The following is a 58,980-nucleotide window of genomic DNA, read 5'->3' on the forward strand; positions in this document are numbered from 1 at the left end:
CTACAGATCTCTGTCAAACCATTAGATGATCAGGTGGAGGATCTGTGATGATCTAGGGGTGCTTCAGCAAGGCTTCGTCTTTGTGAAGGACGCATGAATCAAGCCACGTCGAAGGTTATCCTGAATAAATCTAGCCTCCTTCTGCTCTGACAATGTTCTCCAACTCTGAAGATTGTCCATGTTCTCCAGCAGGACAATGCTCCATGCCACACAGCCAGGTCAATTAAGGTGTGGATGGAGGACCACCGGATCAAGACCCTGTCATGGCCAGCCCAATCTCCAGACCTGAACCTCATTGAAAACCTCTGGAATGTGATCAAGAGGAAGATGGATGGCCACAAGCCATTATACAAAGCCGAGCTGCTTGAATTTTTGGCCAGGAGTGGCATAAAGTCACCCAACATCACTGTGAAAGACTGGTACAGAGCAAGCTGTGATTGAAAATCAGTGTTATTCCACCAAATATTGAATTCTGAACCCTTCCTAAGTTACAACATACAGTAAATATTGTGTTGTTTAAAAATGTATTTGAACTTGTTTTCTTTGCATTGTTTGAGGTATGAAAACATGGCATCTTTTTTGTTATTTTGACCAGTTGTCATTTTCTGCAAATAAATGCTCGAAAAGATAAATATATATATATATTGCTTTTGGAATTTGGGAGAAATGTTGTTAGTACTTTATAGAGTAAAACAAAAATGTTAATTATACTCAAACACATATCTATAAATAGTAAATCCAGAGAAACAGATAATCTTGCAGTGGTCTCTTAATTTTTTCCTTTGCAGTATATACACACAGTATATGATATATTCACTATTGTTTCAACTCAAAATTGCCATTGACTCTATTCTTGTAACAGTATAAGTTTATTTATAATTTCTAATTATAATATATTGTAATATACAATAGTGTTTTCTCATACAAAAAAAAATATTGAAACAAAAAAACTACAGCAATGAACAACAAAGAACAACTTAAAAAATAAAAGGCATTCAAGAACTCAAAAGTTTACACAGTTTCGCATTTAAACATTTTTATTACTTTGTACTTCCTTGTCAAGTCAACATTATTGTTGCGATCTCAAATGAGAATTTGCACATATAGTAATTTGAAATAAAGTATTTTGCCATTAAATCAAACATTCAAAAAACATTTGAGCGTAAGTTTAAGATTTACGCATTTAATTTCATAACAAACTTCCATCAAATAGAATTGTGTTATGTTTAACCAAATCAAACTAATATAACTTTTAAATATTTAGTATTTTTTTATTTAACCCAAGATCACCCTTTAACTAACATTTGATGGGAATTTGTTATGAAATTGAAATGCAAAGATCTTAATTTTTTTTTTTTTTTTGGAGTGCAACATTGACCATTTATTCTATACATGGTCATAATGAGAAAATAACATGTTACTTATGTTATTAGCAGTCAGTATAATAATTATACGTATTTAAACAACAAATTAGTAAATATTATGTGGCTGGATTACATTTGGTCTAAATAATACAATTTGTGTATTTATGCATATGTATATATTTTTTACATTTGTTTATGGTTAATATGTGCCAGCTGAGTTTTTATTTATTTATTTATTTTGTATCCTGATTTGAAAAAATGTATATTGTGAAAAGCTCTATAAAAATACATTTAAATCAATTAAATTGCATTACAGTACATGATGTAAAGGCAAACTTTTAACTTTTGGCTTTCGACGTAAAAAGTGGCTAAATCAAGCCAGATGGTTTACAAAGGTTGTTGTCACTTTAAGGATTTGCGTGACGTAACCTACTCCACTGGTAGGCTTGTTGGTGTTGCCAGCGCAACAGTGTAACAAAAGTTCAAAGGGTTGCCGAGCAACACACACTGCTGAGTAAGGAAATGTTGCCAACGTTTGCCAAGTTTGCCGATTTGTGAAGAAATAATATATTACATATTATTATATGCCGGGTCAACAAATGTGAGAAGAAGTAAAACGCAGTTAAAATGTCAACAGCCTCAATTACAGCTGCTGTTGTGCAATATGGTCGGAGAAAAGGCTCGAGCAAACGAGGTGAGTGCGCATACTCAAATAGGAAAATATCAGAAAATATGCAAGGTTATAATGATTAGAGCTTATGGTCAGTTAATATGTTGTCAAATGCATTTTTATATACAGATGTGAATTCGGAGATGGAGAAAACCGAAGTAAGTCATCCCCCAGACATTCGTCAAGTGGCAGTTTTGTCCAAATCGGAATGGCAGCGGATCCAGGACAGTGTGAATGGAGTGAACAAATACAACCGAAGTGTCATTGAAGCAGCTGAACAGCGCGAGGCGCTGCACCTGCGCTCTAAAGAGCTGGTCAAACACTGGTCAAATACCATTGCTGTAAGTATGGGACGGGCTGTATTGGTCTAGGATTGAACATATTTTAGGCAATATTTGGTGAAATCCTTCTGCGACCATCGGGACATTTTTGTCTTTTTTATTTTTGTATTTTCTATCATTTTGGTTGTGTTAATGCCAACGGCATACATTTTGCCAAAGGTGTGTATTTTTGTGGAAATTTCGATATTTCAACCTCATTTCCTATAATATCTTTAATACACTGTGTGAGTTACACTCAGGACCTTCAGGACACAAATGTCCCCATGAAACCCATTAAAACTGCAATATTTGATCCCAGTGCCATTAAATCATAACATCATGAATTCTGTGATATTATGCTTTCATTCTGGAGACCTGGCTTCCTCTAGATTTTCCACCAGATGGTGCCATTTTTCTCATGTTTAGCCTATGGAGCAAAAACATGCTTTTTTCCCATTTTCTGTCTGCTGTATTATAGAGCACTGCAGGTCAATTAAATAAATGATGCATCTAACATTGTGTGGGTGTGTTGGTATGGATGTCAGAGTGTGTAAACAGTGGCATGATGTAAACAAACTGGCATTTAAATGGTTAAAACCCTGAAAATGAATGAATATTTAGTAGTTATGATCAGGACTGATGTTGGTTAAAAAGTCAGTGAAAGTGTAAAATAATCTTAATATATAATATTTTTATGGCAGTTTTTTTTCACGAACATTTTTGTCCTCTTAAGATACTGAGTGTGAGTTTTTTTTTTTTTTTTGCTAATCACTGACATATCCCAGTCTGTGATAATCAAAATAAATAAATAAATTCTCCTTAGCATTTAGTATATGGGAAATAATTAATTTTTTGTGTTTTTTATTCCCATAAAAAACAACAATGGTATTATATAAACAAACTGACATTTAAAGGGTTAAAATCCTGATAATGAATTGATATTTGGTAGTTATGATCAGGACTGATGTTGGTTAAAAAACTAAATTTGTTAAAAGTGGAAAATAATATTAATATATCAATATTATTATGGCAGTTTCATTGACATTTCTGTCCTCTAAGGACCTCTGAGTACATTTTTTAAATTGATGCACAAGGGTCTGCTTATTATTCAACTCTGCTTATTCTCATGCATTGGTTCCCAACAGGTTTTGCTTCAGGACTCAGATTTTAGAGTGGACATCAGTTGGTGATCCACCCAGCAGTACCAAAATCATTTATTGTATAAAGTAAACATAAACGTCCTTAAATCAAACATTGAAACTTATTAAAATAATCAGGAACTGTAATGATAACAAAACACATTTGCAAGATGCATAAACAACAGCAGAAATGCAATTTACCATGTGATACCTTTTAAAAGACCTATTTATTTTTCTGTCCTACAAATGCACAAATATATGGTTAGTTGCATTTTATTACTTGCATTTAGCATCGTTTTTCTGCTGTTCACAGTCTGAACTGCTGCCTATTTTTGCAACCTAGTCTCATTAAATGGATGTTACTTTAACTATATTTCTGCAATGTGACTTTTACGTGCCGAGTTCTACACTCCGCTGCAATTTCCAGGTGAAATAAACTTTAGAGGTGCTACAACAACTGTACTTTTCTTTCACTTTCACAGAAACAATAGCTGAGTATGACTTAATAAACACTTATTTTTCTCACTATTACTCAGACACTGCAATATTATGTTATTGATAGACTTTTACTATGACAAATCATTTGAAAAAACGATACATTTTAACACTTGTATTATAGATCCTCCTATATTTACACACTTATTCCAGCTTGCGCGGTATCTTACTTGATAGTTTGAACAAGTCAAACACGCAAGCTGACGTGTCAGATGAAAATCTCATCGAAGTGATACATATTGATGTGGTTTCTCCAGAAAATGTGCTTTTCATTTTGCTTTATTTTTTTTTTCTTGCTTTTTTTGGACACTATCTCTTAGATTAAGGTGTTGATTTAGGGTAGGGGTGTCTGTTTTGTTTACCTATCATATATCTTTTAGAACACTATTGGTTAGGTTTAGGTTAAAGTTTAAGGTTAGGGAGGTACGTTTTGCTCATTAAAATCTCCATCTAAAATTCACCATGTCTGATTAATACATCATTCCATTCGTTTTGGTGCCCCCCGCTGGACATTTCACTAGGAACCTGCAGTGAAACGTGTAATAATTCACATCAATTCCTTTTGTAAAAATGTTTCCATGGTCATGTAATATTAATGAGATCAGGCAGCATTTTTAAGAACCAATGAACTTGTATCCTTACAGGGACAGCGGCAAAAGAAGCTAGAGGCGAAAAAAGTTCGAGAGGCAATTGAAGAAGTGGAGAGGAAGCAAATTGACATAGAAGAAGTGAAATACCAGGCCCAGATGCGGAAGGAGGCCATTGAGAAAGCAAAAACCCTGCAGTACTACCAGACTGACAGAGTGAAAGGATTCCATGTTGGTGTCACATTATTTCATCACAAATCTGTTTTGAGTGCTAAGTGTTATCAAGACATTTACATCTTTTAGTTTTTCCTCCTTGTGTTTCTTCAGAGTGCCCTGATGTTGGCAGAGGTTCTGAAGGAAAGGGAAGCTCAGATTGAACTGAAACACTGGAAGCAGAATACCAGCAAAGACGTGGACAGAGAGGTCTTGGCAGCAATGGCTCGCAGAGATGAGCAGGCCCTCCAGCAAGAGCAGCAGAAAGCCCTGCAGAGGAAACAAGAACAACTGGCGATTGCTGAGAGCTTGAAAAATCAGTGAGGAAAAACTATATAACATTTAACTTTGAAGGTTGCACCAGCTATACTTAAGTTACAATGTAGCCTAGTTGCGGTGTAAATGGACACTAAGTCACAATTTACACACTACTAAATATTTGAGCATTGCAACATTAAAATCGTTAATGGACGTAACATATGTATAAACTAAATATTTACGGAAACCTCTGACCAGGAGTAACAGTTAGGATAAAAAATCAGATGCACTTAATGACATCAATGAGCTCATGTTTTGCACAACAGACTTCAATCCTTTAGATATATACTGTATGATGATGTTGATATTTATATTAATTTATATTTATGAGAAAGAGCATTATTTATATATATATATATATAAAATCTTAGTGGCTATTCGGCATTAGCATTAGTGTTTTGGGAGAAAATAAAATGAAAGGACACTTTTACCCCACGGAGACTTTAGCCGTGTTTTACCCAATTTATCTATTGCCCCTTATTAATTTTAGATAGTTCCTGAGTAACATTATTTACAAAGGCAAAATACACTTTTTATTAAATCTACTTTTATTTCGTGTTGTATTTCAATGGGAAAATACTGTAATTTATTACAGCTGACAGTCACGTGAGCAAACAAGGTATAAACATCAACCGTAACCAGATTAGACTGAAATTCACAGCTTTTTAACACTTCTGTGTTCAAATTTGAAGGCGCTTCTTGGATCAATAAAGGAAAATGTAAATTATGCGACTACGCATTATTTTATGGAATGCTTATGACCTACTAGTTAAGTCTTGCCTTAGGTGAGGCAAGATTAAGTGAGACCTTACGCACAGCTGGTGCAACCCTACCCTGATTTGGTAGAGCTGGTGTTGACAAGTCACACATACTGTATAACAGTGCATAACATACTACCAATGTCTGCAGAGCCACTAAACTCATACTAAGCCCTAGAATACAATATGATAGAATAGAGCAGAATAGAATAGAATAGAGAAAAAACAGAGGAGAATAGAATAGGATAGAGCAGAAGAGAGATGAGTAGAATAGAGCAGCACATACTAGAGCAGAATAGAGTAGCGCAAAGTAAAATAGAAAAGAATAGAGTAGAACAGAGTAGAGTAGAGCAGAATAGAATAGAGTAAAATAAAAAAAAGCAGAATATAATAGAATAGAGCAAATTAGATCAGAATAGAATAGAGCCGAATATAGTCAAGTAGAATAGCACAGAGTGGAATAGAATACAATAGAGCAGAACAGAATAGTGCTGAATAGAATAGAACCGAATAGAGATAAATAGAGAAGAGCAGAATAGAATAGAGCTAATTAAAACAGAATAGAATAGAGCAGTATTGAATGGAATAGATCTGAATAGAGCAGAATAGAATAGAGTAAAATAGATCAGCATAGAATAGAGCATAATAGAATAGAGTACAATATAATAGAGCAGAATAGAATAGAGTAAAATAGATCAGCATAGAATAGAACATAATAGAATAGAATAGAGCATAATAGAATAGAGTACAATATAATAGAGCAGAATAGAATAGAGTAGAGCAGCATAGAATAGAGTTTAGCAGAACAGAATAGAGTTGAGCAGAATAAAGGAAAGGAAAATAGAATAGAATAGAACAGAACAGAATAGATCAAATGTTAGATAACCAATTAAAAGCATTTTTGCACCCACCTGTTTAAGGTGTTGCAAGTGATTTTAGCTTTTTTGGACATTACATTAGACTATCCATTAATTAAGCCACACCCCCTTTCCAAAACCAAAACCCTGCACTCCAGAGACATGTCGCACCCACAAACACACTTGAGACATTTGTGTTGGAGCAGATGGAGGAGGGAGGTTCTCCCTGGGCATTTCACCATCTGAGTGTTTCGCGGGAGCTGGAACCATACCAGCACATTATAAGAGCATACAGTGCATTCAGAAACCATTCAGAAGTTAATTTTCTTCACATTTTGTTATGTTGCAGCCGTTTGCTAAAATGCTTTAAATGATTATTTTTTTCACATCAATCTGCACTACATACCTTATAATGACAAAGCAAAAACCAGATTTTTTATAACTTTGCAAATTTATTAAAAAGAAAAAACTAAAATATCACATTAACATAAGTATTCAGACCCTTAACTCAGTACTTAGTTGAAGCACCTTTGGCAGCGATTACAGCCTCAAGTCTTTTTGGGTATGATGCGACTAGCTTTGCACACCTGGATTTGGGGTTTTTCTGCCATTCTTCTCTACAGATCCTCTCAAGCTCTGTCAGGTTGGATGAGGACCATCAGTGGACAGCCATTTTCAGGTCTCGCCAGAGATGTTCTTTATGACTTGTACTTTATTGGGTTTTCAAATGACATAATGCACACACACACACAGAAAGAAACAAAAAGACTATGTAATTGTTTCATTGGCCATTAATACTCTATTTTACATCTCAATCAATTATTACTATTTACTGCAAATTGAAAAAGTCTAGACATGTTCCCCATTTATAAGTCTCTCGTAAGCTGCCACCTGTCCCAATTCAGAGAGCCACTCACGAGAGGATGGCTTTCCATGAGACTTCTAACTTCTTAAAATGATTTGTCTGCCCAGCATCATACAGCTGTGAATCCACTGTGCTTCAGCTGTCCTGATGTGACTTAAAGACCGAGGATCACCAAGAATATACAAACTGGGACACAAGTCAGACTGGGCCTGTGATATCTCAACAATATAATCATAATCTCTCTCCAAAAATATAGAGCATGCTTTTTATGTGTCTTGCACTGAGGAGAGGTTTCCGTCTGGCCACTCTGCCATAAAGCACAGATCGGTGGAGTGCTGCAGTGATGGTTGTCCTTCTGCAAGTTTCTCCCATCTCCACACATGATCTCAAGAGCTCAACCAGCGTGACCATCGGGTTCTTGTTCACCTCTCTTACCAAGGCCCTTCTCCCCATATTGCTCAGTTTGGCCGAGTGGCCAGCTCTAGGAATAGTCCTGGTTGTTTCAAACATCTTCTTAGCCTTGGAGGCTACTGTGCTCTTGGGAAACTTCAATGCAGCTGAAATTATTTTGTAGCCTTCCCCAGATCTATGCCTTGTCACAATCCTGTCTCTGAGCTCTGCAGGCAGTTCCTTTGACCTCGTGGCTTGGTTTTTGCTCTGATATACATTTTCAGCTGTAAGATCTTATATAGACAGGTGTGTGCCTTTCCAAATCATGTCCAGTCAATTGAATTACAAGAGATGATCTGCAATCTGATAGTAAACTATTCATGTTTTTATTTCATGACTTATATAAGAGGAAAGACACAGACGTTAATTAAGCTGTAGTAAAGAATTAAATGCAAGAATGATTCATCAATGAACGAACTCTACTTAGAATACAAGCTGACTTCATCGTCTTTTTACAAATCAGTTCAATATGACATTTCCATGTTAATTTATTATCTACTATCACTCCTAGAAATTATTTCAATGTTGTCTATGAATAATTCGGCTTTATCTTTTAAGTACTTTTTATTATTATTACAAAATGTAAAATGTGATATTTTTTTTTTATATTAAGAGAAAGTTTGCTTGTCTGAAACCATTTGGATATAAATGATAACTCTTTGTTTACTTCAGTTAGAATGAGTGTAATAAAACGTTCATGTGAAACAACAAGACGTGTCATCAGCAAATAAAAGAGGAAGTACATTATTGCAGACCCTATGTAAGTCATTCATATAAATAAAAAACAATAGAGGTCCAAGGATGGATCCCTGAGGAACTCCGTAAAGTATAGATACATACTGTTCTCTGTCCTTTATATAATCAACCAGCCATTGAAAAAGCCATATATTTGCAGATTTGTAATTAGGATGTTGTGATCAACAGTGTCAAAGGCCTTTGACAAGTCTAAAAATATACCAAGAGAGATTTTTGTGTTATTTAAGGCTGTGGAGATTTGATGAACAAGCTGCAGTTGACATTTGTTTTCCGAAATCCGTATTGGTGGCAATACAGTATGTTGCTCTCATCCATATGTTTTTTTTTATTCTTGAATATACTAGTTTTTCAAGACCTTTTGAAAAGCATGGTAAAATAGATATAGGGCTATAGTCAGTAAATATGCTGGTATCACCTGTTTTAAACAGCGGTCACTTTATATAATACCAGTTTTAAGAGGTAAAGTAAAAATATAAGTAAGGAGCTTAAAGATAGAGAGAACGATTTTCTTTACAAGGCTGGATCTTATTAAATCATTTCCTGCAGAGGAGTCTTTCATTTCCAGTATAGTGTCATCTTCTTTGGAGGTAGGAGAGTCAAACATGCTTATGCAAGGATACTGCTCCTTGATGAGGGATTCAGCTCTATTTTCAATATTCCTAGCCAAAGAAGGACCGATATTAAATTATTATAATTTTTTATTTTTTTTATATCAGAACAACTAGTAGCCTACAATTGCTCATACGTAGGATAACTGAAATTGAATATGAATTAGGTTCCAAGTAGATTTTATATTAATATGGGATTTTTCAAATGTATAGAATTAATGAATATATATCATCAATGGAATGTTTAATTATAATTTGATCAAAGGAAAATCGATAGGTCATAAAAAGATAGGTCAACGGGTAATAGAGGTGTCTGACGTTTCACACTTTATTAGGGTGAAGGATCAGGAATTGAAGAAAGAACAGGAGAAACAGGATATCAAACGGGAGGCGGAAGAAGTGGAGCGACTCAGAGAGCTTCATCTTTGGGAGCAATACATGAAAGAGCAGAAGCACCAGGAAGAGAAGAGAAACATAATGAAAGCTCATCATGTAAGACACTCACATGCAAACTGATAATGTACAACAACAGCAGATAGACTGTTCTGAACTAATGATGCTGTTTCTCAATTCTTGCTTCTGTCAGGAGCATTTGACCATCAGAGAACTCCTAAGAGCATCAGAGGCCCAGAGACAGACAGAAGAGGAGGAGAAACGCATTCAGATGGCCAGCCATAAAGACAAAGTTATGAAAATGAGGAAAGAAAAGCAGGAGGAAGTGTTTAGGTATTGTATATCACAGTGACAATCACAACAGCAACACATGGTAAATATTTCCAGTGGGCAATGTCAGAAATGTACTTTTTTATGAGGGTTAGGCCTTTACGGGGACTTTTATCTATTTATGACATAATGTCAAGTTTGTTCACTGCTTGCTTTGTCTCAGCAGAGGGTTTGTATTTGCCATGTTTGTTTTTGCTTTAGAGACCTCCAGAGACACAGGCAGGCTATTTTTGAGAAATTAGCAGCACAGAAGCAGGAACAGATCAGCAATGAAGAAGAGATTATCGCCAAAGCAGTCTCCGAGCGTGAGGCAAGACTAGCTCGAGAACAACGTGAAAAGGAGGAGAAACATGCAGCCATGTTGAACTCGATCGCCACACACAGGGAGGCCATGGTAAGTAATCTAATCTTCCCATTGCGTAATTAATTAAAAACTTGCATAAAGGGATACTTCACCCAAATTGAAAATTCTCTCATCATTTACTCACCCTTATTTACTCATCCCAGATGTGTATGACTTTCTGTGTATTTCTATCTGCTGAACACAAAGATGTTTTTTAGAAGAATATCTCAGCTCTGTAGGTTTATACAATGCATGTGAATGGGTGCCAACATTTTGAAGCTCCAAAATCCACAAAAGAGCAACATAAAAGTACTCCAGATGACTCTGGTGGTTAAATCCATATCTTCAGAAGCAATTTGATAGGTGTGGGTGAGAACCAGATCAATATTTTTTCTACCATAAATTCTAGAGGTAGATCGATATATCTGTTTTATGATTAATTGGTGCCAATAGTCGCATTTAGGAACTATCGTTATTGGCAAAAATCTGTGCCGATGGTTTGCGATCATTTTTCCATAATTTCTTCATTTCAAAATAAGAGTCCCCAGTGTATTTCAGGCTTGAATTATGCATGAAATCTGAAATTTTTATGGTTATTTTTGGGATTTTGGTTGAACAATAAACTGCATCTGAGATTTTATTCATTTAAGTCATATTAATGAAAGAATAATATTTTTTTTGACATTCTAAAAATCTATTTTAAAAACTATTGGCTGATTAAACCTTGGTTATTATATTGGCAAAATCCACTATTGGTTGACCTCTAATAAATTCCCCTCCCTGCTCAGTCAATCTCCACTTCACTTTCACTTTTCCATTCTTCTTCTTCTGTTTTTGGTGATTCAGATTCTTTGTGCATATCAACCCCTACTGGGCAGGATGAGAATTTATGATTTAAAATGACTTAAAAATGTTTCTCAACCACACCTATCATATTGTTTCTAAAGATATTCATTTAACCATTGGAGTTATATGGATGACTTTTATGCTCCCTCTGTGTGGATTTTGGAGCTTCAAAATGTTGGCACCCCTTCACTTACATTGTGAGGAACTACAGAGCTGAAATATTCTTCTAAAAATCTTAATTTCTGTTCTGCAGAAGATAGAATGTTATACACATCTGGGAGAAGGAAATCATGAGAGAATTTTGGGTGAACTATCCCTTTAAACAGGAAATGCTTTGAGTAGCATAATGGACAGGAAACTCTTTTATACTCTTTTCCCATTTAAGTGGGTGGAATCATACATGTTTTATTTAATTCTCCCCCTGAGGTATCTGTTTAATCATGGGGAAACATTTGTAAATTTACTTGCAATTTTTTCAGTGTAGATAATTAGAAATACACTTGAAATAAGCATATTTTTCCTAATCCCCATGCTAGAGGAAAGAACAGGAACTAAAGGCGGAGGAGGAAAAACAGAAAGCTCTAGAGATGCTCAATGCTAAGAAGGAAGCAGACAGAATCTTCATGGAGAAGAAAGAGCTTCAAGCTCAAAGAGCCAGAGAAGAAGGAAAAACATTACAGGACATCTACATACATGATATGGTGGGTATGGCTCTTCATTTTTTTAGCTAGTGTGTAACTGTGTTTATATTCCGCACTGAACACCCTAATACTGATTGCAACATTGGTTTTGTGAAGGCTGGAAAACGTGCAAGGGATAACCACTCGAAAAAAGAACAGCAGGACTTTTTGGCGAGAAACGCCGCTATCATCCTCGAGGAGGAAAACCAGTTCCAGAATTATGCCAAACAGGTCATCGAAACAGCCGAGAAGGCAGGGAGACAAACCTACCCGCTCCTCAAGGCTGCCAGAGAGGGAATTGGTGGGGGCTTGGGGCCAACATTCGGTGGACTCAGACCGAGTTATCTAGTCCATGATGAGTCTGGTGTTCAGATGCCCACTTATGTAAACAGCACCACTCAAAATATAAAAGAACTAAATCAGACCATTGACATCATACGGTCCAAGAAAAGACTAGGATTTACCTGGTAAAACTTTAAAACATCTAGTTGTTAATACTCACACTTGTGGTATCAATAAAGATTCTTTGCAAAAGAAGGGTGAATGTTTGAGCTTTCATTAAAACATTGTTTGTTTTTAAATGACAAAACTGTTATATGTTGAATATCTTTATACAGAGGACATACTAATCTGAACATTTATACAGTAAGTGTGTTTAGAGATATTTTGAAGAAGATGTATAGTTATTTCAGAGGAGAACCTACCAGTTTATAAATAAAGAAGTATTCTTCCTACAATCTTAAGTGATAGTTAAAACCAACTAAATCAAATATAGTGAAATAAAAGTAATTTTGGTTTAATCAAATGTATCTCAATACATCTTGGATCAGTGAAAACTCAATTTTAGAGATGTTAGCATAACATAACAAGATTTCTTACAATAATAATAATATAAAATTTATGTACATAGACTTTTGAAAGAATAAGCGCAGTTAAGTTTATGATTTAAAAAATATTTTTTTTCAAATTGCACTGGTGTTGCATAAAGAACATCCAATATAAGCAAAAATATAGCACATAGATCAGACAAATAATAATATTAATAATCATAATAAAGTCAATATCTACAACAGATCAATATGTATTTGTTAGAATAAATACTATAAATACAGTTTTATTTTCAGAATAAACTTTGCCAAACACTATATATATATATATATATATATATATATATATATATATATATATATATATATATATACATACATACAAATACATATTGATCTGTTGTGGATATTGACTTATTATATTTATTATGATATATTATATATTATATTTATTATGATATATATATCATAGTGTGTGTATTTAAATTGATTTATTTATTATATTATAATAATGTATTTAAATGTGAAATGGACATGAAATTGTTCAATAAATAAATACAAATATTTTGTTATTTATGCTCACATTTCCATTTAAAATGTCTGACTTTCTCTCTAACCAGGCGTGACTTTTATTTTGACATCCAAAAATTCTCAATGACTTTTGTCTGGCAGGATGTGAAGTCAGAAAGCAGTTGAACACGCCATTCAAGTTTTGTCCTTTTCAGTTCACATGTGTCATGTCGCTAAAACATTATTCACACATGTATATTATTCAGCTCGATAACAATCGCAAGCGGCACTTTACATGTGACGGACTGTAAACACCTCATTCACCTCTGGACACATCTGTCTTCACACACGTGTTCAGCACAGGTCACCCGTGCTTTGATAACAGGAAACTGTTTACATGTTACGTGTGTGTCACAGAACGGCAGCTTATTACAAGGTACCATGCATTTCTTATTTGTTCTCAAGGTTTAGTCACACACTTCTGCTGGTGTCAGCTTGACAGGTGCTGTCTGTTATTTTGGATGCATGCAAGCTTTGTATAAACTATAGGATCAAAGCTGATCTGTGGCCAAAAGTAGATTGCTTTTAGCGCAGAGATTGTTATAACACCCAGGGATTGCAGGTTTTTGCATATAGAGGAGACCGGGGCAAGTTGTTATCTAATGTTGGGTAAGTTACTCTAAAAAGGTATTTAACTACTAATTAGATCATCTGCATTGTAATTAGATTACTGTACTAATTACTCTGTCTGAAAAGTAATTGCATGACTTATTACTAATTGCTTTATAAAACCCTGATCAACCTCGACCAGATGAAAAATACAAGGATAGACATGAAACTGTTCTTTTAATTCTTTCAAATAAATCATAAGAAATCAAATGAATGATTCATGAAGTGGCCAAAGAATTTAAGGGGCCAGCGTTAAATTATAAAACATATTTTTTAACATCAGACGTTATATTTTGGTTTTGAATTCAATATTGTTTTATAAAGAATTGTTCTATAGTCTATACAGTACATTTAATGGAATTACATCAGAAGTAACTGTAATTAAGAGTAATCCCTTACTTTTTCCAAATGAAAAAGTAACTTAATTAAAGTAATAAATTACTTAATGCATTACACCCAACTCTGGTTTTATCTAAGGTTTTTAAGTCAAAAGTTCAATTATACAAGTGTCTTTTTTCCTAGTTGTATAATATATGATTTAGTAATTTGTATTTAAACACCTAATTTAAAACGGTCATAAATTGCAATAGTTATTGTAAATACAATCCTCAAAACTATAATTTATTGTTCATAATTATTTTACAATATACACCTTTTTCCACGATTCAACCGTTTTCAATTTCCGGTCTCCAGTGTTTTCTCTCACATCGGTGTATATTCTTAGCGGGTAATGTAATGTTTAAAGTATTGCATTTGTAAAAATTGTCAAAAAGCATGCCGATGGTTCACAGAGTCGAGATTACTTTTTTTATAGACGGTGTCAATGTTATCATTAAGTATTCTGAGTTGTTATGACAGCCAACAACTGCACAAGTTGAGCCTGCAATACATTTTTACTCCAAGTAACACTTAAATGGTTGTTGTTTTCCTCTGGATCATGCATTTAGGCAGTTTATACTTGGCGTCTCGAGACCAGAAATAAAAAAACAGGCAATTAGAATCTTCATGGCGCCGACCAGAGGTAAAACCTATAAAAGGCTGTTTAAAGGGAACCGTTTACATAATAATTATAATTTATGCCATCTCAAATTTGTATGACTGTCTTCTGAATGCAAGAGATGTGTTTGTCCTACAATGTCATTCAATGGTGCTCAAAACTCTCAAGCTACAAAAGGATACAAAGGCAGAGTCTGGTACAAGGATGCAATTTTCTGTGATGTTTTTTGTTTGAGTTGTTTTTAATTTGTTCACATACAAATATGCAATTTGCGGAACAAAAAACAACATTAGACCCCAATAGATTTAAACAAAGGTGCAAAAAATACCATTATTTGAAGAAAGATAAATAATTACAAGCATACAGAGCCAAATAAGTAAAGTCATGATAAAGGCATGTGGTCGTACACCACCAAAAATGATAAAAAGATGCCGAGATTTGAGCACACATAAAAGTATTTATAGCTTTGTTTTTGGATGAGGTTGAAAGAGTTTTAATATAAATTCCAACATCTCTTTGGAAATGAGAGAAAATGGGTTTGATATTTAACACGTTACATTTATGAAGTACTTGGCAAGTATTATAATTAAATTACATAAGAAATACACAACTTCATATTGTTTCTCGAAAACAGTAAACCCAAAATTGTTAACATAAAGTTGAATTTGCACGATGCAAATCCTCGAATGTATGCATTTTTGGCATGCGCTGTTGTTGACTACTAAAAGAGTATCACAAAGTAGTTGTAGTGCGCATGCGTCAAAGTCGGATTCGCTCGCAGTCAAAAGAGTATCATTTGAAATGCAGTGCGGTCGATCAGGCGCAATCTGATCAGGAACGCAGAAAATGAAATATACTTGGCAGGGCTGGGTATTGATCCAGATTTAAATTCACAAGCTATCGATTCCATTCTGATTTTTCGATTCAGTTTGATATTGATTCATATGGGTATAGCTCAGTTATAATGTCCTTTTTGCTTGCATAAGAAAGAAATTCTCTCCCAGCTAATGCTGTTAATTATCCTGCGGACCTTCTAATTTTGTACATTTACGAAAATATAAATTTTACTAATTATATATTTGTTTTAATATTTTTTGCTTTCCATTAATAAATATGATATGTTGCATATATAATATTTTTTTTACATGTTTATTGTTTAATTGCAAAATTTGAACTATTTACAGGTATTTACACTGATTTGTTGAACATATGTTAAAACCCGGTACTGTCTCTTTAAGAAACCTGGCAGATCTCTTAAAAGCATCTAGATATCAGTGCATATTAATGAGAGAGCACTTGAATAGTGTCATTTCATGTCCCCCAAACCCAGCCATGCAACAATGTCTGGTTTATGTACAGTGCTCTGCGCATGTGTCAAGTGTGTGAGGGAGTGGAGTGTGTAAATGAACTTCGTTCATGAACGTGCCAAGGAGACTTTGTTATTTTTTGAGCTTGGAAATTTTGAACCCCATTGACATACATTGTATGGGCATAAACACCTCATATACCTTCATTTGGGTTCTGCAGAAAAAAGAAAGTAATTTTTTGGTGGGAACTATTTCTTTAAAATCAGGTTCCATGGTGACAACTTGCCCTGCTATTGCTGACATTTGATTAGGGACCTAGAAACAGATTTCAGTGTAGTCTCAGACTTTTGAACTCTGTATATTAATTATATTTGATCTCATATCGACTCTTTAACTTTCTTTGCAGATGCCTCTGTCCTGATACAGTTCTGCAACATTTTCATCAGCTTAATCTGTGTTATTAAGCTACAATACTTTTGCTGCCTCTAGTATGCGGACTTTAAGCTGACGGTGGTCATCCCTCTACTATGTTCAGGCTCCGCTCCTTTTGGGGGCGTTCCCGCTCACTGTTTCACAGCGCGGCCGTCAGTCGTGACCAGGTGCTTGAGCAGCTTCAGGTGTGCTCTGCAGAAAACCAGGTGTTTGATGTGGTGGGCCGGAACAAAGCCAAGCTCTCGGCAAGCCATGTGGGCTGTGCTATCGGACTGTTGTGGCAGTTTCAGAGAGAAAGGCCACAGATGCTCAGAACCATCGAGCTTGTTCGGAATCACCCACAGTTCCTGACGCTTCGAGTTTTGGCAGAAAACAAGATCAGTGACATGGATGATGTTTCAGTGGTGGATATGCTCTATGACGTTCTTAGGTACAGAGTAAAATCCAGCAGAATTGACTGTGTCAGGACAGCACTATGAATTTTTGTCCAAATCGTGCAGCCCTAGTTTGCAGCAAATTTGCAGTGAACTCTAAATGTTTGTAAGGGATTGCTAGCATTTTGCTTGGCATTGGTAGAAACTATGCTAAAACATGCTAGCAACCATTATAAAAATCTAGAGTTCTGACCAACTTGCAGTAACCTTGCCGCAAATTTGGCGCTTGTTACTTTTACATGCAAATGAGCTTGCTATTCGCCGCAAACTTTTGCCAGCTCTTCACTGGTTTTAGTGAACCTGTAGCAAACCTTTGGTGACGAGTTTGCTGCAAAGCTCATTTGCATGTGAAAATAACAATTGCCGAATTTGCTACAAGTTTGCGGCAACTCTAGATTTTTTGCAAGGGAATGCCTAACAACATGCTAAAAACATCCTTTACAAAAATCGAAATTCCATGTCAAATTTGCTGAAATCTTGCCGCAAATTTGCCAGTCATTATTTTCACATGCAGATGAGCTTGTGATTCACTGCAAATATTTGCCAGAAGTTTGCAGCTCTTCTCCGGTAGAGGTGAACATGCAGCAAACCTTTGGAAACAATGGATAATTTGCTGCAAGTTTGCCACAAAGCTCATTTGCATGTGAAAATGATCAGTGTCGAATTTGCGGCAAGTTAGTGACAAATTTGCCATGAATTCTCGGTTTTTGTAAGGGATTTTAGCAGTGCCAAATAACATGCTGGCAATGCCTAGCAACATGCTAAAACATGCTAGATGCACCTAGCTACATGCTATCAACGCCTAGAAACATGATAAACATGCTAGCAATGCGTCACTACATGATAAAACTTGCAACCAACACCTAGTTACATGCTTGCAACATTTAGCTACATGTTAGCAACACCTAGCTACACGCTAGCAATGTGTACTAACATGCTAGCGATGCCTTGCTACATGCCAAAACATGCTGACATGTTTTAGCATATAGCTTGGCAAGTGTTATCCTACAATTAAACACAAAATTAATCAGTATCGTAATGGTCATTAAAAAACTATATTGGTCAATCTCTTAATTGTTATGAAAATAATATAAAAATGCTAAACATTTTAATGGAACTAAAAACAGGCTTTTTTATGAATGTAATTTCATTGATTCAATATATTTTGTCGAGTAATGTGTCTTGGACCTATTTAGCATTTAGGCAGGGCAATATTTAATTTGATGCCAATGAAAATGAGGCAGTGATGGATAGATCTGCAGCCTGTTCAATAGGTTGTTCTGTTCAGATTTTCACAATCACATTTTGTTACCAGGAACTTTTTTTTTTACTTAACAGTGAATCAACACTAGTATACACCAGTACAACCAATTGAACGGTCTGTACATCTATTCCCCAATTTTTACTCATGAAAATTAAATATAGCTTGTACCCTAAGTCCATTTGAGTTTCTTGTCATCCACTTCACTTGTTTCCTTGCCTGTCTTTGATTGGATTTGTGTCTTTTTTTTAAAGGCTTAATATAGAACAGCACGACTCTCTTGTCCAGCAGTTGGTGACAGAGGCTTGGAACAGACTAGAGAGGTACATGAAAAATACAGACAATGATGAGCATTTTCAATAGCTGACATCCACATTTTCTGTCAGACTGAAATTAAAGGAATAGTTCACCCAAAAATGACATCATTATTTACAACATGCAGCTCTCTACCATGTAACGACAGATCACAGTGACCATAGCAACGTATATTTTGGTTTGTTCCTCAAACAGATTTCATTTTGGGGTGAACTAAACCTTTAAACATTTGTTTGTTAGGCCAGGCTTTTCATCCTTTTTATCCTCTTCGTAGATTTCAGATGCCAACACTGTCAAAATTTGCTGTTTGTCTGAGCGATCAGTTTCTTCAGCACAGTCCATTGATGGGTCAGATTACTGAAATTGTGAGTCAGAGATTGGATTCAGTTGAAGATGCCAGGTGTGTATTTATTTGAACCATTACACAGACTAAAGTGATAGTTCACTCAAAAATATTAATTCTCTCATCATTTACTCACTATCATGTCACTCCAAACCTGTATCCATGTCTTTATTCTCTAGAAAACAAAATATATTTTTAAGAATGTTCCAACTGTTTTTGTCCAAACAATGTAACATTGGACTCCCATTGACTTTCATTTTATGTACAAAAAAAAGACACTTAAGACATTTCCACAGAAGAAAGAAATGCATACAGGTTTGGAGTGACATGAGGGTGAGTAAATGATCACAGAATTTAAAACAGAATTTTTGGGTGAACTGTCCCTTTAAGTTATATTTGGTCAGAAGAAAGTAAAATCATCAAGAAACAGTCTAAGTTATTGCTGTCTGTTGTGTATATACCTAACACCACGTGTGTGATGACACACTTTGTTGATGTACTGCCGCCACACACAGGAATTACATCTTTCGTGAATGGCTCAATTTCATCCACCAAGAACAGTGGTCTCATCACAAAAAGATGATGCTTTAGATAACTTTACAGGTCAAATAATAATGGTTTTTTTTTAAATAGGACAAAAAATATTTTCGCCTTTATAGCATCTGGATACTATAGGAGTGGTGGTGGCGTAGTGGGCTAAAGCACTGGGCTGTTAATCAGAAGGTCGTTGGTTCGAACCCCATGGCCACCACCATTGTGCCCTTGAGGAAGGCACTTAACTCCAGTTTGCTCCGGGGGGGATTGTCCCTGTAATAATTGCACTGTAAATCGCATTGGATAAAAGCATCTGCCAAATGCATAAATGCATAAATGTAAATGGATACTGGCACTGTTTACTTCCATTCCATACTGTTAACTGAGGTAATCAACATGCAACAAATGCTGTGAGTTGAACATTCCTTTAATTGATAAATGGTGTGATTACATCTTTGTTTTCCTCTCTAAAGAGTGCTTACAACCTTGATGATCAGCATTTCCTCCCTGGCATCGCCACAATTGCGTGACGCACTGATTGAAAAAGCGCACGACCTCCTTGAAAAAATGGACCCGCATCAGTTTAACAACCCCAGAAGGGTGGTGCAGTTCCTTCGTAACGTCAAGCATAACCACCGACCTCTCTTGGAGAAATGCAGCCAGATCCTCCTGCAGAACATCTCCCATCTGGATGCAGAACACATCAGTATCATTCTGGGCCTGTATCAGTCCATGCAGTTCAATAATTGTGATTTCCGGCTGGCTGCAAAACAGAGGCTGATTGAGTTGGTCGACAACAGCAGTGATCCTGCCACTTTCACCAAACTCTTTGCTTCTCTAGGACCAATGGCAGGACAAGGAATCAGAGAGGGGTGAGCAATAGGAATAGGGATGGTAATCATAACTAATTTATCGATTGAAGTTCACATTCCAGTTCTATAAAAGCTGCTGTAAGAGATTATTTTTAGGCATTGAACACAATGCCTAAAATGTTCCTATACTACCTTGGCTCTTAAAGGGACAGTTCACCCAAATATTTAAATTCTCTCATCATTTACTCACCCTCATGATATGTATGTATGTAGGTGTGTATGATTTTCTTTTTTCTGCAGAACACAAACAAACATTAATTGATGAATATCTCAGCTCTGTGGGTCCATACAATGCAAGTAAATGGGTACCAAAAATGAAGGTCCAAACACATCAATACTCCAGTAGTTTAATCTATGTCTTCAGAAGCGATATAATAGGTGTGGGTGAGAAACAGATCGATATTTATCAATCCCCACTTACACTTTCACATTTTTCACATATCTTTAGTTTTTTGCGATTTGCATTCTTCGTGCTTGTCACCACCTACTGGGCAGGGAGGAGAATTTATAGTAAAAAAGGACTTAAATATTGATCTATTTCTCGTCCACACCTAGCATATTGCTTCTGAAGACATGGAATTAACCACTGGAGTTGGATGAATTTACTTCCTTTGTGTGCTTTTGGATGCTTTTTGGAGCTTCAAAGTTCTGGTCACCATTCACTTGCAATGGCAGGACCTACAGAGCTGAGATATTATTATTTTTTTTATGTCTTTGAGGGTGAGTAAATGATGAGAGAATTTTCATTTTGGGGTGAACTATCCTTTTTACAACATCAGAGCATGGTAGGGCTGTCTTTAAAGGTTTATTTGTCATGGTTACAAAATCAATTCCTTCTATGGAAAATATGAATGGGATTTTTACTTCCGAAACCGCGATATGACCTTGTGCGATTATTAAACTGAAAGGGCTGCGATTTTAAATAAATAAATATTCTGCTCTCTTCAAAGTTTATTTGCGCTGCAGTCTATATTAAGTTAGAGCATTGTTACAGTGTTTTCAGTGCAGTTCTGCACTCCACAACTCCCGCTCATGCTTAAAGTAACAGAAGTGCTCAGAGTTCGAATCCGTTTGCTTACGGGCTCTGAATAAGAATAAAGAGTAACATTTATATTAAAAAATGATATATTGTGTTTAATGCATTATTCAATCAACCAACATTATTTTTGACAGCAAAAACTAGGCAACAACTATTGTTTTACCAACAGGGAAATTCAGCTAACAGTGACATTGAGCAGAAAGCTTACATATAACCAGTTTTGACCGAGCTGCTGATAAAAGTTAAATGATCAGCATCGACTGATGAGATGAAAAGAAAGTTGGAGATGTTAAAATCATGATTGTATCATCCCTAATATTTAAGTTGACTGTTTCAAATACTAATGTTGATGATTAGTGAGCTGAGACCCTGTCACAAAATGGACAAAAACAGGTACACGGTGGATGGTAACATTTGGATACGAAGAAGACTTTGTTTCACTGTTTACATATTTATTTGTTTGTGGTTGAACTGAAAAAAGGTCTCAGTTTGGTTCTTTTTAAGAGGGCTCAAGTGTGAAAACCCCAGTAGCGTTTTTGCAGTTGAACATGTGGAAAACATTTCCATCGCAATATTTTTCAAAATAATCGCAATATGACTTTTTGTCCAAATCGTGCAGTCCTACTTTGGTGCCAAGTCTAGCGGAAGTTAGCAATTGGCTGAATTTCTTAGCCTATAGAACCTTTAAGAAACTCCCACCCAAAACAAAAACTAATTTTGGAATCATGTTCTTTTTATTTTTATTTTTTTTAATTTCAAGAGTGCCATTTATTGTAAACATCTGCATGTGATTTTGTTTTAACTGCACATTGCCGTATAAATAAACAGTCAGTAATTACACTGATTTAACATTCAACATTCTGCCACAAATGCTGTCAATTGAGCTTAACTTGTATTGAACCCCGAATATTCGTTTAACTCTATGAACTCCTTGCCCCCTTGTGTCTGTGTGATTTGTCATCATATTATTTGTGACACTGGATTGGCTTTGCAGGTTAGAGAGTACTGCTCTGCTATTGGCTGATGAGTTCAATACCCAACAGGCTCTAGCTGTGGTGGAGACAATGGAGGAAATGCAATGCAGGAACCTTCAGTTGATAAACAAGTAAGATAAATAATCTGTATTAATATAAACAAGAATGAACCTCTCAGACACAATGTTTGCAGTGAGGTTTGATAACTAAAATCGTATATATCACAGTATGCATAATTTTGTATCACAGTAACAATATATAACATGTTACAGTTATGTTTTCTTGATATTCAAAAATGTTTTTATTTTTATAAAAAGTTTGTATATTGAAGCACCATGTTGTAATGCCCAGTGATACCTTTACAAATGAAAGCTACTTCATCTCATTTATTAATTTCTCTTTTTATTTGGAATTTGATGCATGAAAAGATTGGAGTGATAAGTGGCATCTGTGCACAAACAGATTCACATGATTTAAAGGGATAGTTCTCCCAAAAATTCTCTCATTATTTACTCACCCTCATGCCATCCCAGATTTGTATGACTTTCTTTCTTCTGCAGAACACAAATGAAGATTTTTAGAAGAATATCTCGGCTCATATCTCAGAATATCTAGGTCCATACAATGCAAGTTAATGGTAGTCAGAACTCTGAAGGTCCGAAAATCACATTAAGTCAGGATAAAATTAATCCATAAGACTCCAGTTGTTAAATCCATGTCTTCAGGAGCAATATGATAGGTGTTGGTGAGAGACAGAGCAATATTTAAGTCCTTTTTTTTCTCTTTAAATCTCCAACATTGACCAGCCCCGACCAGTAGGTGGCGATATGCACGAAGATGAAAATTGCCAAAAAACGAAACAAAAGAATGTGAAAGTGGAGATTTATAGTTAAAAAGGACTGGAAGGCGTTACTGTAGTTGCACCCAGCTGCCTGGTGTTAATGTGTTCACTGCAGGATTGGCTTGAAAGACAAGGAGTTCGGTCTTGGCTGGGTTAAGTTGGAGGTTGTGTTCCTTCATTCAGGCCAGCAGAGATTCGAGCAGTTACTGTGGTGGTGTTGGGCTGGAAAGACAAGTAGAGTTGCGTGTCATCAGCGTAGCAGTGGTAAGAGAAACCATTTGCCTGAATGGGTACCAGTGATGTGTATATAGAGATGAGAAGTGGCCCAAGCACCGAACCCTGAGGTACCCCAGTAAGTAGCTGATGTGGCTTGGACACCTCGCCTCTCCAGGCTACCTTGAAGGATCTACCTGAGAGATAGGAATTAAACCAGTCAAGCACAGTTCCACTGAAGCCCAGCGAAGAGAGGGTGTAGAGTAAGATCTGATGGTTGACTGTGTCGAAGGCTGCAGAAAGGTCCAGCAGAATCGGGGCAGATGATCTGAATTCAGCTTTTGGCTGTCTCAGCAACTCAGTGGAGTGTCCACTTCTGAAGCCTGACTGATTGTCATCCAGCAGATTGTTCTGTGAGAGATAAGCAGAGATTTGATTGAAAACTGCCCTTTCAAGTGTTTTTGCCATGATTGGGATGAGAGAGACTGGTCTGTAGTGTTCCTTTTATGTGGGGTTTAGATTCTGGCAATGCAGCAGAGAGATTCAAGTTCTGGCCACCATTCACTTGCATTGTATGGACCTACAGAGCTGAGATGTTCTTCTAAAAATCTCCATTTGTGTTTTGCATAAGAAAGAAACATCCCACATCTGGGATAGCATGAGGCTGTGTATATGATGAGAGTTTTTTGGCGTTTTTGGGCGAACTATTCCTATAACACCTGATTTAAAAAAACTAAGGATTCATAACCAGATAAAAATGGATAGCTCTGATAGTACATAGTTTAATCGGTGTCATTTCCGTACTATTTGTGTTCTGAAAGGATGGCAGCAATAATCTGCACGAATCTGGAGTGCTATCGTGCAGTGGAAATCGCTCGAATCACTCAAACTCTCCTTTTGCTGCATTGCCAGAATCCAGAGATCTTCTCCAGACTGAGAACCAAACTGCTTCAGTAAGTGCTTACAAAACCACACCGCTCAATTATTTTAGAGACTATTGTCTATTCATTGCTCAAAGTCCTGTGTCTAGAGTCTGTATATTAATTACCTCATCAAACATATTGTTTTTTACCAAATAATCTTTTCCTCTTTCAACTGACTTTGCTTCTATCACCTATAGTTATCTCCACGTCAGTGTGTACCCTTACGAGGTGACCATGCTAACTAGGGTGATGTCTATGCTCCCTTCTCACCGTCTCGATGAGGGCATCCTCTCCCGCGTGAATGCTGTGCTTCCTCAGTGCAACCTAAACGACCTGAACACTTTCGCCATGGTTGTTGCCAAATGGATTCGCAATGACCCCTCATACCGTCACAACACACCCATCAAGTATGTTCGCCTCCTCCAGACCCTGAACCGTTGCGGACATGAGCGGCTACATAAATTCGACCGCCTGGACGTGGTGTTGGAGGAAGTCAGGTACTTGTCGGGGGAGTGGTTTGAGGAGATGCTTCTGGAAGAGTCCATGGTCACCATACAGAGACTGCTTGAGCAGATATCCTTGACTAACGTGCCTGAGCTGGCCATTTATCTGACCAGGACCAACTACCTCTGTGCCGCACTGCTGGACCGTATCGCTAGTGTGACGATTGAAAACATAGACAAGGTTGGAAAAGTCATTTTAAGTGCTGTTTAAATGAATTCTGTTTGTAGAATCTCACAATAGTAGTTACTGGAATTCTGCTGCTGAAAAATGAGGCTCAGTTCAGAATGGAATACAAGTGCATACTAACCTCAGCAAAAAAAGAACATTTTCAACTGCTTTTATTTTCAGCAAACGTAATATGTGTAAATATTTGTTGAACATAAATAGATTAAACAACTAAGATATCTCCTCCTCATGGACTGCACCAGATTTGCTAGTTCATGCTGTGAGATGTTACCCCACTGTTCCACCAAGGCACTTGCAAGTTCCCGGACACTTCTGGGGGAAAAGGCCTGGCCCTAGCCCTCACCGTCCGATCCAACGGGTCCGAGACGTGCTCAATGGGATTGAGATCTGGGCTCTTCGCTGGCCATGGCAGTACACTGACATTCCTGTCTCGCAGGAAATCATGCACAGAATGAGCAGTATGGCTGGTGGCATTGTCATGCTGGAAGGTCATGTCAGGATGAGCATGCAGGAAGGGTACCACATGAGGGAGGCGGATGTCTTCCCTGTAACGCACAGTGTTGAGTTTGCCTGCAATGACCACAAGCTCAGTCCGAAGATACTGTGACACACCGCCCACCTCAAAATCGATCCCGCTCCAGAGCACAGGCCTCGGTGTAACGCTCATTCCTTTGATGATAAATGCGAGTCCGACCATCACCCCATGTGAGACAAAACCGCGACTCGTCAGTGAAGAGCACTTGTTGCCAGTCCTGCCTGGTCCAGCGATGGTGGGTTTGTGCCCATAGGCGACGTTGTTGACGGTGATGTCTGGTAAGGACCTGCCTTACAACAGGCCTGCAAGTCCTCAGTCCAGCCTCTCTCAGCCTATTGCGGACAGTCTGAGCACTGATGGAGGGATTGTGCATTCTTGGTTTTATCCTGTACCTGTCCCGCAGGTGTGATCTTCGGATGTACCAATCCTTTTGCATGTGTTGTTACACGTGGTCTGCCACTGCAAGGACGATAAGCTGTCCTTGCTTGTCTCCCTGAAGCACTGTCTTAGGCGTCTCACATTACGGACATTGCAATTTATTGCCCTGGCCACATCTGCAGTCCTCATTCTTCCATGCAGCGTGCCTAAGCCATGTTAACGCAAATGAGAAGGGACCCTTAGCATCTTTCTTTTGGTGTTTTGAGAGTCAGTAGAAAGGTCTCTTTAATGTCGTAACTTTTTATAACTGTGATCTTAATTGCCTACCGTCTGTAAGCTGTTAGTGTCTTAAGGACCGTTCCACAGGTGCATGTTCATTAATTGTTTATGGTTTATTGAACAAGCATGGAAAACATTGTTTTTAACCCTTTACTATAAAGATCTGTAAAGTTATTTAGATTTAAAAAAAAATTATCTTTAAAATACAGTGTCCTGAAAAAGGGACCTTTTTTTTTGCTGAGTTTAATTAGAAAATGCAATTGAAGGAACAGTTCAGCCAAAATTTGAAAATGATCTCATAATTTGCTCACCCTCATGCCATCCCAGATGAATATGACTTTCTTTCATCTGCAAAATACAAATTGTAGTCATTCTCAAAACAATGGTATCGGGACATCCCTACTATTTAATGTGTTTCTGTTCTTGTAAGAAAGTGCCTGCTTAAAAAAAATATATATATTTTTTATGTGCATTATTGTCTGTTTTGTCCGAACAGATTCATCACTCTGCAACATATGCCACTTTGCTGCCTTTTGCTGTGTTAAATTATGACCCACCGAGAGCGGAGGAGTTCTTTGACGTTTGCATTCAACATTTCACTCCTTATATAAGTAAGGTCCTCCATAGTGCTTTTTGTAAACATTTAGCTTCTAAATGTTATTATGTACCGCTAACATGTTCTTGTTGATTCAATCAGGTTCTTTTGATCCTCACCTGCTGGTTCTCTTGGCATATGCACTGGCGATGGCCGATTATTTTCCTGAGGAAGTGATTAGAGAGATTTTCAATGTGGACTTTCTTGCCAAGTTGGATGCCCAGCTGGAGAGTATGTCAATTTTAATAAATGGCTTTTAGCTTAAAGTCTGGTTCAAATGGCAGCTTATTCTATCCAGGAAATGCCCACTAAGATGGGAAGAGATTGTGTGACTGACATTTAAATTGACAAAGCAGTGCCTTTTATTGTTAAGTGCCTTTTAGGGGTGGCTTTATTTGAAAGAGATTACACAACAATAATAGACTGTGGAAAAATGAATCCAATTAATGGCATGACAGAAAATCACAGATAAAATTTCTATCTATCCAGATATAATAACTAGTGATTGTGTTTGATTTATCTGGTTACTGATAGCCCTGCCGTATGCTCTGAACTTGCGTGTGCGTTTGCGTCTGATGGAGCTGAATCGTGCTGTGTGTCTGGAGTGTCCTGAGTTCCAGGTGCCCTGGTTCCATGAGCGCTACTGTAAACAGCTACAGAAGAGAGGTGTGCACATACTGCAAATTTCTGCACAATATTTTGTCTATCAGATGCTACTAAGAATCTAAAAGCATTTGTGCTTAGCACACATTCATGTTCACTAGGGCTGGGTGATATAGCTGTGAAATTATTTCGGTCATAACACTATCATACTTGAAAGTTGTGAGACAAGGAATAATAAGACCGTCGTCTTTAGGTAAAGTAATGACAGAATAAAATAAAAAACATTTAATTATTGTGTTATTCATGTATTGCTTAATTTTATTTTGCCAGCAAAATCATTACAAATATATTGTAAACATTTAATATTATCGACCAGGGCTGCGTTTCCCAAAGCATTGCAAGTTTAAGTTGATCGTAGAGACCATTGGTGCCAATGATATACTTGGCTTGCGATGCTTTTGGGAAACGCAGCCCAGGCCTGATATCAGATTTCATTCTGTGTACGTGGTATCCATTTTTTTCTGTCTACATTTAATGTGTCCTATTGTGAAAAATGTTAGGTATGTCAACCTCATATATGATCTTTCCTTTTGATCTATCTTGGACCGTAGCCAATAGCTCAATCAGTCCAGTCCAGAAGCAGATTCATAAGATGCTCGGGGAGGTGCTGGGAGGAATCAACTGTGCCAAAGTGGGAGTGCTGACTCCATACTTCTATACTGTTGGTGAGTATAAAGTGAAGTCAATGTGGGTCTCCCACTTCAGGCTCTGTGAGATGGTAGTGCCCAGGAACCTGAATGACTCCACTGCTGCCACAGTGCTGTTTAGAATGGTGAGGGGGGTCAGTGTTGGGGTGTTTCTCATAAAGTCCAAATCATCTCCACCGTTTTGAGCGTGTTCAGCTCCAGGTTGTTTTGACTGCACCAGACTGTTTAACCTCCCTTCTGTATGCAAACTCATCGTCATCTCTGATGAGGGCGATGACAGTGGTGTTGTCTGCAAACTTCATGAGCTTGACAGAGGTGGTCCTTGGTAATGCAGTCATTGGTGTAGAGGGAGAAGAGTAGTGGGGAGTGCACACATCCCTGGGGGGGCACCAGTGCTGATTGTACAGGTGCTGGAAGTGAATTTCCCCTGTTTCACAAGCTGCTGCCTGTCCGTCAGAAAGCTGCTAATCCACTGACAGATAGACAGGAATGGAGAGCTTATGTAGTTTAGTCTGGAGAATACCTGGGATGATGGTGTTGAAAGCCAAACAGAAGTCCACAAAAAGGATTCTTGCATATGTCCCTGGTCTGTCCAGATGTTGCAGGATATGATGCAATCCCATGTTGACTGCATCCTCAACAGACCTGTTTGCTCGATAAGCAAATTGAAGGGGATCTAGAAAGGGTCCATTGATGTCCTTCAGGTGGGCCAACACCAGTCTCTCAAAACATTTCATGACCACATACGTCAGGCCGACAGGTCTGTAGTCATTAAGTCCTGCGATTTTTGGTTTCTTTGGGAGAGGAATGATGATTGAGAGTTTGAAGCAGCATGGGACATCAGGGTGACGATGGGGGCCAGCTGGGTAGCACAGGATCTAAGTCACATGGGCGAAACACCATCTGGGCCCTGGAAGACATGGCACACATCCTCTTCACAGATCTTAAGTGCAGGTTGAGTAGCAGGAGGGAGGTTGTAGGGAGTGTTGGTGTTTGTGTGAAGTGAAGGTCAGGGTGGGTGTTGGGTGTGAGATTCTGCCTTTCAAATCTACAGTAGAACTAATTCAGGTCGTCAGCCAGTTGTTGGACCACCACAGGGTTGGGGGTAGGAGTCCTTTAATTCTTAAGTTGTTTCATGCCACTCCACACTGATGCAGGGTCATTAGCTGAAAACTTGTTTTTCAGCACAAAAGGAAACTGTGGCAGCAGTGGATGATTTCCTAAAATGTTTAAGCACAAGGCTCAATTATTTGAGTTTGCTTGATTTTTTTTATACTGTGTGAGAAAAACATTTTATGAACCGTGACCAACCAGCATAATTTTGATTGACTACTTTCATTTGCAGGCAGATGATACTACAGGGTAACAGTTCCCTCTATACCATTTAGTGCTGGTTCAGTCCATCTCAAGTGGTCCAATATAGGTTGCTTGACCTTTTTTTAATTAGTGTCTATGTATTGGTATTGCAAAACCACCTGTTTTTTTATTTTAATTTTACTTGGTTTAACCACGATGGCCATCTTTGTATCATGGCACATGACAAATTTTGGTTATACAGCTGTCTACGGAAACCTCATTATCTCGGCTCAGGATGGTCCTTGCTCCTTGGAACAAAAAAACGATCTCTAGGGAACATTACAAGGTACATTAACACTGGCGGCCAAAAGTTTGGAATAATGTTCAGATTTTGCTTTTATGGAAAGAAATTGATACTTTTATTCACCAAAGTGGCATTCAACTGATCACAATGTATAGTCAGGACAGAGTTCTCATCAAAAAGAGATGGCTGTCGGGGTTAAACCATGTAAAATAAAAATACAAAACTGGTGGTTTTGCAATATCAATACATAGAGGTAATCACACAGGAAAATACAAAATGGTCAAGCAACCAACTTTACAATTATTGGACCACTTGAGATGGACTGACCCTGCTGCCTCTGTAGGCATATTGATTTCACTGTAATATTTTTGTCATCAGATTTTGAATTTGTCTTGGATCATCACCTTCAGCCGATACCCTACAGCGAGCAGAGTCAACTACAGATCAGCGAGAATGGAAAAGTTCACTGGGAATCAGGATCAATAGACAGAGAGAGGACAGAACTGCTGCCAGGTGTTCGCCGGTGTGTATTATATATTACCTACACATGATCTACTTAAAACACACTTCCAATTTGTATTCGGTTATAAATACATTTTTGTTGAAAGGATGGTTTACCAAAAAGTAAAAAATTATCTCATCATTTACTTTCATTTTTTCTTCTGCTAAACACAAATTGAGATTTGTAGATCCATATAATGCAAGTTCATGTTGATCAAAACTTTGAAGCTCCAAAAAGCAGCATAAAAGTAATCAAGTCAAAATGTATTTCTGTAGCACATTTAAAAGCAACAGAGTTGCACCAAAGTGCTGTACAATAAAACGTTGAGCATATAGAAAGAAAGCATTAAAGAAAAACATGCAGCATACAAAATATAAACACATTAAATAAAATCAATAAGAATCCAGTGGTTTAATCCATGTCTTCAGAAGTGATATGATAGGTATGGGTGAGAAACAGATTAATTTAAGTCCTTTTTTACTATAAATTCTCCTCCCTGCCCAGTAGGTGACGATATGCATGAAGAATGTAAAATGTAAAAAGGAGATTTATTTATATAATATATATATATATATATATATATATATATATATATGATCTGTTTCTCTCCCACTATCATATAAATTCTGAGGACATGGATTAAACCACTGGAGTCTTTTGGATTACTTTTATGCTGCCTTCATGTGTCTTTTGGAGCTTCAAAGTTCTGGTCACCATTCACTTGCATTGTAAGGGCTTGCAGAGCTGAGATATTCTTCTAAAAATCTTAATTTGTGTTCTGCAAAAGAAAGCAAGTCATGCACATCTGGTATGGCTTGATGGTGAGTAAATGATGAGAGAATTTACATTTTTGGTGAACTGTTCCTTTAAGTTGGATTTTCGTGAATCATTTCAAACGCTTTAAATCAGTTCAGAACCTGGATCCAACAATTCCTTTGTCATCATTTAAAAACGTTTAAGGTTTGCATTCGTGTAAAAATATGCTTTGATTATTTTTAACTAGATTTTATTGCTTACATTTGAATAATATTGAATCTAATTGGCTACAATGGCTGTTTGGTTGAAATAATTGATCCTGTAATTAAAAAGCAAAACAAAAACAAACCTTAAAGCCTTTTCTGGACAAATGCTAAGAATATTTGATATGTTTAATCAAATAACAACAAAGGCTAACCTAAAGATTCTGTTGCCCTATACATACACGTAATGTAATTTTCTCTGCACTGTTTCTGTCCAGTGTTGCATTGGATTTCCTGGATTCCAAATCCTTCTGTAAAAATTCTCGCCACATGAAAGGAGAGGCCATGATGAGGAAAAGACATCTGGAGATTTTAGGATATCATGTGCTACAGGTCAGTAGAGAGGAAAAAGATCTGTTTATATACTATGCTAATTACATGTACATGACAAGAGTGTGTTTTTGGTGTATTCTTACACAGATTCCTCACTTTGAATGGAATTCAATGGAGCTCTCCACACAAGATGCGTTGAGAGAATACTTGAGGAAGAAAATTTTCACAGACTTGCCCTTTATCTGATCTCTAGCAAAGACTATGTACTGCAGATTACTAATGTAATCTTATATCATGTTTTATACAACTGTTCATCAATTGATAAATTTGTAATAAATGATGAGATATTACTCAGTCGCTGTTTTCATTCACAAGGATGACATTTCTACTTGTGTTTGGCTTTATATATGTATTTATGTTGTTTTACATGAAAGAGAAAATGTATATGAATGGAATTAAATGGAAATGGAATTTTTTTTATTTTGACCATCAGTTGTATAAATGTTTCCTTTACACCAAATCTCACAACAGAGCACAATATAATCTAAGAATACAATATACCACAGATTTAAAAATTCTACATGAAACATCATTCACAACCCATTTTACTTTAATATAAAATGTTACTGCATAAAATACATTAGGTATTCAATTAATTAAAAATATACTGCAGGATTTAATTTTGTCCATTGGAAATTGAATAGATTGAAAAAAGATTTAAAGGGACAGTTCACCCAAAAATGAAAATTCTCTCATCATTTACTCACCCTCATGCATCCCATTTATGTTTGACTTCTGCTCATCACAAATAAAGTTTTTTAGAAGAATATCTCTGCTCTGTAGGTCCTCACAATGCAAGTAAACGGTGGCCAAATATTTGAAGCGCCAAAAAACATATAAAGGCAGCATAAAAGAAATCAATATGACTCCAGTGGTTAAATCATGTCTTCTTGAGCAATACAATAAGAGTGGGTGAGAAACATATATTTGAAGTCCTTTTATACTATAAATTCATCTCCCTGCCCAGTAGAAGGCGATAGGCACGAAGAATGCAAATAATCGGTAAAAACAAAATAAGAATGTAAAAGTGAAAGAGGAGATTTATAGTTAAAAAGACTTCAATATCGATCTGTTTCTCATCTACACCATATCACTTCTGAAGATATGGATTTAACCACTGGAGTGTTATGGTTTACTTTTATGCTGACTTTATATAATTTTGGAGCTTCAAATTTTTGGTACCCGTTATATGGATTATACAGAGCTGAAATATTCTTCTAAAAATCTTTGTTTGTGTTCAGCAGAAGAAAGAAAGAAAGTCATACACATCTGGGATGGCATGAGGGGGAGTAAATAATGAGAGAATTTAAGGATTTTGGAAATTTTTGGATGAACTATCCCTTTAAGTACCAGAATGGAGCCAGATAGTGGGTGGGGAGAGATTTAAAAAAAAAAAAAAAAAAAAAAAAAGAAGGGATTTTGAAACATCAGCCATCAACAACAAATACAAAACTGTTGTTTTAGAAGCAGAGAGTGTTATTATATTTTAATAAACAATTACATAGACACTTTTTATTTGGGATAATGTGTACTGATAAACCGCATATAGGAAGACCAGGAACATATATTAATTTCAATTTGACTAAGAGTTTTTTTTTTTTATGCTTCTTTACAATATAGTCACACTTTGTTACTGGAAAACAAACTGTAATGGAGATGCTATATTTAAAGTTTAGGCATCTTTGCTGCATTTAGTCTCATAGAAACACAGGAGGCACCAGCTGCATATCTCATCTCTCGTATCATTCCAGTCCATTGTTTCTTGTCCTCCTCATACCTGTTAAGAGGAATTTTAGATTTGATTTAGTCTCTTTTAGACTGATGAATTATCTGTATATTATCTAAATATAAATGATGTCAACATAGGACTAATGCTGAGAGAATAAGTTGAAAACATACTGCCAGATGTCTGTGATTTCGGAGGGCACACAGTATTTGTTCTCATTCTCCTTTATGGTGAAGCCGCCTACTGCATACAGAGCACCGGCAACACTGACCAGGTTAACAGAGCTTCTCTCTTGAGCAAACTCGGGGAACGTCTCCCATCTATTGGGAAAAAACACAACATGGTTATTTGGTGGAAAGTTTTTTTTGAGAATAAGTTCTTAATAAAAGAGTAAAGGAACATCTAGACACATCTTTCCACTAATATATGTTTGAAGCATTCCTTTAACCTTTGAATAAAATCTGCATAATTCCAGAGATGAAATCTAAATTACAATCTAGGGACTACATACTTGTTTGTTCCACAGTCATACGCTTCACAAGAGGCTAAGAGGCCATCTTCACTTGCTCCTCCAAGCACGATGATCTTTCCTTTGTGGACCACTGCTCCAAACATGGACCTGGGTGTCTGCATTGCTGCCATCTCTTTCCATTCAGACTTCTTATGGTTGTATGCAAACATTTTGTTGATAGTTTTACTGTTCCAAAGATAAAAACAAGCAATGAAGCGGTATCACAGAGAAATTAAAGGCTTTTAATTTTTTATTTGCTAGCAGCGCTAACCCTTTAATAACCCAGGGTTGAGCAGTTGTGGCCCTATAAAATTACAGGTGTGAAATGTTGCTTTACATGGGATTAAAAACTGGGTTAAAATGGTGATTTGGAGCATTATATTAAAAGCACTAGCACTAAGTGCAGCGCTATGCTTTAAGTCTAAGCGTAAAGTCAGTAGGCGCGCCATGAAGTTTTGGTATTTTCTTGCAAGCAATGTGCTAAGTGTAAGCGGGAGTGGGTTTGGCGAAAGCGCTAATGAGCTGGATCAAGTGCAATTTAATTCTGAGGTTCTTCTCCAGTTATTTCACCATCTGCATCCTATTAGATAGTCCATTCCCTCAAGCACCAGCGATATAAACAAAGACAGCACATTCATTAAGTAGTTGGTAGTGTAAAGGGACTGTATGCAATAAATTAGAAGAATAGAAATGTGGATTTATATTCTTTTTCATTTTGTATATATATATATTTTTCAAAAATCTGATTGAGTGATAGTCAATAATTATGCTTGCCTTTGGAATCAAACTGTTCAAATCACATTATTAGTTGATGTTTTGTCCGGCCCAGTCGGGCTGCTCAAACAATCCGAATCGCAATTCCATTTGGTGCCGCTAGTCGTGCATAAATTACACGTTTCACCTTAAATTGAAATCTTAAGTTCTTACTTTTCATCTGTCTTTCCTCCTAAGCAGTACACGAGCTCATTTGCTGAGATCACACTGTGACCATGAATTCTTAAGGGCAGCTTTTTGGTCTCCATCCACTTCATCTTACTGCAGAGAACAGAAACAAACAATATTTAGACATAAACACTGCATTATTTGGCTATTATTACATGGATAGTTCACCCAAAGTTAAAAAAATAAATAAATTCTCATATTGTTGCAAACCCGGATGACTTTCTTGCTTCCGTGGGACACAAAAGGAGATGTTTGGTCAAATGTGTTCATTCAGTTTCATTGAATGGGTGCAGCACAGTCAACACTCTTCAAAATTTCCCTCATAAATATATATATATATATATATAATGGAAGAAAGGAAGTCATACAAGTTTGATATGAGAAAATAATGAGAGAATAACATTTTTTGGGTTAACTGTCCCAAAAGGAGTTAGCAGAAAATGTAAGAAACTTACTCGACATCATAACAGAGCACTGAGTCCAGAGACTCGCTTGTCTGCAGGTCTTTACCAGCAACTGCAAACAATAGATTTTCAAACTCCCCCATGGCGAACAGACACCTGGGTGATGGCATAGGTGGCAGAGATATCCAGTTCAAAGAATGGGTTTCAAGCTGCAGGACATGAAAGGTTTGGAAGGAATTACAAATGGAATCAAAATGTAGTTTTTCAATTCTCTCTGACATAGGGCTTGATGTTACAAGTTGAAGGAATGGTTCACTCAAAAATTTAAATTCTGCCATTTACTAACCCTCAAGTTGTTCCAAACCACTATGATTTTCCTTCTTCTTTGAAACACAAATGGAGATGTTAGACAGAATGTTGATGCTGCTCTTTTCCTTATAATGTAAGTGACTGTGGCTGACAAGGAGCACCATAAAAGTAGCCCACGCATTATGGGCTCTTATCCACACAACAGAATTTCATTGTACAACCTTGAACACGCTTACTGAGAATCTTCCCCTCTGCTCTAGCTTTCAAATCTCATTTGCAGCTGTGGATGTTCAAACTTTAGTGGTGTTTTATTTAAGTTACAGTATGTCAAACCTGGTATGAAACATCTAAAGGCATCATTTTTTAAACAATATTCCAGGTTAAATTCAAGTTAAGCTCAATCGACAGTGTTTGTGGCACAATATTGATTACCACAAAAAATCATTCCGACTTTTCTGGGTTACAGTGAGGTGCTTGCAACAGAAGTAAATTGGGCCAATCAGTAACCAGTAAAATACTCACTGTTTCAAAAGTATGTTTATATAATTTTGATGATAAAATCGCATACTAAAGCTATATCCAATTTTTCAACTTCGTTGCCATGACAAAGTAATGCTGTAAATTTTAAAACCCTAAAACAGCCATTAAAATGATAATTTAAACAACATTAATGCTCAAATATTACACAAGTTTTAACACACTAATTAATAACTAACTAAGTTCTATTATAAAATTATAAGCTTCACATTTTTGCCTTTAAACCTTCCAATAATCGCCCCCATTTCCGTCCATTGTAAGTGTCTCACTTACTGTTTCCAAGTTTCAAAATTAATTAATGCAAAAATCATAATATCGCAAAAACAATGTGCTAATAAATCTAATTTCCATCAGGTGTTCAAAAAAATACATTCCGGATTAATTGTCACCACTGTGACTCTTTTTTTATTTATTTTTTATTTATCATTTTAATTTTCTCCCCTTTTCTCCCCAATTTGGAATGCTTCATTCCCAATGTGCTCAAAGTCCTCGTGGTGGCGTAGGGACTCGCCTCAATCCGGGTGGCGGAGGACGAATCTCAGTTGCCTCCGCATCTGAGACCTTCAATCCGCTCATTTTATCATGTGCCTTGTTGAGCGCATTACCGAGACGTAGCGCATGGAGGCTTCACCCTATTCTCCGTGGCATCCACGCACAACTCACCACGCGCCCCACAGAGAGCGAAAACCACACATTATAGCCACCACAAAGAGGTTATCCCATGTGACTCTACCCTCCCTAGCAACCGGGCCAATTTGTTTGCTTAGGAGACCTGACTGGAGTCACTCAGCACGCCCTGGATTCTAATTTGTGACTCTAGGGATGGTAGTCAGCGTCAATACTTGTTGAGCTACCCAGGCCCCCTTACTCTTTTATTTAAAACTAGCAGACCAATCTCATGTCCGGGAGCAACAGCGTGTCACACAGTTCTGGGAGCACTATGTGTGTGCATTCCTCCATCCTTATGACTTTACCGTGCTGATCTAGAAGATATTTTTCAAAAGTGTTAATAATCCTGCTCTTCAGCACAGCTCAAGTTTGTATTTGACTTATTTGCTCTACAAACTCTATGCAGGCTTTGAAATTTCAGGACAACGTTATTTAAGGATGACCAGAGCAACATTTCAGATGCGATGATTGACCAGCTAGTTGATCCTAGTTGGATTATTCAGTCACATTACTTTTTGGATGCACATCTTGAATTCCTACGAATTCAGTAGGAGTTAATCGGTAAATGCATTTCCATCATAGTTTATGCGCATTTATTTCAATTGAATAAATAAATGTATGCACCTCAAGCGAGCATATACATTCTTTATGCACATTTTTGAGATTTTATTTGCATCTAGGTTTCCATACAGCAGTTTTTATGCAATATCCCAAAATGCACATAAAAAACCGTGGATGGAAAGGATTTGGCCAGGACACCAGGGTTACACACCTAAATTTTACGAGAAGTCTCGTGGGATTTTTAATGACCACAGAGATTCAGGACCTCAGTTTAACATCTCATCCAAAAGACGGTGTCTTTTACAGTATAGTGTCCCCCTTACTAACACCTCTTCCAGCAGCAACCTTAGTTTTCCCCAGGAGATCTCCCATCCAGGTACTGACCAGGCACAACCCTGCTTAGCTCCAGTGGGCAACCAGTCTAGAGCTACAGGGTGATATGTCTGCCAGCAAATCAACATTGTAGTGTACAATATCAATATGTAGTATCAAACGGACTATTTTCATTCCATAGAAGAAAGCAACAACATGAGCGTGAGTAAACAATGGCAGAATATCTTTGTAGGATTAACTTTTTGTTAAATGAGTGCCTCTTAAACCTGATAAAAAAAGCTCTGCAGTAGGGACTCCTTGTCATCCTCATCAACAAACAGTCCTCCCAAGATATAGAGCTGGTTCTTCTTTGATGTGATGCTGACATGGTTTCGAGGTATCTGCTCTGCCATTGCAGCTAGGAAGCATTCATTTTCGTTCACATCGTAAGCCACAGCTGCTGTGTCGTTAATCATCAGGATTAGATCCCTGGTGTACATGCCCAGCCTTTGATTGTCATTCAGGTAACCAGGCAACACATTTTTACTCTCTTCTCCATCCCCTTTCTCTCCTTCCTTAGTTTGTGGAAGTTTTCCAGCAAAAGCATCTTTGATGACTTGTAGTTTCTTCTCAAGCTCAGGGTCAGCCTTGATGATTTCGTCCTTTTCCACTTTCTCCTTAAAATATTCATCCGGGAGCAGACGGAAGCGGATGTGTTCAAAGGCATCACCCAAAGCTTTCGCCCGGATCTCCTTGTTTTTCCTGACCCATTTCATCAATAGCTCGAACACAACCTCTTCTTTTTCCACATTTAGAGAGTCACACCCAATGATAGCAAAGAGCTCATGAGCATTGAAATCAAGAAAGTCCTCCTCTTTGGCTAAAGTCTCAAAGCGATCCGCTATGAAGTCCCTTGCGGTCACAGCGAGTCTCGGGCAGTTCAGAACTAGTCCCATTCTAAAGACGGCCAAGCAGTTACCTACTGATAGCTTGTTTTGTAAAAAGTTGACGCAAACAGTGAACACTGATGGTATCTGAAATCTGTTGGCAACTGTGATGACATCTTGCACATTCTCGTCCGTGATCTCGATCTTGGCAGAATAGAGATAATTCACAATCATGTCCATAATAGTGGGATCCACGTCCTCCAACACCAATTCCTTGTTGGAGTCGCTTCTCTCCACACCATCTTCTGAGCAGTAAAGATCTCTGAAGTAAGGACTACAAGCAGCCATGATGAGTTTGTGGCAGGGAACACTCCTGTCTCCAACTTTCAGAATGCAGTCGACAAACTTATTCTCCTGCAAGAGTTCCTTCAAGCCATCCTGAAGTAGGGTGCTCTGAAAGAGCATCAGGTCTTCTTTCATACTCATGGGATCCATGTCAGAGGTCTTGAAGAGGATGCAGTGCTTCCTCTTGTCTTACGTCTCAGTTGTAAGAGGCTGGAATTACATGGAGCACCAACACAAGCCCCCTGCAATTTAAGCCCACCCCTCTAAATATAGACCCTCCATATATTCAGAAAGAATTCAGGTTGACCAAACAGGAGGGCAGTCACATAAGCTGACTTAAAAAGACAACTGTGAACCTTGGACACTCTCAGAGGTCAGAGAAAACAAATGTGTGTTTGGTGATACAGTATATTGTTAAATGGGACAATGACAGTTGAGGAATTTAACAGATGCAGGGGTTTAAGAGGCGTAAATAAATGTGTGTGCCTTCATTTGTGCCACTCTCGACTTCTGTGACTCACCGATGTTCTAATAATTAATGTCCTGTGTGAAAGGGCGGAGGGTGGGGCCGGGTAGTGATGTTCCATGCCCGGGCCCTAATCAGGCTAATCAAGCCTCAGAGGGATAAAGGCCGACTGGAGGCTGCAGTGCGAGAGAGATATTTGGGCAGCTGTCCAACACCTTTGTGTGTTTGCCTTTGTTTCAGGTCTTCATTAAAATATAATTTATATTGTCAAGCCGGTTCTCGCCTCCTCCTTTCCATTAATCCCTTTACACTGGTGCCGAAATCCGGGAAGGAGGAGGGATGCGGCGTAGTGGAGTTCTCGCCGCTACCATCCACCCCAAAGGAGCAGCCGCGGCCCTCTGCCAGAGGACGGAGGAGCCCGGCCGCCTGGAAGCGGAGGAACGGCCGCCAACTGCGAGGGGAGGAGGGGCTCCCAACCAACCGCCTGGAGACGTTACCGCAGCCAGAGGCGTTGGAGACCCCTACCGTTCACCAAAAATGCGGCGGGGCTTTCTGCCTTCAGGGGATGGAGAACTAACTCCGATCCACCCGGGGGCTGTCGTCCGCTAGAGGGTGGAGGAGTGGCCGAGGACCAAGCTACGGCGTATCAGAGAACCGGCAAGTAAGTGTTTTTTTTCTTCTCTCTCACTCCTCTCTCTCCCGCTGCAAAGGCTACGCGTCAGCCTTTCCCTCTCTTTTCAATTTTACTTATTTTTGGGGGGGTACTGCACTGTTACAGGGAGATTCAGGAAGGCGGGGATGACCTGCCGGCAGACGGTTCACCCAAGAAGGAAAATTCAGTTGTTATTTACTCAACCTCATGCGTTCCGAACATGTAAACTATGGAGCTACCTTAGAGGACAGGGAGGAAATTTATGGTCTGAAATAGTTTTGCGTTCCCTCTCAATTTGGGGTGGGCTTTTTAACATAGTTTTACTACAGTAACAAAATTTTAACCATGATATTTGTGGTTAAAATAGTAAAAATACAGGAAAACCAAAACAAAAAAACAACATGGTTAGTTTGTTACATATGTAGTATGGTTTTTACCACAACATTTTTTAATTATTTGCTGCAGATTTACTATAGTGAAACCATGGTTAATTTTTGTAAGGGTATTTTTTATGTATTTTTTGGGTGGAAATGTTATACCACAAATTAACCATGGTGTTACTATAGTAAAACTGTAGAAATCTTTTTTTTTTTGGCAGAATGATTTTCATTATCATCGTTTTGGATTTAATATAAACATCATGGCTAAATATGGCTACTGTATTAAAACCATCATAAAACATTTATTTTTTTTAGGTTACTATGGTTTTACTACAAATACCATTGTTCAACTATGTTTTATACAGAAAAACCATGGATAATTTTCGTAAGAGATGGATAAAGTATTGCGAAGGAATACAAAACTATTGCAGAAAATCAATATCCTCCTGTCCTTTAAGGCACTCCGTACACACCGTTTTGGAACGACGTAAGGGTGAGTAAATAACGACAGAATTTACAGTTTTTGGTGAACCATCTCTTTAAATGTTTGTATCATACTTTTTAAAATGTTTCTGCCTTAAAGGTCAGCAAACAGCAGATGCTGTCAGGACAGAGGACTATTAATCAGCTCCTTTGTCGAGCTCCTCTGACACATTTTTGAACAGACAAACAAGGTCCTTTTCATTTAGGTATTTTTTGGTTTTGACCAACAAATTAAAACCACTTAAGACCGAAAACACTCAAACAACTTTGCTATACCACTTTCTCATATACCTTTATTACAACACAATAGCAAAATTAGCATGTTTCTAAAGTATGTTTTGTAATTATTTTATCCTTTTATTACATAAACTACCATTCAAATGTTTTTGGGTCACTTTTTTTCACATTTTAGAATAATAGTAAAGTCATCACAACTATGGAATAATAAAAAATGGAATTATGGGAATTATGTTGTGACTAAACAAAATCCAAAATAGATCAAAACTGTGTTATATTTGGCATGTTTAAAGTAGTCAGTAGTTTGCCTAGAATTTGCAGACATGAACTTTTGACATTTTCTCAACCAACTTCTTGAGGAATCACCCTGGGATGCTTTTTAAACAGTATTGAAGGAGTTCCCATCTATGTTGGGCACTTATTGGTTGCTTTTATTATTATTTGGTCCAAGTCATCAATTTCAAAAACTTATGTTATTTTTTATTACATTTTAGTTTTTTTATGAAATAAATTAATATGGTGGCACAATTATATTTTTGTCTACAAAAATAATATCAAATATTTAATACACCTTCAGATCAATAGATTTTTAAGATCATCAGAAACATTTCAGGCAAGTGACCCCAAACTTTTGAACGGTAGTGTAAGTATAAATATTACACCTATATTTCTATCTATACATTTACAGTACATTTCTTAAACCTACACTAGGTTCATCAAATGTAAATGCATCTTATTATCGGTTATTAAATAAAAACAGATAGGATAGCAGTTTCATCATTTCACTGTTGAGCAAAGCCGTCATTTTGAATGTAAACAATCATACAATGTAACTGCAAAATACATAACTGTTTGTAAACATTTACTGTGCAGTAATCTAATGGTCAATCATTATCATCATTTCAGCATATTAACCCATGACCTCCCAGAGTGCCTGTAGCGTGAATCCATCCTTCAGTTTCTCTATAGCCAGACCCAGTTCTTCAGAAAATACTGGCTCACGATCGTGTTGCTTAAGGAGAGAGAAAATACATAATAATTAGTAGTATAATGAGATGATGTAAGCATTTCAAATCAGTGTCAGTGACAAATATGGAAGATCTGAAGGTTGAATGGATGTGCCGAGTTTTTAGAAATGTATTCTTGTATTCATGTTTGTTTTATCCATTATAAAAAAAAATTATACTAGGGCTGTTAATCGATTAAAATTTTTAATAAAATGTATTACACAATTAGCAATTAATCGCATATAGAAATATTTTCTGATAAAGGCTCTCAGATAACAACAATTCAATATATAATGATTAAATAATTATAAATATAATATACAGTATATTATAAATAATGTAATTCAGATAATTAAAAGGCTTTGCATTATTGTGGCAGGCGAGTGAAGCATTGAGAAAACAAATTATACAAAACGTGGCTTTAGAAGTCATTTTTCCATATTTCCATGTTATTGAACACAAGTTCATATAGTCCACAGCAATCCATTTTGTAATTGGTCAATCTCTTCGATATAGATTTATTCAAAAGTTTTTTCTAAGGACACGTCAGAGCGTCTCACTTCATAAACACAGTGTTTTTAGGTCGCTGTGTCAAGTTAAACGTAGTTTGAAATTTAGAAAAACGTATTTTATAAAGTTACATTATTAATACTTGGATATAAATAGTTATATTTACCTTATTTCCATCTGCAAAGTAAGCCTTGACAAAGACAAAAATCAAAATAAGCGATTAAACATGTAACACAACTCAACATGAAACAAAATCTAGGCTTAAAATATCTAAATGAGATAACACCCCCATTGCCAGAATCATCAGAACACTGTGTAAACATTTTTGAAACCAGGCAACTAAAGTTTGAGTTGGTGGGACATTCCGAAAAATGGCTTAGGCGATCAGCTATTTTCAGCATGTGAGACATACACACACACACACACACACACAAATCTACGTGGTGAGTGAGTGAGCCTCATATCTGAGAGTGAAACTCACAGTAAAGGCATCCGTGTGTTCATCAGGCTCAATCTCCACATCATCAGGGGGCTGCTCTACAGTAAGCTCCTCCAGAGGCTGAGGCTGAGGGAAAAAGGATACAAAATATATCAAATGTGGTTGGTCACTTTAGATGTCAGGTTTGGGACTTAAAACTAAATGTTTTACATTCTGCTGCCTCCTTTCCAATTGGTAACCAGTTAGAATTAAATTAAAGAACAGTTAATAACGTTCTTTTTTAAATGACAGTACCCTGTGCTAAGTTTGGGTGATATACCAGTTGCAGTGTTAAGGTCTCTCAAGCTAATAAGGGACCTGATCTGGAAAAACAAGTTCAAAATAAGGGACTTTCCACTTGCAAATAAGCAATTACATTTTTTCCCATGGGGGGAATTATCAGCATAGAAATCATAACAAGCTAAGCATACAGTAGCCCATATAAAATCATGTATTCTTAATATTAAACATATCTCCAAAAATATTTAAAATATTTCAAAAATACATCTGGCCATCTAAAATACATCTGCTTCGGTGTGTTTGGACTAAATGTCATCTTAAGTGGGACGAATTATTTTATTTTAAACATTTAGTAATTACTTTATTATATAAATATATATATATATATTTAACACATCTGATTCTCGGTCAGAACTCGGCATCATCAAATCTGTATTAATGCATCATATCTAACAATAAGTCAGTGATGACTTGGAAACAACTGAGAAATGTAAATTTTACCACTATATTTTTCCTTGTATCTGGATTAAACGTGCATGTATATGTAGTAATTATATATAGCTGTCTAAAAGGACTTCAGCATGTCACAGATGGTTACATTCACAACATGCAAAGAAATATGTGATGCAGCGGTTTCCTTCAGAATCAAAGCACATTGCCTTTTTTGGGCAACAAGAAATGCTGTAATTCCAAAATTACATCGGAATGAAATGAATCAGTTACCAACATTTAAAAATTTAGTTTTCACTCCGGATCAATTGAAAAGGATTTTTTTCCCATTTTTGGTTACATTCTGCCAAAAAGTTTGTTTTTGTTTTTTGTTTTCGTTCCTTGGAACGTTTTCAGTCCCTGGACCGAACGCATTCTTGAACTGAAAAAAGCTAGACACAACACAACAAAAAGAACAGAACGCAGTTGTCTCGAGATGTGTTATTAAAAGCTGATGTTCTTTAAAACCTGACACGGCATCTTCAAAACAAGGCGCTCATTCACAAGATGCCAAAATGAGACATCAATCTAGTGCAAGTTTACATAGAAAAGAATTGAAAAACAGCGCAGATATTCGATGTGAATGGCCTTCAAGAGATCATTTTGCCCAGAATAAGCTGTAAAGGACACCAGATTTTATGATTTGTTTGTTTATGCCAGGTTAGTGAAAAGTCAATGTAACTTATCAGCAAAAATGTTTACCAATACTGTTTTGAAACATTTGTTTTCAAGACTATCTTATAGTATATTTGGCTATACAGCAAAACTTCTTTTTCCAACTGCTCCCGTTAGGAGTCGCCACAGTGGACCATCCGTGATCTGCATATTTGTCTTGGCACAGGTTTTTCACCGGATGCCCTTCCTGACACAACCCCCAGTGGCTGGGGGACACTCACTCACACCTACGGGGCAATTTAGAGGTGTAAAAGTGCCCCGTAGGTGTATGTTTTTGGACTTCCGGAGGAAACCCACACGAACATGGGGAGGACATGCAAACTCCACACAGAAAGGCCCAGCTGAGCCGGGACTTGAACCCGGGACCTTCTTGCTGTGAGGTAACAGTGCTAACCACAACAACACACATAATCAAATCCCTACAATTAATTTTGTAACCACCTTTTCTTCCATCTCAAATTCCACACCGAAAATAGGATTTGCTGAGTACACTTTGTGTAAAGAATTGATTTCCTTCACTGCATCTTGTAACTTGTCCATTGGATCGATCTTGAATCCCAGCACATATCCTCCAGTCTAAGAGAGCAGACATTGACAAAATGAAAACGAAAATCTATCTTCTAAAACAAATAATACTTTACTATGTTCTTTAATACTTTAACAAGTATTTTCTAGAAACATCAAGCTTTTAACTAAACATCAGTGTCATTAGAGGTCATGTTATATGTCATATTCTCGTTATGTAAATCTGGATCCCAGTCCAAACTTACTTGCTGAGAACTCTCAATGACAAGAGCAAGTCCAAATTTAGAATCTCTGATCCTTATGGAACGCTGGAAACAAATAGTAATGGAAGGAAAGGACATTTTTAACAAATACAAATCAATATTGATACAGTATGTCCTCTCTAGTAACCAAGAAAACAGAAGCAAAAGAGACGCTCACAATTTGCAGATAGGGAATGCTGACGTTGAAGCTCTCATTCATGTTGGCATGCCATACAATCCTCACATTAGTAATGAAAAAAGTTCCAAGATTACCCTGAAACACAAGGGTATGCTTCGTTTTTGACATTCTTAAAAATGTAGACAACAGATTTTTATATATGTGCAAACTGCAAATCTACCGTAAATACCTGATCACTGGATAAGTTCCAGACTCCATTAATTCTGTCATAAACTTGCTCCTGTGGCAAAAGTCTCAGCTGTTTATTTTGAATGAGAGCTCCTCTTAGCTTGAGATCCCGATACATTTTGGAGGTCTCATAAGCCCTACAGAAAACACAAATAACGGTCATAATTATTAGTTAATAATTATTTTATTTGATATAGTTTAGTAGATTTCTTATTGCATTCTATTGGCATTAAAGAGCACCTATTATGGAATTTTGAAAATGACCTTTCATGTAGTGTGTAACATAGATTTAAGTGAACAAAAACATCCTGCAAAGTTTAATATATGAAAGTTCACCGTAAAAAAAGTTATTGTCTCTCAAATGTAGGAGTCGACTCTGAGTCAATTTAATGAATCGTTTTTCCAATGAGTCATTTTCCTTTTCGTTGTGACGTCAAGACGAAAAATTATCAAATTGGCCACGCCCACTCATTGCGCACGCAGACACCAGGGAAAACTTGAAAACATCTTATCGACAACAAGATGCTGTGTTCTCAAGTGCATATCAAAAGCGACCTTTTTTTCACTGCCCAGGGACGAGCATGTGAAGAATCAGTGGCTAGAGTTTATATTTACAACTATACCACACAAGTATAGCCCGAACCTTGTGCTGTGTTCGCGTCATTTTAATGACGATTGCTTTACGAACATGAATGCTTTCAAGTGTGGATTCGCGAGCCGGTTGATACTGATGGAAGGTTCAGTACCAAGTTTATTTGGATCAGCTTCCTCCTCCGAATCACAACCTGTAAGTATTATTAATAATTGTAGCTTTTATGTGTTTTTAGCATGCTTAATAAGTATTTGTGTGTGTTGTGTACGTTACGCTCAGCGCAGCTTCTAGGTCTCCAATGTCAATTTTTTTTAAATATGTGAAATGTTTGTCGATGTTATTGGAGTTGTCATAAAGAATAGAGCAATAACTTGTAGTAATGCAGTGCTTTATCAATATGTTTATGCGTTGGGCTAACGCAAACAATAACTGATTGGGTGTTTACCACCGAACTTTGGGCTATGATCGCTAACATAAATCAACTCAAATTCCTTCTCTGATTTTGATTTTTTTACTACAAAGCGCTGATGGGCGTTCCGTTTCCGACAATCTCTGCACAGAGTATACCAATCACAACTGACTGGGTCATCTGACCAATCACCGCAGATTAGCGTCACGCAAAGGAGGGGTTTGGAAAAATGAGTCGTTGAACGAATCATTTGGGAGTCGATGAGCAAATCAGGTAAACATAAATGCATATTATAAGACAACAAAAGTGTTTTTTTGTCATTGCATGCATGTAAAACTGTTGTTGGGGACTCCCAAAACAATATTAGGAACATTTTAAATGCCATAATAGGTGCCCTTTAAATCATTTATCATCTTTTCTGTTTAACTTTTCTTTTTATTTGTCCTTTTCTATTATACTTTCCTGAGAAATTACATTTATTTTATAAAAAAAGTTTTTTTTATTTTTTATTATTTATTTTCTAAGCTTCCAAGACCATAGAGTAAAATGTATAATGCAACCCATCATTTAACTCGCGCTTTTATCTTTTCCTTTTTTTTTTGTATTTCTTTATGTCCTATGTTCCTATGATTCTCAGGATTCTAATTAAATATAGCTTGTCCCTTTTTAGCTAACAGGACATGCTGTATACAAAAACTATGTCATGTGGTTCAAGTATCTTAAATCTATGCAGGTGATCAGCAATCTACTCGGATATTTCTGGTATTATGAAATATCTCTAATTACATTTCCAAGCATATTCTTGCCAGAATGGAGATACTTTCTTAACTTTTGCCTCCTATTCTATATCCCAATTTTCTTTAATATTAAGCAATTTCACAATAACAAGCAATTTTCTGGAGTATTTTATTGATTAAACTATAACATTTATGAATCTATCTGTACTCACAATTTTTAAAGATTCATGATTAATTGAGTAAAGTTATATTTAAATGATTTTGTTAAAAATTACACAATTCGATGGAATTTTGTTATGAAATTTAAATGTGTAAATAAATAAAATATATTTTATGAGTGTTTTTTCTTTGTTAAATTATTAAAACAACAACAAGTTTACTATAATCCAAACACAAATTGTGTGTTGGTTATGGACAAGTTTGGGAGGGTTACTTTTGAAATGTATTCCACTACAGATTACTGAATACATGCTGTAAAATGTAATTTGTAACATATTCTGTTAGATTACTCAAGGTCAGTAATGTAATGTAAATACTTTGGATCACTTCTTCAGCAATGGTCGATTTCTTCACTTGTTTTGACTATAAAAATTCTGTCAGTACAGTAAGACAAAATACACATGTTAAAAATACATTCTCTGAAAAACCCAAATATATTCTGCAGTGTTGTTCTAAAACAAGATAAATCAAACTGATCTTGTTTTAAGGATTTTTAGATATTTTTACAGGAAAACGATACAAAAATTATTATCAAGAATATGATTTTTGCCCTAATATCAAAGGTCTTACTAGAAAAAAAGAAATTATGATCTAAAGTGAATTTTCTTGATAAATAAATATGATCGTGTCTGTTAACATGTGCATGTAAAATGGCTAGAAATAGCATTTTAGCTTAGCGTAAAGTTTACAATTTACACAAGGTTTATTTCTATTTCTTCTGCTCCAAACGTACTTCAAACTCATTCTCTGTCTGCTCGTATGAATGTAACACATCATAAGAAAGTGTTTCACCGCTGTTCAAATGCACTTTGGATCACATCACTTATATGAATAAATGTTTTCCATCTGAAAGGACTAAATATTAAATTAAACAAATGACAATAAAATGCAAAATAATCTCTTCAGTAATCAAAATACTTTTTGAATGTAACTGTATTCTAATGAGCAATGATTTAAATTGTAACTGTAGTGGAATACAGTTACTTATATTTAGTATTTTAAATACGTAATCCCATTATATGTATTCCGTTACTCCCCAACCCCGGGTATGTACACACTAAAGAACATCGATTATAAAACTTGTACACTCTTACACTAAAGTGGTCTAATTTGGTTTAAGAGGAATGAGAACTACCTGTGAACAGCAATGACCGACGTAAACAGTCTCGGACTTCCTGGAACCACATTCGTAAAGATGAACTCAAATCTAGTGTTATTAGATTTGGTCAATATGTAAAGCGCCTCAGTCTGACCTCGCAGTTTCTAGGGGAAAAAAGAGCTATTTTCACATTGTGTACACAGGCCATAGTGATTCCAGTGTGATGAAGAATATGAAGGAAGATGTCTCACCGAATTTGCGGTCCGTGTGGTGATATTAATTACACAGTTGTATCCCACTGCTATAAACAATCACAAAAAAGGGATGTTCATATAATGATAAGGGCTTAATACATAGAGCTAAAACAGATTATTTGTTAGATTTTGAAGACAGAGCTTTTGTATATACAGTACAGTAGTAGCATTCATATGGACTACTTTTATAGTGTTGTTCTGAGCTAAACGCCTGTGGACACTATGAACTATCGCTGTATGAAGAAGAAAAATGTGTGTGCATTCTTTACAATTTCTCCTTTTGTGTTCCTGTTTCATAAAAAGAATAACAGCATGCAAGTTTGAAACACCAATAATGACAGATTCTTCATTTTATGAACTATTCCTTTAATATTTCTCACATACTTACACAAGTTGACTCTTGGCAGTGCCAATGAATGCCAGATCATTCTTAAATTGGTCACCAGTAGTCTTCCTATAAAAAGACAAAACAATTATAACAATCATTACTTTGCTATAACCCAAGCAATATATATAGACAAGCCAATTAAAGGCATATTACATGTTAGTTAACAGTGTCAGAAATTCACTTTTACATAAAGGGGCAAAATTTGCCATCTGGATTTGATTTTTAGGGGCATTTTTTCCACTTATGAGGCCCCCCCCCAACCATTCAAAACATAAACTGTCTCTTCTGTTTATGTCTTTTCAATCAATTAATTAAAACAAATTCTAGTAACAGTTTACAATAAAATTATATTAATTCTATTCACTAGTTAATGCATTGGGTACCATGAATTAACAGTAAACAATTTTATACATGATTTACTAACCTTTGTTAATGTTAATCTATCAAAATTACTATTGTTCATTGATAATTCATGTTAACTCATGTTAATAAATATATCCAAAATGTAAAGATTGAGAACTGATTACCTCTTACCTTAAGATCAACAAAACATCATAAATTACCAAATTCACCAAACTCATATTTTATACCATAATATGTATAACTAGGACTATAATAATAGCCTAGATCAGAAATGCCCAAACCAGAGCCTGCGGGCCGATGTTGGCCCGTGATGACCTTTGAAGCACAGACGGGCACTCCAGTTCTGACGCTCCACATCAGTTCGGTGTCGTGCTCATGCACTAAAATGATCAAATGCTACAATGCAGTTAATAAACATATTAACAAAAATAATATCTGGATGTGTTAAATTTTCTTGATGTTAAATAAATGTTATTAATGATGCAATAATAATTTTACAGAACATTAACCACTTTTGGTGTATGAATCATATCTCTGATGATCATTGTTAAATGCTTATTTTTTTTCATTTTTTTTTATTCAATTGGCATGAAGGAATTGCTACGTTTTTTTTTTTTAATAAGCTTCTTATTCCAAATCCAGAGAAATGCTGTCATCTCCTCTGTGTCTGTGCATTAGGTCCTATAGTGTGTAGGCTGTTAATTTAATAGCCAAAATATATTTAGAAATATGTGAATGGCAAACAGTTTTGTTTCAGTAACAATGCACATTATGCAATGTACAGATCATGCAACTTTGTCATTATTGATTAATAAAAGAATTTGAAATAAAAGGATGACTGAGTTTTTTTTTTTTTACCTTTGTAAAGGTTAAACAAATGCCCCATATGTGTCGTGTAAGGGGAGAATTCCTCCCCAACCCTCCATCCTGAGTTTGTTTTAATGCGATGTTTACTTTTGGTCCACGGCCCTCAATCAAGACTGATTTTTGGCCCTTCGCAAGAAAAAGAATGGGCACCTCTGGGCTAGATATATTAAGAAGAAAAAAAAATCTTTGAGAGGGCATTTTTTGCCCCTACATTTTGAATATCAGGGTTATTGATTGATTGATATTTATTTATTTGGTGGATCCTTAATTTTCTACTCTGGCAGTAACCTATTAAAAAAATTATTAGAAATGGTATTTAAATGTGAATGTAGGCCTAAGTGAATGTAAAGCTTTGATCACCTCTATCCCCATTATTTCCCTTTGTGTCCTCAATTGAATCCAGGCAGTCGATGAGCACTTCACCTGGTCTAGTTTTCATCTGCCTTGAATAAAATGTAAAATCACATGCTGCTATGGGTTATGGTTAGTGTCAATACAACACTATACAACCTACTGTATATTTTACATATATTATTAGTATTGTATACTGTGTATTCTATATTGTGTGTATTGTAGGCCTATACTGTACATTTTATATTATCATTTGTATATTGTGATGTGAGTAATTATGTGTAAATTAGATCTGTAAATTGTGTTGTGTAAATCAGATGTTTATTGTAAATTGGTATATGTCTCATCACTGTCATGAATTTCACCCACTGTTGCACTTGTGTATATGTTTGAGTGACAATAAAGTAATTTGATTTGATTTGCTTGATGAAGGTAAACAAACACAATTGTCAAATTTCAAATGCTCGATGTATGTGTGATTAAAACACATAATTGAAATCTAGTGACGTGTAAAATGTAGAAAGTGTGCTAGTTCACTGTCAGAGCATTTGATTCAACATATAATCGTATTTAATGTCATTAGTTCGAGAGCACTTACTGTACAGTGATGTCAAACCTCACGTCTCTGTCCTCCCACAGAGCGTCTAACATTGACGCCATGCTCAACTCGTACTGTCAGATGTTTAGTAAGCGAATAAAACTGTAAATGTGTTTATTTCCTGTGATAACATCGATTAACGCGTAGCGTCCACTCGTCACCACAGTAACACTAGAGCGTATGGCGGGATGGAAGGGACAAAAAGCTTGAATAGTTGTAGATATTAGGCTTCAAAATAAAAGTCTTGAGCCTACTAGTGAAATACTTCTATTTTGAACTTTTCTCATTTAATACAAGACAATGTCAATGATATTACCAGTTTAATACCTGTTATATATATATATTTAAAAGTTATATAAATGTGGTGTTAAATAAACACGTTTTATATATATATATATATATATATATATATATATATATATATATATATATATATATATATATATATATATATATATATATTTAAAGGTTTGAAATAAGCATGTTTTTTAAAAATAATTTTGTATACTATAATAATTGTAACATCTTTCATGGTTACATTTTCGGCCAAAAGTTTGGAATAATGTACAGATTATGTCTTATCTTATGTAAAGAAATTGGTACTTTTATTCACCAAAGTGGCATCAACTGATCACAATGTATAGTCAGGACATTACTGGTGTGAAAAATTACTCTTACAATTAGAAAAAAATCGTATTAAACTACTTCAAAGAGTTCTGATCAAAACATCCTCCACGTGCAGCAATGACAGCTTTGCAAATCCTTGTTATTCTAGCTGTTTGTCCAGATACTCAGGTGACCTTTCACCCCACACTTCCTGTAGCACTTGCCATAGATGTGAGTGTCTTGTCGGGCACTTCTCACGCACCTTACAGTCAAAAGCTCAATGGGGTTAAGATCCATAACACTCTTTTCCAATGATCTGTTGTTCAATGTCTGTTTCTTTGCCCACTCGAACCTTTTCTCTTTGTTTTTCTGTTTCAAAAGTGTCTTTTTCTTTGCAATTTTCAACTCCTCCTGAGTCTTCTCTTTACTGTTGTACATGAAACTGGTGTTGAGCGGGTAGAATTCAATGAAGCTGTCAGCGGAGGACATGTGAGGCGTCTATTTCTCAAACTAGAGACTCTGATGTACTTATCCTCTTGTTTAGTTGCACATCTGGTCTTCCACATCTCTTTCTGTCCTTGTTAGAGCCAGTTGTCCTTTGTCTTAGAAGACTGTTTGTGAGGCTCTGTATAGCTTCTTTCACTTTAAGTTAGAAAATGTTTGAAAACCAATATACAGCTACCTAACTTCTGCTACTTTACTCCTAAATGGTGAGCACATAAAACAACAAATGTAAACACATGCCATAATGGATACCTAACTATTCATAAAAACCATTGGCAAAGTGAACTGATTTAGCATTTCGAGTTCATTAATCAGAACATCAAACTTCACAACTGTGGGTGCTGCAATACATCCTGGGTAACCCCAGCTGCCATAAGTTATTTGACCAAATTGTGTTAAGTACACACAATTTTAAATAAACAGCTAATGTCAATGGATTATTTAGTTGTCTCAAAAAAAAAACAAAAAAACAAGCAGTGTTTGTTGAGTCCGGTCTAATGGTATGTCAGTTCAACATTCATTTTATTGTTAAGTTAACTCAATATTTTAAGGCCGCTGCCTTAACACATTTCTTTAAGTTGACTCAACAAATAGTTTTTAACAGTGTTATTTTTTAACTTTACACTCAGTCTTGAGGGTCTGTTTTATGGTTTTTAAACAGTAAAGTAGCTAACTACATGTTGGTTACACCACACAACTTTGATTTGGTGAACAAAAGTTTATAAAATTATAATCATATTTTAAAACATTTGATTCACTGCTTATTTTTTTAAATAAAAGATAATTTAAGCTGAAAAATCAAGATTTTCAGCTTAAATTAGACTCTTTTTTAACTTTCTCTGGGTGGTTACATCACATTAAATATTTAACTTCTAAACCCCAGAAAAAAGAAAACAAATGATCCCTTTAAGTTAGTGCTGCTGCAAATTTTACCTAGTTTAAGATATTTTTAGGTTTGTATGCTGGGTAAATATTTCAAAATTTATCTTAAATATGTAATTACTTTATTTTGTACTGAAGTTACAGTAGAGTAGGGTAGCCAAAGGTAGTCTCGTATTAGCCAAGACATCTTAATATCGGCCAAAATACAGGACATTCTGGCTAATATATAGGACAGTTGGCAACCCTGCCTATGGCTATTGTCTCATATTGTAGCGAAACGCTCAAGGACACAGGTGTGATTTCTCAGGACAACGATTTTTTGTGTGATATCTGTCAGGTAGTAGGGACATTTTATGTATGGTTTAAAAATTATATATCGCTTACAGGACCTTTAATTTTGGATCCTGTATTTAGGTGTTTGGTAGTCAAGGTTTTTAGTCACAACATGCAATTACATACTCTTCATACTTTAAACTTTCAACAGCCTAAACATGAAGGAGACCTATTTTCAGGAATCTTGAACATGACAATCACATTTTCCCCAAATAATCTTATTGCCATAATGTGAATATATTTTATTCTCATTACTGTAATGCAAAGTATTTAATTTAATTTAAATAGGAACATATTTATTTTTACATAATGGTAGTATTTGTTGTATTGCCTTTGATTATAGTGTTGCAGTAATGAGGATCAAATGAGAATCACCCTTGAGATTAACAAAACTACTGCAAAGTAGAAATTCAGTATGAATTGAGGAAAAGTATTTATTGTAATAAAAATAATGTTACAATACAAAAACAATTTATGGTCCTAAATTAGGCTTCATTTATGAAATAGTATATGTGCAAAATAAATGAAATATCTTCATATCTTATTTCTTTAGATTTTGGGGTGAAATGTGACCTGGAAATAACATTTGGTGAAATTCAATCAGATCAGAAATTAATAGGGGTTTGGGGCAAACATACCTCCAATATTGACAGAACTTTTACATCATCTGATCCACTTTATTCTAGGTTTAGTTAACTATATTATCATATAAAATATGATAATACATTATCACACTCCACATTATAGAGTTAATTAAATGATTTAATTTTATATGTAACAAACTAATTACTCAGGCTGAACATGTATTTTAATTAATTGATTGAAATTAATTAGCATGAAAGGATGACACATAGTGTTTTTTTTATATATATATATATATTTAGAAAAATACGCCCTCATAAAGGTAAACAATTACAAATATTCCCCTTACTAATACATTTTATTTGCAAATACATTTATCCATAAATAATTATAAAAAAAAACATTCTCAAGCATAAACCAAAATAATAATAACTATAGGCATTTCTCCAATGGAATACATTTTACAATCACACTGATATTATTAGCCCTAATATAAAAGCCTGCTCAACTCATAAAGCATCATATTACTTTCCAAGCATACTCTATTACCCCAATAAAAAATGCTTAGCTTAACGTCTTAATAAAAGAAGCATGCATACTAATAATAACATGTGGATTAAATGGCCAGAATGTGTATCAATTTAAGTAATGTATGGCAAATGACTCACCTTTGGCTGCAAAGCCTCTTGCTACAAGCTACCTGCCCAGGTGTGTGGCTCAGCGTTCCAGGTACAGTGTGTGTAATTATGTGTGTAGGTGTGAAGGAGATTCTGAAGTGAAGTGTATTTCTGCTTGGATGAATTGAAATAGACCTCGTCCTCAGGCCCTGTGTCTGGAATTGACACAACCCATTTTCCTCCCAATTTTAAGGGAAGGAGGGCCCAACAATCACTTTAACATTGCCAGCTTCCCCCCAGACATCAGAGAGAGTCAACTTAACAGCGGTGTAATGCAACACAGTAGATACTTCTCACATTCCTTTTCCAAATATTTTATTTTTTATTTTTTTAAGCCATTTATGCTCAGAGTTTACCATTAAATGAATAGTATACCAAAATATAAAAAAATGAAGGGGAAGATTATCAGTGAATAACGACTTAACTTTCAATCTGTTCCTCACACAGATATACTATATAGCTTTAGAAGGCTTGGAGTATTGTGAAGTCATGTTGACTTCATTTATTGTGTTTTAATGTTTTGTTCTTTTTGTACTTTTTGGAGCTTTACAGCAATGGTACAAATTTAAAGAAAGAAAGTTTTCACAAATAAAATTATAGTATGGTAGAAATACTATTTCTTTCTTCATGTAAATAATTGATGTCAGCCTAGTTAAACATTTAATATCTAAACATCTAAAAAAACAAAACAAAAATGTTAATCTTAATTCATATCTCTTATTTTCCTAATTAACCATATAATCGGGACAGTAATCAAACCAATACAAAATGGAAGGGGGTGGTAATCAAATAAAACACACATAATGCATTTAAACAATTATATAAACATTAAGTAAACATTTGCTATATCCAATCCTGTACAAATAAACAGTTTCTAAATTCTAATATAATTAGTTTTTGTTTCTTCTCCCGTTTTCTCCCCAATTCCCAATGTGCTCTAAGTCCTCGGTGTGGCATAGTGACTCACCTCAGTCTGGGTTGGAGAGGATGCAGCTTAGTTGCCTCCGTTTCTACGTCAATCCGTGCATCTTATAATGCGGCTTGTTGAGAGCGTTACCACAGAGACTTAGCGTGTGGAGGCCCACACTATTCTCTGTGGCATCCACGCACAACTCACCACGCACCCCACCGAGAGCAAGAACCACATTATAGCGACCATGATGAGGTTACCCATGTGACTCAACCCTCCCTAGCAACCTGGCCAATTTGGTTGCTTATGAGACCTAAGAGCTGGATTTGAACTCGCTGAGCTACCCAGGCCCCCAATTCTGATATCATTCTTAAGATTTTTGTTCTTATTTCGATTATTCAAAATATGGCTCTAACAAACAGCATGTGGGGTTTGGAGCAACTTGAGGGTGAGAAAACAATGTTGGACAAACTATTCCTTTAAAGCTGGAAGAAATGGATTTGCCTTTGGTTTTATGCCACATGCTACACATATATCACAAGTACATTTGGATGTACTACTGATATATGAGAATAAGGAAACAGTGAGAAATAGTGAGGCAAATATGCCAATATTGCAATAATTGTATTTGTATTAACTAACATTTTTGCCCCAAGTCCAGGTTAATGTCTGACCCTGGTGTGAGTGTATGTGACCTGTGACCCAAATGCAAGCATGATACAAGTGTTTGCATGTGCATAGTAAAAAGCCTAGGCTCTACAGTATACTTCAGAACTGGGCTGATACCTTAGAATGCTTTGTTTCAGTAAAAGCAAAGCTAAATTATTCAGTGCAATTTTTTACTGACTCAGTGGCACCAGAAGCTAAAAATTTGGATTTTGTGATTGAGGTACTGAAGGGTTGGTGCTGGAGGTGTGTACCGAAGTCTGCAATCAAAAGTCTTAGATTTATATTTAAACTCAAATATTTCTTATTCAATTTCAAATGATCTGAGCTATGCAATCCACATTACTCTTACTGTACAGTGTAAGTCAACCAAAGTCTCATTTGTGCCTTTTTATTTCTGTCAATTAATTTTTGGAGAAACATCTGAGACAAAGATAATTAAACCTCCAGAATCTCTGAGCAATTGCATTTTCCACTAGGAATGGATGACATGGCATTTTCACTGAAAGTGCTAGAACAAAATGACTTTAATTCTTATCTCTTCATTCAATATAAAATGACTGCAAAACTTCTACATAACTAAGCACTTGATCAACCTTTTATATTTTTTTAATATATACTTATTAATAATTAGGACTTATTTAATTCCTTTTTGGAATTATGCCCACACCTCTTTAGTATTCCATAACTTTTATATTCTGGAAATATATATATATATATATATATATATATATATATATATATATATAAAAACATAAATAAATAAATAAAAACATTTATAACTGTTTAATTACCAAAAGTGTATATGGTCATTAGAGAGAAGAGAATTATATTATATTAAATAATATTTTATGATTATTTAATCTTTATTTAAGTTTACTATCACATGATATATATGTATTTGTTTATTACAAGACAAATGAGCCTATATTCATACAAATGACTACCATATCATGTGACAATGGTGAATTATCAGTATCCCATATACGTGTACAAACATATTTGACATGCTATTTCTTACTTAAAGGTGCACTCAGTATTTTTTATCTTCTTTAAAAAGTTTTACTTCTAAAGAAATGAATAGTCATTTTGAAATGTATGTATAAAATCATGACCACTCATGTGAGATGAGAGTTCAGTCAGGGGCCTCATGGGGACAGCCATGTAAGCATCACGAGGGATGGAGCTAGTGGATTGCCAGGGGTGGACGTGGCCAACGTGGACCCATTGGCCATCCCACTCGCGATTGCCTGTTTGGTCATTTTTTGTCTTGAGCAAATCTCAGTAGCTGTCCTGTTATTGGACACTTTCATTTATGGATTAAATGAATTCTGGTTTACTGTGCATAGTGAATTTCTTCAGTGGGATTGGTAAGTAAAAACAACTGTTTTTAAATGATGCAGCATCCAGGCCAGGTGTCAGTGTAAGCCAATGTAAGACATTTTGTGACAGGGCCGGGTTGTGATTATACACACCCGGTCCCTTATCAGGCTAATTAAGCCTCCGAGAGGGATAAAGGTCGACTGCGGACGTGTGCGAGAGAGGTGAGATGAAAAAAGAAACACTTACTCGCCATATCTTCTCCGATACGCCGTAGCTTGTTCCTCGGACAGTCCTCCACCCTCTAATGGACGACAGCCGCACCTAATTCTCTAAACTTCATAAAGCACCAAGACAACCTTAACAGTGCAGCTCAGCCACAAATTATGAATGTTTCTCAAAAGGATGACAAAGTCAATTAAAGGCATATCTTAGCACTCTGTAGCTGCAGTGCACTTTCTATTGTTTGATATTCCAGCTGTGAAGGGAATGAAGTTCGACACATTGCTAAATTACGGCACTTGCTGATGCTGAAACATTCCTGCCCTTGTGATCTCAAGACTAGATTATTGTAATGCATTACTGGGAGGATGTCCTGCAAGTTCAATAAATAAACTTAAATTGGTTCAGTTGAGTGCTAACGAGAACCAAGAAATATGATCATATTAGCCCCATTTTATCATCGTTACATTGGCTACCTGTTAAATTCCATATTAATTTTAAAATTCTGTTAAGTACGTATAAAACTTTGAATGGTCTAGCTCCACAGTACTTAAGTGACCTTCTACCACGCTATATTCATCATGTTCATTACGATCGCAAAATACTGGCCTGTTAATAGTTCCTAGAATATCAAAATCCACAAAAGGAGGTAGATCCTTTTCATATTTGGCTCCTAAACTACGGAATAGTCTCCCAAACACTGTTCGAGATGCAGACACACTT

The 58,980-nt window shown here is 36.2% G+C and overlaps 4 protein-coding genes across 4 annotated transcripts; 2 read left to right on the top strand and 2 right to left on the bottom strand.

The window, feature by feature from the left end:
• Positions 1-1,818: 1,818 nt before the first annotated feature.
• cfap210 (cilia and flagella associated protein 210) lies at positions 1,819-12,515 on the top strand. Its single transcript, XM_052148815.1, has 9 exons — positions 1,819-2,058; positions 2,164-2,375; positions 4,633-4,806; positions 4,903-5,108; positions 9,736-9,892; positions 9,987-10,126; positions 10,325-10,517; positions 11,849-12,013; positions 12,110-12,515. The coding sequence occupies exons 1-9, from the start codon at positions 1,992-1,994 to the stop codon at positions 12,461-12,463; spliced, it is 1,668 nt and encodes a 555-aa protein (XP_052004775.1). The 5' UTR covers positions 1,819-1,991; the 3' UTR covers positions 12,464-12,515.
• A 1,009-nt stretch (positions 12,516-13,524) lies between these two features.
• Positions 13,525-32,126, top strand: fastkd1 (FAST kinase domains 1). The gene is made up of 15 exons (XM_052149148.1): positions 13,525-13,765; positions 16,709-17,164; positions 18,684-18,752; positions 19,019-19,144; positions 20,095-20,493; positions 22,527-22,637; positions 24,382-24,513; positions 24,681-25,167; positions 26,862-26,976; positions 27,063-27,191; positions 27,495-27,626; positions 28,175-28,288; positions 30,249-30,393; positions 31,610-31,724; positions 31,812-32,126. The coding sequence occupies exons 2-15, from the start codon at positions 16,830-16,832 to the stop codon at positions 31,908-31,910; spliced, it is 2,508 nt and encodes an 835-aa protein (XP_052005108.1). The 5' UTR covers positions 13,525-13,765; positions 16,709-16,829; the 3' UTR covers positions 31,911-32,126.
• A 4-nt stretch (positions 32,127-32,130) lies between these two features.
• klhl41a (kelch-like family member 41a) lies at positions 32,131-39,121 on the bottom strand. The gene is made up of 6 exons (XM_052149150.1): positions 37,983-39,121; positions 35,359-35,516; positions 34,889-34,996; positions 33,962-34,147; positions 33,624-33,770; positions 32,131-33,501 (listed from the first exon to the last, which is right to left on the bottom strand). The coding sequence occupies exons 1-6, from the start codon at positions 39,075-39,077 to the stop codon at positions 33,390-33,392; spliced, it is 1,806 nt and encodes a 601-aa protein (XP_052005110.1). The 5' UTR covers positions 39,078-39,121; the 3' UTR covers positions 32,131-33,389.
• Positions 39,122-41,187: 2,066 nt separating this feature from the next.
• Positions 41,188-51,737, bottom strand: LOC127659072 (Bardet-Biedl syndrome 5 protein homolog). Its single transcript, XM_052148704.1, has 12 exons — positions 51,556-51,737; positions 50,967-51,049; positions 49,377-49,442; positions 48,986-49,035; positions 48,771-48,898; positions 45,680-45,815; positions 45,490-45,585; positions 45,315-45,377; positions 44,986-45,120; positions 43,144-43,227; positions 42,829-42,852; positions 41,188-42,157 (listed from the first exon to the last, which is right to left on the bottom strand). Exons 1-12 carry the CDS (start codon positions 51,615-51,617, stop codon positions 42,056-42,058), a joined length of 1,029 nt encoding a protein of 342 aa, XP_052004664.1. The 5' UTR covers positions 51,618-51,737; the 3' UTR covers positions 41,188-42,055.
• Positions 51,738-58,980: the final 7,243 nt, after the last annotated feature.

The sequence above is a fragment of the Xyrauchen texanus genome, chromosome 18 (genome assembly GCF_025860055.1).
Source record: "Xyrauchen texanus isolate HMW12.3.18 chromosome 18, RBS_HiC_50CHRs, whole genome shotgun sequence".
NCBI lineage: Eukaryota > Metazoa > Chordata > Actinopteri > Cypriniformes > Catostomidae > Xyrauchen > Xyrauchen texanus.

What these genes read in the sequence shown, in the direction of transcription:
- cfap210 (XM_052148815.1), top strand. Translation starts at nt 1,992, where the DNA reads ATGTCAACAGCCTCAATTACAGCTGCTGTTGTGCAATATGGTCGGAGA. An exon ending in ACTGGTCAAATACCATTGCT is followed by an intron (nt 2,376 to 4,632) that starts GTAAGTATGGGA and finishes GTATCCTTACAG; the next exon opens with GGACAGCGGCAAAAGAAGCT. An exon ending in ACATCTACATACATGATATG is followed by an intron (nt 12,014 to 12,109) that starts GTGGGTATGGCT and finishes GGTTTTGTGAAG; the next exon opens with GCTGGAAAACGTGCAAGGGA.
- fastkd1 (XM_052149148.1), top strand. Translation starts at nt 16,830, where the DNA reads ATGTTCAGGCTCCGCTCCTTTTGGGGGCGTTCCCGCTCACTGTTTCAC. An exon ending in ACATTTCACTCCTTATATAA is followed by an intron (nt 26,977 to 27,062) that starts GTAAGGTCCTCC and finishes TGATTCAATCAG; the next exon opens with GTTCTTTTGATCCTCACCTG. An exon ending in CTGCTGCCAGGTGTTCGCCG is followed by an intron (nt 30,394 to 31,609) that starts GTGTGTATTATA and finishes GTTTCTGTCCAG; the next exon opens with TGTTGCATTGGATTTCCTGG.
- klhl41a (XM_052149150.1), bottom strand. Translation starts at nt 39,077, where the DNA reads ATGGATCCCATGAGTATGAAAGAAGACCTGATGCTCTTTCAGAGCACC. An exon ending in GTGCTCTGTTATGATGTCGA is followed by an intron (nt 34,997 to 35,358) that starts GTAAGTTTCTTA and finishes TGTTCTCTGCAG; the next exon opens with TAAGATGAAGTGGATGGAGA. An exon ending in GAAATCACAGACATCTGGCA is followed by an intron (nt 33,502 to 33,623) that starts GTATGTTTTCAA and finishes TCCTCTTAACAG; the next exon opens with GTATGAGGAGGACAAGAAAC.
- LOC127659072 (XM_052148704.1), bottom strand. Translation starts at nt 51,617, where the DNA reads ATGGCGTCAATGTTAGACGCTCTGTGGGAGGACAGAGACGTGAGGTTT. An exon ending in GGAACTTATCCAGTGATCAG is followed by an intron (nt 45,586 to 45,679) that starts GTATTTACGGTA and finishes CTTGTGTTTCAG; the next exon opens with GGTAATCTTGGAACTTTTTT. An exon ending in ACTTTGCAGATGGAAATAAG is followed by an intron (nt 42,158 to 42,828) that starts GTAAATATAACT and finishes TCTCTCCTTAAG; the next exon opens with CAACACGATCGTGAGCCAGT.